Source organism: Trichomycterus rosablanca, chromosome 16 (assembly GCF_030014385.1).
Source record: "Trichomycterus rosablanca isolate fTriRos1 chromosome 16, fTriRos1.hap1, whole genome shotgun sequence".
Classification (NCBI taxonomy): domain Eukaryota; kingdom Metazoa; phylum Chordata; class Actinopteri; order Siluriformes; family Trichomycteridae; genus Trichomycterus; species Trichomycterus rosablanca.
Window position 1 is genome coordinate 7,554,018 of NC_086003.1, and position 72,089 is coordinate 7,626,106.

A 72,089-nucleotide genomic window follows, 5' to 3' on the forward strand; every position below is an offset into this window, starting at 1 on the left:
TTTTGGGTACAATTCTCTCATACTGGCCACTGGATATTCAACATGGCACCTCATGGCAAAGAACTCTCTGAGGATGTGAGAAATAGAATTGTTGCTCTCCACAAAGATGGCCTGGGCTATAAGAAGATTGCTAACACCCTGAAACTGAGCTACAGCATGGTGGCCAAGGTCATACAGCGGTTTTCCAGGACAGGTTCCACTCGGAACAGGCTTCGCCAGGGTCGACCGAAGAAGTTGAGTCCACGTGTTCGGCGTCATATCCAGAGGTTGGCTTTAAAAAATAGACACATGAGTGCTGCCAGCATTGCTGCAGAGGTTGAAGACGTGGGAGGTCAGCCTGTCAGTGCTCAGACCATACGCCGCACACTGCATCAACTCGGTCTGCATGGTCGTCATCCCAGAAGGAAGCTGACGCACAAGAAAGCCCGCAAACAGTTTGCTGAAAACAAGCAGTCCAAGAACATGGATTACTGGAATGCCCTGTGGTCTGACGAGACCAAGATAAACTTGTTTGGCTCAGATGGTGTCCAGCATGTGTGGCGGCGCCCTGGTGAGAAGTACCAAGACAACTGTATCTTGCCTACAGTCAAGCATGGTGGTGGTAGCATCATGGTCTTGGGCTGCATGAGTGTTGCTGGCACTGGGGAGCTGCAGTTCATTGAGGGAAACATGAATTCCAACATGTACTGTGACATTCTGAAACAAAGCATGATCCCCTCCCTTCGAAAACTGGGCCTCATGGCAGTTTTCCAACAGGATAACGACCCCAAACACAACCTCCAAGATGACAACTGCCTTGCTGAGGAAGCTGAAGGTAAAGGTGATGGACTAAACCCAATTGAGCACCTGTGGCGCATCCTCAAGTGGAAGGTGGAGGAGTTCAAGGTGTCTAACATCCACCAGCTCCGTGATGTCATCATGGAGGAGTGGAAGAGGATTCCAGTAGCAACCTGTGCAGCTCTGGTGAATTCCATGCCCAGGAGGGTAAAGGCAGTGCTGGATAATAATGGTGGTCACACAAAATATTGACACTTTGGGCACAATTTGGACATGTTCACTGTGGGGTGTACTCACTTATGTTGCCAGCCATTTAGACATTAATGGCTGTGTGTTGAGTTATTTTCAGAAGACAGTAAATCTACACTGCTATACAAGCTGTACACTGACTACTCTAAGTTATATCCAAGTTTTATTTCTATAGTGTTGTCCCATGAAAAGATATAATGAAATATTTGCAGAAATGTGAGGGGTGTACTCACTTTTGTGATACACTGTATATATATATTGATTATATATATTTAGATGATAGATTGTTTAATTCTCCTGAATATTTATCTAACTGGTAGAAGTAGAAAGTAAAGATTCACTTTTAGAATTTGATACCTGCAACACAATCAATAAAAGCTGCATTTCTTGATGCAGCGGCGAACTGTGTTAACTAAAAATTGTTTTCCCCCCCCAATTTTATCCCCTAATCTAATCGTATCCAATTACCCTGATTGCGTGACGCTTCACCTCTACAGATACAACCCTCCACTGCTGAGGAGCTTCGCAACTGACACACGCCCCCTCCGACACGTGTGCAGCACCGACTGCATCTTTTCACCTGCACGAGGCAAGTTCATATGCGGATCAGCCTTGCGTACAGAGAGCCAGCATTATTCCCCAACAGGCGCCATCAATCAGCCAGCAGAGGTCGTAATTACACAACACCAGTTATGAGGAGCCCTGGTCTAGCTTGTCTCACCCTCTGAACAACAGCCAATCGTTGCCAGATGTTAGAGCTGAGATTCGATATGATGTATTCGAAATCCCAGCTTTGGTAAGGTTAACGCTGCGCCACCTGGGCGCCTAACAGTGGTAACAATGGTTTTCTGAAGCAGTCCAGAGACCCCGTGGCTATATTTTTAACAGTAGCATAACAGTTTCTAATGCACTGCTGTCTGAGCTAAAGAGTCATGCATATTTAACAGTGGTTTCGGGCTCTCCAGATTCCCTAAATCTTTTCACAATATTATGAACAGTAGATGGTGAAAGACTGAATTAATGTTCTTTTTGGACTGATTGGAAACTGGATCGTAAAATTTGGCACAAAGTGGTGAGCCACGACCAATCATTGCTTTATAGCCAATCATAATTCCTTCACCTGTTACCAATTCACCTGCTTATTGTGAAACGCTGTAACTTGATTACAGGCATTACATTCTAAATGTGTTTCTTATTACAGAATACAATAAAACTGATCAGTTAAAATATTACAAATCTTTTCTTTCTACTTTTGTCAGTTAAATAAAGATTCAAGAGAATTAACAAATCACAGATTCTACTTTTTAACTCTTTTGGAAATAGGGTTCATATGTATGTGTATGTGTATGTGTATCAGCCTTTGATGGAGTGTATTAGTGGTGTTTTTATACTGCTGGCATGATGTCTGTCTATGTTACGGCTTCCAGATGTAAAACATGTGTCATTGTGCTTCAAACATATAGTCGTTAACTGAGCCAGGTTGTGTGTGTGTGTGTGTGTGTGTGTGTGTTTGTTTCAGCTCTCAGACGTGAGCTGTGTCTGAATGTCCACCCTGCAGATAGGACACTTTCTGCTGTTGGCCAACCACTGGTCCACACACACCTGGTGGAAGAGGTGCATGCAGGGTAATCGCCTAGAGAGAAAGAGAGGACGAATGTGTTGATTGGAAATTCACATCAAAACAAGAACAAAGCCATAGAACATTTTATAGGAGGGGTATAACAGGTGCACTAGCAGTTTGGTCAACATTTTAGGTTCATTAAATAACAGCCAAGTTGCAACTGTTGGGCCCTTGACCCACATGTAAGGCCCTTAACCCTTAATTGCTTGCAATGTGTTTTTTGTTACAATTGCCTTGCAAGAGCTGCATCACATACGGAGAGGCATGCTAACTCACTGTCCATTTTATCAGCTCCACTTACCATATAGAAGCACTTTGTAGTTCTGCAATTACTGACTGTAGTCCATCTGTTTCTCTACATACTTTTTAGCCTGCTTTTACCCTGTTCTTCAATGGTCAGGACCCTCACAGGACTACCACAGAGCAGGTATTATTTAGATGATGGATCATTCTCAGCACTGCAGTGACACTGACATGGTGGTGGTGTGTTAGTGTGTGTTGTGCTGGTATGAGTAGATTAGACACAGCAGCGCTGCTGGAGTTTTTAAATACCGTGTCCACTCACTGTCCACTCTATTAGACACTCCTACCTAGTTGGTCCACCTTGTAGATGTAAAGTCAGAGACGATCGCTCATCTATTGCTGCTGTTTGAGTTGGTCATCTTCTAGACCTTCATCAGTGGTCACAGGACGCTGCCCACGGGGTGCTGTTGGCTGGATATTTTTGGTTGGTGGACTATTCTCGGTCCAGCAGGGACAGTGAGGTGTTTAAAAACTCCATCAGCACTGCTGTGTCTGATCCACTCGTACCAGCACAACACACACTAACACACCACCACCATGTCAGTGCAGTGCAGTGCTGAGAATGATCCACCACCCAAATAATACCTACTCTGTAGTGGTCCTGGGAGAGTCCTGACCATTGAAGAACAGCATTAAAGGGGGCTAACAAAGCATGCAGAGAAACAGATGGACTACAGCCAGTAATTGTAGAAGTACAAAGTGCTTCTATATGGTAAGTGGAGCTGATAAAATGGACAGTGAGTGTAGAAACAAGGAGGTGGTTTTAATGTTATGGCTGATCGGTGTATATCACTAGTGATTGTACAGCAGCATGAATTCAACCTCCCTTCCTATAGGCAAAGTTATCCATGCCTGTCTGGGTGCCCGGCCAGGTCGACAGTGTAAGCTTTCTAGTGTGCACTTTAAAGTGTGCATTTCATAGCAGGACATCTACCTTACGTCCTCGCTCTCCTCCAGCATCGAAAGACAGATGGTGCATTTCTCATCCACGTCATACTCCTCCTCGTAGTCACAGAGTTTCATCTCCAATGGCTTCCTCTGTACGCGCGCACACACATGCACGCACACACACACACACATACACACACAAGATAATAATGTAAGTATGTGGTATTTATGTGGGGGGCAGTGGTTGCCTAGTGGTAGAGCTTTGGGCTATCAGTCAGAAGATTGTCAGTTTAAATCCAGCCACAGTTGGGCCCTTGAGCGAGGCCCTGACCATGCACTCTGACCACTTTCTGTGGGAAATGAATTTAATTGTACTGAACACATGTACAGTGTATCACAAAAGTGAGTACACCCCTCACATTTCTGCAGATATTTAAGTATATCTTTTCATGGGACAACACTGACAAAATGACACTTTGACACAATGAAAAGTAGTCTGTGTGCAGCTTATATAACAGTGTAAATTTATTCTTCCCTCAAAATAACTCAATATACAGCCATTAATGTCTAAACCACCGGCAACAAAAGTGAGTACACCCCTTAGTGAAAGTTCCTGAAGTGTCAATATTTTGTGTGGCCACCATTATTTCCCAGAACTGCCTTAACTCTCCTGGGCATGGAGTTTACCAGAGCTTCACAGGTTGCCACTGGAATGCTTTTCCACTCCTCCATGACGACATCACGGAGCTGGCGGATATTCGAGACTTTGCGCTCCTCCACCTTCCGCTTGAGGATGCCCCAAAGATGTTCTATTGGGTTAAGGTCTGGAGACATGCTTGGCCAGTCCATCACCTTTACCCTCAGCCTCTTCAATAAAGCAGTGGTCGTCTTAGAGGTGTGTTTGGGGTCATTATCATGCTGGAACACTGCCCTGCGACCCAGTTTCCGGAGGAAGGGGATCATGCTCTGCTTCAGTATTTCACAGTACATATTGGAGTTCATGTGTCCCTCAATGAAATGTAACTCCCCAACACCTGCTGCACTCATGCAGCCCCAGACCATGGCATTCCCACCACCATGCTTGACTGTAGGCATGACACACTTATCTTTGTACTCCTCACCTGATTGCCGCCACACATGCTTGAGACCATCTGAACCAAACAAATTAATCTTGGTCTCATCAGACCATAGGACATGGTTCCAGTAATGCATGTCCTTTGTTGACATGTCTTCAGCAAACTGTTTGCGGGCTTTCTTGTGTAGAGACTTCAGAAGAGGCTTCCTTCTGGGGTGACAGCCATGCAGACCAATTTGATGTAGTGTGCGGCGTATGGTCTGAGCACTGACAGGCTGACCCCCCACCTTTTCAATCTCTGCAGCAATGCTGACAGCACTCCTGCGCCTATCTTTCAAAGACAGCAGTTGGATGTGACGCTGAGCACGTGCACTCAGCTTCTTTGGACGACCAACGCGAGGTCTGTTCTGAGTGGACCCTGCTCTTTTAAAACGCTGGATGATCTTGGCCACTGTGCTGCAGCTCAGTTTCAGGGTGTTGGCAATCTTCTTGTAGCCTTGGCCATCTTCATGTAGCGCAACAATTCGTCTTTTAAGATCCTCAGAGAGTTCTTTGCCATGAGGTGCCATGTTGGAACTTTCAGTGACCAGTATGAGAGAGTGTGAGAGCTGTACTACTAAATTGAACACACCTGCTCCCTATGCACACCTGAGACCTAGTAACACTAACAAATCACATGACATTTTGGAGGGAAAATGACAAGCAGTGCTCAATTTGGACATTTAGGGGTGTAGTCTCTTAGGGGTGTACTCACTTTTGTTGCCGGTGGTTTAGACATTAATGGCTGTATATTGAGTTATTTTGAGGGAAGAATAAATTTACACTGTTATATAAGCTGCACACAGACTACTTTTCATTGTGTCAAAGTGTCATTTTGTCAGTGTTGTCCCATGAAAAGATATACTTAAATATCTGCAGAAATGTGAGGGGTGTACTCACTTTTGTGATACACTGTATATGTATATATGACAAATAAAGGCATTCTTCTTATTCATGTCTTGTAAGCAAACTGCAGTGTGTGTGTGTGTGTGTGTGTGTGTGTGTGTGTGTGTGTGTACCTTTTTGTATTTGTGAGGGAAGGTGAATCTTTCAATAATGGTCTGGATTGCTCCTCGGTTTACACTTCCTAAGCGATCCTCCAGCTGAAGCAATTCCTAACACACACACACAATAAAAGCAGGTCATATAATGTGCATTTACATCACATTTTACTGTGATTGTAAAGGTATAGATGGCTAAAAAAGCTGGAACATTTTGTAAAATCCAGTAAAATAAGAATTTCTGATTTGTTCTTTCTCTTAAAGCTTTATTTGCTGCTCAGGTGGCGCAGCGGTTAAATACACTAGCACACCAGAGCTGGGATTTCGAATACATCGTATCGAATCTCAGCTCTGCTATTCGGCTGGGCTGGACAGCTATGTGAACAACGTTTGGCTGTTGTTCATCCGGGTAGGGACCTCATAACTGATGCAATTATGACCTCTGTAGGCTGATTGATGGCGCCTGCACAGAAGAGAGGAATAATGCGTTGATCAGGGTGTGGCTCTCCGTGCACAAAGCTGATCCACATATGAACTCGCCTCGTGCAGGTGAAAAGATGCAGTCGGCTATTGCACACGTGTCGGAAGGGAGGTGTGTCAGTTCGCTCTCCTCAATCGGGGCAAGGGTCAGCACCAGTAGAGAGCAAGCATAACGCAATTGGGTAAATAATGGACGTGCTAAAAATCAGGAAGAAATGCATTTAAAAAAAGCTTTTTTTAACTGACAAAAGTACTACTGACAAAATGTATTACGTTTAATATTTTGGCTGACTCGATTATATTTAAATGTATTTCAATAAAACTTACTTATACTATACTTGGCAAATTGATCAAATATTTGAATTTGATGTATGCAACCGACTAAAGAAAGTGGAAGGTTTATAGCATACTCATGTTACAACATTCCACAATAAGCAGGTGAATTGGTAACAGATGAGGTTTTCCAAAAAGAATTTGGACAAAAGCACTTTGGAAAACTGTTGTCACTTAACACAGTCCACATCTGTTTCAGAAAAATCTATTATGCAAAAACATACATTAAAATTATACATTAATCTTATACAGAAATGTTATCGAGTTCTCTGGGCCTAAGCTCATCTCAGATGGACCAAAAGAAAGTAGAAATGTTGGTGCTTTGGTTGACTTGATGACTCCCACTTTCGGCTTCTTTTAAGGAAAAATGTGTGCCAAGTTCTCAGTGGCAAAAACAAAAAGGACCATCCAGACTGTTATTAGCGAAAGGTGCCAAAGCCAGCAGCTTGTATTTACACAATACACAATGTTTATTTGTTTAATCCTGCAGTGTAGTTTAACACACTTAGGTCACATGAACTTAGCATGGAACAAAGTAAAGCGTCATTGAATTTATCTCTGAGCTGTAAATCAGTGGTCCCCAACTAGCGGGCCATAACTGGTACCGGTCCGTGGGTCATTTATTACCGGGCCGCACAGAAAGAATAAATCTATAAATTGCTAGAAAAGCAGTTTTCACTGCTTCTATTTCAAACACATTTCAGGTGTTATTGTCTTCTATCACCCCTAGGTGGGAGCAGCGTCTCGCTGCAGCGAAAAAAGCTAATTTGTGAGTAGTATTGTTGTTGCATTTTAAATCCTCACGCCCCCACCGGACCGCGAAATTATATCTTATAAGAAACTGGTCCGTGGTGCAAAAAAGGTTGGGGACCGCTGCTTTAAATGATAGTGTTTAGCCAACTGGTCTTCCTTTTACTGAACACCCTACTGAACACCAGCGGATTCCTTGAGAAAACCCTACACACACAATGGAACATGCCAGGCTGTTTGGATTCCTCAACACTCAACATTGCCGGTGCCTTGACCAGACAGCAGGTGTTATTGTGACTCCCTATCTGGCTATCCCCCTTAAGACATGGTCAACTGTGTCACTAGAGTGCCCATCCAGGCTGGTGGCAACCCTGGGCCTTCTTAGTGGTACCTCCACTGTGCTACCCATGGCCATTATTCAACATCTACCAAAATGTATTAAGATAATAATACAAATTATAACTATAATATTAAGGAGTATGTTTGTGTTACCTCATAACTTTCCCGTACAGCAGAAGCATGCCGGCTGGAACTTAAACTCTGCAAAGCCAGCAAGTGCAGCTGTGGATACGGATAATTCCTTACTTCATGGATGACCTATAAACATAAGAAGAAAGATCATGAGCAAATTACAGATAAACAGTTATAAATAACATTAAAACCACCTCCTTGTTTCTACACTCACTGTATCATTTTATCAGCTCCACTGACCATATAGAAGCACTTTGTAGGTCTACAATTACTGACTGTAGTCCATCTGTTACTCTGCATGCTTTGTTAGCCCCCTTTCACCCTGTTCTTCAATGGTCAGGACCCCCACAGGACCACCACAGAGCAGGTATTATTTAGGTGGTGGATCATTCTCAGCACTGCAGTGACACTGACATGGTGGTGGTGTGTTAGTGTGTGTTGTGCTGGTATGAGTGGATCAGACACAGCAGCACTGCTGGAGTTTTTAAATACCATGTCCACTCACTGTCCACTCTATTAGACACTCCTACCTAGTTGATCTCCTCACCTTGTAGATGTAAAGTCAGAGATGATCGCTCATCTATTGCTGCTGTTTGAGTTGACCTTCATCAGTGGTCACAGGACGCTGCCCACGGGGCGCTGTTGGCTGGATATTTTTGGTTGGTGGACTATTCTCAGTCCAGCAGTGACAGTGAGGTGTTTAAAAACTCCATCAGCATTGCTGTGTCTGATCCACTCATACCAGCACAACACACACTAACACACCACCACCATGTCAGCGTCACTGCAATGATCCACCACCTAAATAATACTTGCTCTGTAGTGGTCCTGGGAGAGACCTGACCATCGAAGAACAGCATGAAAAGAGGCTAACAAAGCATACAGACAAACAGATGGACTACAGTCAGTAATTGTAGAACTACAAAGTGCTTCTACATGGTAAGTGGAGCTGATAAAATGGACAACGTGTGTAGAAACAAGGAGGTGGTTTCAATGTTATGGCTGATCGGTGTATACTCACCACTTGCGTGGAGGAAGTGTTCCGTGGAAGATGGTGCATTCTGGGAGAGGCTAAGTAGTGCTGGTATGGCTGTGGAATCTGCTGCAGTGGGTACTGATGAGACAAACCTGCATCCACACTCAGATCCCTAACACACAAACGGTCCAAATGTTAGTTCATCGTAACATGGTCAAATGTTTAGGACAGTTCATGTCCTGTACTCACCAGTCTGTGCCCTCTGCCAGGTATCTGGGCTGTTGTGTGATTGGCTGGGGGATGTGAAGGGGAGGGGAGTATTCATATCCAGGGCGTAACCTCTGTGTGTTGAGAGGGACGCGCTCTTGTGTGCGCCTGGAAAAAAAGTTACAAAGTTACAGTATGTGAGTGCAATGTGTGTAATGGGTGAAGGTCCACCTGGCATATAGTATAATCTCTAAACTTCAAAGCATTCCCTGCACCTCATAAAAGGTTATTCACTACACCTAATGGGAAACGCTTTAAAAGTCCTCTGACTGTGAGACGTGACTGACTGCCTGTCTTCACCTGACTACATATCTTCGGACTGTGGGAGGAAACCGGAGGAAATCCACACAGACAGGACACACAGAAAGGACCCGGACCGGATCTCCACCTGGAAATCGGACCCAGGACTTTCTTGCTGTGAAGCGACCATGCCACCCTGGTGGGTTTATGTTTATGTAAATCTGTGCTGTAGTATCAACAGTGTATGTATATACGCTCAAATGTTCGGACACCCCAATCAAATGTTTGTTTACTCTACATAGTTTTCTAAATGTATTGTTTGCATTTTCCCCCAATTTTCGCCTAATCTAGTCGTACCCAATTACCCGCTTGCATTTCGTTTCTTTTTACTGCTGCTGACCTCCACTCCTGACCGAGGAGAGCCGTGACTAACACACGCCCCCTCCGTCACGTGTGCAGTAGCCGACTGCATCTTTTCACCTGCACGAGACGAGTTCATACGGAGCTCAGTCTCGCGCAAGGAGAGTCATGCACTGATGCAGGTGGCGTCGATCAGCCAGAAGAGGTCGTAATTGCATCAGTTATGAGCAGGCGCCCAGCCTGCCGGTAGCTGAGCTGAGATTCGAACTCACCCGCAAAATTGGGAGGAGTGGTTGCATCATCTAGGGTAGAGTCTGTATATTTACAGACAATTTTGAAAGCATTCAGGCCCCTTTATTGTGTTGTGGGTTTGATTTTGTATGGATACAATTGCTGTTTCTAACCATCATTACTAAAAAGAATAAAATATAAACATGACCGACATGTTTGTAGAGTAAATAAAAGCTCAAAAATTGTAATCTATTACATACAAAAGCATTTATACGATATTTAAATGTGTATTCTATATACAGAAACCTCTTGGTGACATAAAATAATATAAAATAATAAAATAAAATGGTTTTTAAAACTTTCTATAATAAAAATTTGTGCTTGAGCATTATTTATACTGTATTACGGTGCCATATAATACCGAATATTTTAATTTTTTTCCCCTTTTTCCTCCCCCTTTTAGCACATCCAATTGTTCAATTTGCATCGTGCTTCCTCTCTGTCTATGCTGAACCCTGCCCTGACCGAGGAGATCGAAGCTAACCCATATCCCCTGCGAAAGATGCATTTTTGCCACCCACACATTGATGAGTTTGGCGCCACCTAGCGTTGCATGCGGAGAGACACACCCTAAGGACACTCTTCCTCATCTCTTGTGCAGGCGCCTCTAATCAGCCGGCAGAGGTCGTAATCGCATTCTGACAGAGAGAGACCCACATCCGGTTCTTTGTCCCACCCCCCCAACTGAGCAACCGGCCAATCGTTGCTCATACAGCCGCCCAGCCTCGAACCGGGGAGGCAGAGCTGGATTCGAAACGATGTACTCAGAATCCAGCTCTGGTTGCGGCGTGTCTTTTTACCGCTGCGCCACCTGAGCGGCAATACCGAAAATTTTATGTAGGAAGTGTACATGATCGACCAACTATGGCTTGTGAGAATGCATGATCTACGAAGAAAGGGTCATGTCACGATGTCACCCTGAAAGCAAAAAATCAATCTTGACGTTGTAGCCTAGTGGTTAAGGTACTGGACTAGTAACCAAAAGGTCGCTGGTTCAAGCCTCACCACTGCCAGGTTGCTGCTGTTGAGTCCCTGAGCGGGGCCCTTAACCCTCAATTGCTCAAACTGTATTCAGTTATAATTGTAAGTCACTTTGGATAAAAACGTCTGCTAAATGCTGCAAATGTAAATGTGTAGGCAGTAAAAAAAAAACCTGACTAGATACATTTAACCCCTAGAAAGAGAGCATGTCCAGGAAAAAGGACAAAAGACGCTATACACCGATCAACCACCTCCTTGTTTCTACACTCACTGTCCATTTTATCAGCTCCACTTACCATATAGAAGCACTTTGTAGTTCTACAATTACTGACTGTAGTCCATCTGTTTCTCTGCATGCTTTGTAAGCCCCTTTTCATGCTGTTCTTCAATGGTCAGGACCCCCACAGGACCACCACAGAGCAGGTACTCAGCACTGCAGTGACACTGACATGGTGGTGGTGTGTAAGTGTGTGTTGTGCTGGTATGAGTGGATAAGACACAGCAGCGCTGCTGGAGTTTTTAAACACCTCACTGTCACTGCTGGACTGAGAATAGTCCACGTGGGCAGCGTCCTGTGACCACTGATGAAGGTCTAGAAGATGACCGACTCAAACAGCAGCAATAGATGAGCGATCGTCTCTGACTTTACATCTACAAGGTGGACCAACTAGGTAGGAGTGTCTAATGCTGTAGAGTGGACAGTGAGTGGACACGGTATCTAAAAACTCCAGCAGCGCTGCTGTGTCTTTCACTCATACCAGCACAACACACACTAACACACCACCACCATGTCAGTATCAGTGCAGTGCTGAGAATGATCCACCACCCAAGTAATACCTGCTCTGTAGCGGTCCTGGGAGAGTCCTGACCATTGAAGAACAGCATGAAAGGGGGCTAACAAAGCATGCAGAGAAACAGATGGACGACAGTCAGTAATTGTAGAACTACAAAGTGCATCTACATGGTAAGTGAAGCTGATTAAATGAACAGTGAGTGTAGAAACAAGGAGGTGGTTTTAATGTTATGGCTGATCAGTGTGTCCTTAAACGTTTTGCTGCAGTAGTGTCAACGTGCGTGTACCTTCGCTGCAGTAGCTGCTGCTGTATGAGGTATTGCTGCTGTAAGGCCTGAGGTAGAAAAGTGGGCGGGACTTCCTGGTACTGCGGTGGAGCGAGGCCAGTTGGTGGAAACTCTGTAGGAAGAGGCGCGCCCAGGTGAAAATGGCGACAGGAGGTAGCATGGCTGTGTTGGTGCCTGCTAAATTGAGCACCTGCACACAACATCCAAATACAGGTCACCAAGTCGGGAATGACCAAAACAGAGATGTTTAGCTATTTTACATGTTAAAATTGTGTTGCATGTACACTCGTCGAGTACTTTAGTAGGTACACCTATGTGGTATGTGCATTTATTGATTATTTTATAAGCTGCAGCTACATTTCAGTGTTTAGGAGATTTAAATAATGGTTAAACGTAGTGGCCTCTTTTATTAGGATATTAGGACATATCCTGTAAGTACTCATTGTAGTTGAACAGTTTAGAGACTAGAGCTATTTTCCTTTTCATACAGTGTGTATTAATCCTCCTCTAGCGTTTTGATCACAGGATGCTGTTCCTCTCCCTGCCTTAACATCAAGGTGTTTAAAAATCCCAACAACACTGCTGCACCTGATATATTGATACCACACATTTTTTTCTTTCATCCACATACCAGACCATCTTTACACTCGATGCCCTTCCTATGATACAACATAAACTACCATGTCATTCTCTTGTTAGTGTCATTGCAGTGCTAAGTATGGTCTATCATTCAAAATATATCTGATAGTGGGGGGTCCTATGAAAGTCCAGGCTATGAAGTCGGTGTTGTTTAGACATGACATTTGTTTAATAGAGTTTCGGGTTGTATGTCTTGCAACACAGAGCACCGAAGAAATTCTGAGCCATGCAATGCTATATGGGGGCTTAGGGGTCACGCACATTCAACAGTGGTTTCCAGCCTTGTCCTACGTAAGCTAGGATTCCATCATTCTTTTTACAATATTATGTACGGTAGACGGTGAAAGACCTAAAGGTGGTCATAATGTTATGCCTGATCGGTGTATATACAGTCTTGTGCAAATGTTTGGACACCCCAATCCAATGTTTGTTTTCTCTACATAGAACAAACTTTGTTTTTTTTTTATTTTACCCCTTTTTCTCCCACTTTTAGCGCATCCAATTTCTACCCGTCAATCATCCTCTCACTAATGCTGGTCCCTGCTCCTGTTTGAGGAGGACGAGGCTGCTCCACGCCCCCTCCGACACATGCACAGCAATCATGCACAGAAAACATCTCACCACCTACACTTGACGAGTGCAGTGCGGTACAGCTCTGTGCACGGAGGGCCACACCCTCTACCGCACTCCTTTCCCATCTCCGTGCAGGCGCCACCAACCAGCCAGCAGAGGTCGTAATCGCACTAGTCTGAGAGAGAGAGTCCCCATCCGGCTTTTAGTCCCGCCCCTTATCTGAACAACAGGCCAATCGTTGTTCATGTAGCCACTCAGCCTCAGCCGGCAAGGCAGAGCCAAGATTCGATACAATGTATTCGAGCTCTCAGCTCTGGTGAACAGCGTGTGTTTGTACCGCTGCGCCACCTGAGCGGCCAATTTTCACCCTATCTAGTCGTACGCAATTACCCAATTGCATTTTGCTTTTTTTTTTTTTTACAGCTGCTGACCTCCACTCCTGGCCGAGGAGAGCTGTGACTAACACACGCCCCCTCCGACACGTGTGCAGCAGCCGACTGCGTCTTTTTACCCGCACGAGACGAGTTCATATGGTATGGTAGATGGCGAAAGACCTAAATTATTTGCAATCTTGTGAACCACAATCCATCTTTGCTTGCAAAGACTGAGCCTACGGTGGATATTCCTTACCTGTTACCAATTCACCTGCTTATTGTGAAATGTTTCAAAATTGCGTGATTTAAAAATTCTATGAACACTTCAGTCGTATTTTGCAGATTTTCCGAGTTTCTTTTGAATGTGTTGCAGGCATCAAATTTAAAATGTGTTTATATCAACTTGGTCAGCCAAAAAATTAAAAGGCAGTTAAAGGTTCAAGTAAAATCACAAATTACAGATTTATGTGTTTCTTGCATTTTATAAAATGTCCCAACTTTTCTGAAAATGTGGTTTTTATTACAGCAATTGTAAACTAATAAAATGGTAAACTGTTATTATACATACATGTAATGTTTAAATCAGTGGCGTAACTAAGCGCTCATGGGCCCCAGTGCAAAAGATTTGTTTGGGCCCCCCTCAACAAATTTCATTATATACAGTGTATCACAAAAGTGAGTACACCCCTCACATTTCTGCAGATATTTAAGTATATCTTTTCATGGGACAACACTGACAAAATGACACTTTGACACAATGAAAAGTAGTCTGTGTGCAGCTTATATAACAGTGTAAATTTATTCTTCCCTCAAAATAACTCAATATACAGCCATTAATGTCTAAACCACCGGCAACAAGAGTGAGTACACCCCTTAGTGAAAGTTCCTGAAGTGTCAATATTTTGTGTGGCCACCATTATTTCCCAGAACTGCCTTAACTCTCCTGGGCATGGAGTTTACCAGAGCTTCACAGGTTGCCACTGGAATGCTTTTCCACTCCTCCATGACGACATCACGGAGCTGGCGGATATTCGAGACTTTGCGCTCCTCTGCTGGTCGCTTGAGGATGCCCCAAAGATGTTCTATTGGGTTTAGGTCTGGAGACATGCTTGGTCAGTCCATCACCTTTACCCTCAGCCTCTTCAATAAAGCAGTGGTCGTCTTAGAGGTGTGTCTGGGGTCATTATCATGCTGGAACACTGCCCTGCGACCCAGTTTCCGGAGGGAGGGGATCATGCTCTGCTTCAGTATTTCACAGTACATATTGGAGTTCATGTGTCCCTCAATGAAATGTAACTCCCCAACACCTGCTGCACTCATGCAGCCCCAGACCATGGCATTCCCACCACCATGCTTGACTGTAGGCATGACACACTTATCTTTGTACTCCTCACCTGATTGCCGCCACACATGCTCGAGACCATCTGAACCAAACAAATTAATCTTGGTCTCATCAGACCATAGGACATGGTTCCAGTAATCCATGTCCTTTGTTGACATGTCTTCAGCAAACTGTTTGCGGGCTTTCTTGTGTAGAGACTTCAGAAGAGGCTTCCTTCTGGGGTGACAGCCATGCAGACCAATTTGATGTAGTGTGCGGCGTATGGTCTGAGCACTGACAGGCTGACCCCCCACCTTTTCAATCTCTGCAGCAATGCTGACAGCACTCCTGCGCCTATCTTTCAAAGACAGCAGTTGGATGTGACGCTGAGCACGTGCACTCAGCTTCTTTGGACGACCAACGCGAGGTCTTTTCTGAGTGGACCCTGCTCTTTTAAAACGCTGGATGATCTTGGCCACTGTGCTGCAGCTCACTTTCAGGGTGTTGGCAATCTTCTTGTAGCCTTGGCCATCTTCATGTAGCGCAACAATTCGTCTTTTAAGATCCTCAGAGAGTTCTTTGCCATGAGGTGCCATGTTGGAACTTTCAGTGACCAGTATGAGAGAGTGTGAGAGCTGTACTACTAAATTGAACACAGCTGCTCCCTATGCACACCTGAGACCTAGTAACACTAACAAATCACATGACATTTTGGAGGGAAAATGACAAGCAGTGCTCAATTTGGACATTTAGGGGTGTAGTCTCTTAGGGGTGTACTCACTTTTGTTGCCAGTGGTTTAGACATTAATGGCTGTATATTGAGTTATTTTGAGGGAAGAATAAATTTACACTGTTATATAAGCAGCACACAGACTACTTTTCATTGTGTCAAAGTGTCATTTTGTCAGTGTTGTCCCATGAAAAGATATACTTAAATATCTGCAGAAATGTGAGGGGTGTACTCACTTTTGTTATACACTGTATATATAATATATTTATATTATATATTATATATATTATATATTACGTTTTATAAATATAAATATATATATATATATATATATCTCAGTATTCATTCCATATATATCAAGTTTCATTCCATATAGTATATCAGTGTTTGCTATATATGTCCTGTTTGGCTTGCCATGATATATATGGCTCTGGTATTTTTAATGCACAGTTTGTGTTATTTTAATTTTACTTAATGAAAAGATTGTAATATAATAATAACAACCTGGCGATTGCAGGCAATGGGCCCCCGTGCACCCCTGTAGTTACGCCCCTGGTTTAAATAAATATGACTAATTGTGATTTGCATCTGGAAATGTTCTGTATCAAGGCTCTATAGAAAAAAAAGATGATGTTTTGGGTAAATTAGATTTTTCCATTTCATACATCTATTTTGCTTGAGGCCCTTTGTGGCAGTTGTGCCCCTGACATATATCCGACTATACTGCATGTTACCATTTTATAGGAACATTGTGAGTATTATACCCTGTATAGGGTGCTAGAGGATGTACTTTAATCCATTAGAGGTGCAATTTAGATTTTTAGATTGCCAGATTACCAAAAGACAATCCATGTACACATGCGCTAAACTGAACCCAGACAGTAATCCGGTGGAGACTGGATGCAATTTAGAATATAATGGTACTAGTTATGGTAGGTATTAACTACGTGAAGTGTTTGACAGCTGGAAAAGTAAAAAAAAAAAAAAGAGACAAAGCAGTTGTTGGCAGTGGACTGCTGAAACGGTAGCTGTATATAAGTGTGAGTGACATTTGGGTGTGTTGATTTAGCTTGAGACTGTCAGCAGACAACACTTCAGACCTACAGATGGTGAGGTGGGTGTTGGGGACTAACACAGAGGTACAGGGGTTTTAAATGGGTAAGATATGATTAACAGCAGCAGGTGAAAATAAAGGGGGCTATGAAGGGCAAAAAGAAGGAAAAACCAGCTGCTTTAAGTTATTAATCTGTCTGAAGTGGACGAACATCTGTCTTAACATTTCACTACAGCTGACGTCCACTTGAAATTTAACTCGGAAACCGAATTTATGAGACAAAAGCTTGTTTAAATTAGTGTTTTTGTCCATTCATTAATTGTAATCTGTCTTCTGCTGCTGGGGGATACCCGATTACAGTCGAGGAGGGTATATTGCTGCTCACGCCTCCTCCGACCCGCATGCAGCCCTTAGCAGAACCCTTTTTCATCCATGCATTCTGCACAGGCGCCTCGCTATCAGCTAATCAGGGTCCTTACACAGCGTTTGAAGACCCCACCCAAACAGTCCGGTCATCCCACCCTAGCAGAGACGTGTCTGCTACAGGCACGGCCAATTACGCCCGCTAGATGACGCCCAGTCGACCGGTGGCAATGCCGAGTTTTGAACCGAGGAGTTCAGAATCTCAGCGCTGGTGTGCTAGCGGAATATCCCGCTGTGCCACCTGGGCGCCCACTGGGGAGATTTTTAGTATCTCCAGTTAACCTACGTATGTGCATGTCACTGGACTGTGGGAGGAAACCCACGGAGAGACGGGGAGAACATTCAAACTCCACACAGAAAGGACTCGGACTGCTCCACTTGGGAGTCGAACCCAGGGTCTTCTTGCTGTGAGGTGACAGTGCTACCCACCGAGCCACTGTGCCACCCAGTATTACAATCGTAATACATTTTCAATGAAAAATGCAGGGTTTTTTTTTTTTTGCATTTTGCTATATTTAATATTGATATTTTAATGTATTAATATGTATCATGACTAACTGATGGCATTGCTAATGTGTGTTGACTAAATAATCATGCAAATATTGCCAGTAAATTGCGCTAAAAACAAGTGTTGCTATCTTTTCAGGGTATATTTAATGAGTTAGCATGAGCAAGCTATATGCTATATAAGCTACATACATGCTATAGCCACTGTACTGCATGTAAACACACATTTAACTTTCACTCACCTTTACTCCTTTAATTCTAAATATGGTTTTCACACAGATTGAATATAATTTAACAATTAATTAGTTAAGTTCTTAAGTTAATAAAGAAATAGAAGTGTAACTCCTGACTGATTTAGCTGCCTAGTTGCCACCAAGGTGCTAATATTAAGCACATGCTGGCTAGCACTGAAGCTAAGCTAACTAACTTTTGATTACAGCTAGTTGGGTTAAAGTTTAATAAACAAAAACATTTATTTAAGTGAACTGAACATAACCAATTAATTTCCAGCTTGTGAATTTTAAACAGAGCAAGTTTTTTTTTAATCTACTCTTGGTACTTAGCATTAGCTAACAGCAATGCTGTTGTGTATATTGTTGTTCATGACAGAAACGGTAGCTACTCATTACACAAAGTTCATCAGTTCACAAGGTTATATATATATATCAAACAGTCTTGGACAATTTCCATCTCCAATTCACCTCACTTGCATGTCTTTGGACTGTGGGAGGAAACCGGAGCACCCAGAGGAAACCCACGCAGACACGGGGAGAACATGCAAACACCACACAGAAAGGACCCGGACCGTCCCACCTGGGGATCGAACCCAGGACCTTCTTGCTGTGAGGTGACAGTGCTACCCACTTAGCCACCGTGCCGCCCCAGTAAGCTATATGTAATATAGGAGGTATATTTTTACAGGATATTCGAAGTGTTCTTATGCAATAGGAACGTGTTAAGTGAATAAATAATAAACAATATAAACAACTGTAAAAATTGTAGGGTTTTGGGTCAAGTTTGGTTGTTTAGTGGTTGCCCTCTTTCCAATTGGCTACATTACTGCATAAATCACAGTAAAAAAAATAGATATACATACTTTGAACATAATTTAATAATCAATGTAATTTCATTTCAATGTAAAGTAATTTTCCTTTTAAACTACCAGTGTTCAGGTTTGCAAAGCATATAAATCAGGTTTAGATCAGTTTGTTTGGATTGTAACGCCATGTTTAACACGGATTGGTATTATGTTTGAGTCTGCTTATTGTAGCTTGTCTTTATATTGTGGGTCTATTTTATTTTATATAATTTTTTTAATCCATTTTCTCCCTATTTTTAGCACGTCCAATTTTTACCCAATTGTGCTATGCTTCCTCTCTACTGGTGCTGACCCCCGCCCCGATTGTGGAGAGTGAGACTGACACACGCATCCTCAGACACGTGAGCTAGCGTATTTTACCGCGGTTCAGATCAGTACTTTGAATGGGCCATTTCAAAAGTGTAGTATCTCCTCGGATACTGAGGTTTGGTGAAAACGAATAGGCTTGCACCCTACATTACATTTTCATCATTCATCTCAAATACATTCAGTGTGGTGTTTATATACACTGATCAGCCATAACATTAAAACCACTTTCTTGTTTCTACACTCACTGTCCATTTTATCAGCTCCACTTACCATATAGAAGCACTTAGATGGACTACAGTCAGTAATTGTAGAACTACAGTTTCTCTACATACTTTTTTAAACAGGACAACTACAGAGCAGGTATTATTTAGGTGGTGGATCATTCTCAGCACTGCAGTGATACTGACATGGTGGTGCTGTGTTAGTGTGTGTTGTGCTGGTATGAGTGGATCAGACACAGCAGCGCTGCTGGAGTTTTTAAATATTGTGTCCACTCACTGTCCACTCTATTAGACACTCCTACCTAGTCGGTCCACCTTGTAGATGTAAAGTCAGAGACGATCGCTCATCTATTGCTGCTGTTTGAGTTGACCATCAGTGGTCACAGGACGCTGGCCATGGGGCGCTGTTGGCTGGATATTTTTGGTTGGTGGACTATTCTCAGTCCAGCAGTGACAGTGAGGTGCTGTGTCTGATCCACTCCTACCAGCACAACACATACTAACACACCACCACCATGTCAGTGTCACTGCAGTGCTGAGAATGATCCACCACCTTAATAATACCTACTCTGTAGTGGTTCTGTAGTGGTCCTGACCATTGAAGAACAGCATGAAAGGGGGCTAACAAAGCATGCAGAGAAACAGATGGACTACAGTCAGTAATTGTAGAACTACAAAGTGCTTCTATATGGTGAGTGTAGAAACAAGGAGGTGGTTTTAATGTTATGGCTGATCGGTGTAGTCTTGATCCTCAACTTACCTGTAAAAGCCTGAAGCAGTCAAGAAGTCCAAAAGCTGTAATACACTATATGGCTAAAAGAATGTGGACATCTGACCATAAGCTTGTTGGAAATGCCATTTCAAAACCGTGGGCATTAATATAAAGCCCCTAGTCTTCGATTGTTTGTCTTTATTGGTAAGGTCAGCCACTAGAGCTGAGAAAGCGTCAAATGTGCAATTCATCCCAGAAGTGTTTCAATGGGTTTGAGGTCAATGGGTTCACAAATCTTGCTTTGTGCACAAGAGGAACCTCCCCAAACTAAATGATTATACCTAAACAAAGCATGTTTAATATAAATGATATGTATTAATAAGGTATATATAAGGTGTTAATAAAACACATGAAATAAATGATTAGGAGGGTTGTCCACATACCTATAACCATATAGTTGGCCAAAGACATCTTATCTAGTAGTAGTAAACATAATTATATTTTGGAATTGACTAAAGCTGTAGCTTATTATGCTAATTGTGCCTGCACCATCCTAATATTCTTCTGTATGACGCGCAGAATTAAGGAGCTGTTGTGAATCATAGAGCCAATCATGAGATGCTCAGTACTTTAAGGTTTAAAGGCGGTTATTAGGGTTGCCAGATATTAGTTTGTACTAATACATAGATTTACATAAATAGAATAAATATAGAATGTACACTGATCAGCCATAACATTAAAACCACCTCCTTGTTTCTACACTCTGTCCATTTTATCAGCTCCACTTACCATATAGAAGCACTTTGTTGTTCTACAATTACTGACTGTAGTCCATCTGTTTCTGTGCATGCCTTTTTTTTATCCGGTATCACCCTGTTCTTCAATGGTCAGGACCCCCACAGGACCACCACAGAGCAGGTATTATTTAGGTGGTGGATCATTCTCAGCACTGCAGTGACACTGACTGAAACTGGTGGTGGTGTGTTGGTGTGTGTTGTGCTGGTATGAGTGGAGTTTTTAAAACACCTTACTGTCCCTGCTGGACTCAGAATAGTCCACCACCAAATATATCCAGCCAACAGTCCCCCGTGGGCAGCGTCCTGTGTCCACTGATGAAGGTCTAGGAGATGACCAATTGCAGCCAAACAGCAGCAATAGATGAGCGATCGTCTCTGACTTTACATCTACAAGGTGGTCAGTGTCACTGCACTGCTGAGAATGACCCACCACCTACTACTGAAGGATAAAAAGGTATGTAGAGAAACAGATGGACTACAGTCAGTAATTGTAGAACTACAAAGTGCTCCTATATGGTAAGTGGAGCTGATAAAATGGACAGTGAGTGTAGAAACAAGGAGGTGGTTTTAATGTTATGGCTGATTGGTGTACATCTTGTCCGGTTTGTATAGATTTTTTTTACTTAAACCTCGGGGGGGGTCTTCCGAGGCTGACAAAATACAGTGAGTCGGCAGAAAAAAGGTGAAAAGCAAGAGACAAATGCAGATGGAAAGGTGTTCGGACCGAGTGAAAGCCAAGGCCTCGCCTCTACGTTCGAGACGCTACATTCCGTTCGTGACGATGTGCCGAGGGCTTCATGATTTAGCTAAGCAAATGACAGGAGCTAAAAAAAAATAATGAGTCTGGAGGAACAGAGGAACCGAGAGGCTATAAACAAGTGAAAAAAGGGTGAGGGAGTAATATGGAAATCAGCAGAGAAGACACTGAAGATTAGGGAGGAAACTACAGTCTTTATTGGAAAATATTAGTATGAATGAAACCGTGATAATACTTCCATGCAAATAAAAAAGAAGAGCCAAGGCCCGACCATGCTCCGTAAAGGTTAACACAACAGAAGCAGCATCCAATGGGTAGATGTGTTTGCTACAGCACGTGTCGTACAGCAGGACATCTCTACACAAAGATACATTGGAGTTTGCTCTTCAAATGTGGAAAAGAAACAAACAAAACACTTTTTAGGAAATCATAAAATAAACATGATCATGCATTAGAACCTAATACAAGAACAGAAGGCAGAGAACCACAACCAAAGAAATAAAGACATTTCAAAACTGTCGGATCTCTACAGGATTCCTGTGAAGTGGATGGCATTCGCTGTCGTTAAGCTCAACATGCTAGAAACCAAATATTGTGGGGTGTTTTATTTCGTCCAATAGGAAAATCAGCGTTTGTTTATTTAGATTTTTTGTGTGTGTATATATACAGTATGTTTATGCATTTTCTCCTCTTTTTTTCCCTTTTAGCGCGTCCAATTGCCCGATTGCGTCATGCTTCTTCTCCACCAATGCCGATCCCCGCTCTGATTGAGGAGAACGGAGCTAACCCACACCCCCCCGACACGTGGGCAGCAGCCTGACGCATCTTATCACCTACACTTTGATGAGTGCAGTGCAGCTCAGCGTTGTGTACGGAGAGACACACCCTGAGAGCACTCTTTTCTCATCTCTGTGCAGGCGCCATCAATCAGCCAGCATTTACATTTTATCCAAAGTGACTTATAGTACTGTGACAGTATACAATCTAAGCAATTGAGGGTTAAGGGCCTTGCTCAAGGAGTTGCTCAACAGTTGCAACCTGGCAGTGGTGGGGCTTGAACCGGCAACCTTCAGATCACTAATCCAGTACCTTAACCACTAGGCTACAGCTTAGATTTTAAGGTCAGGTTTTACACTTTGGTTACATTCATGACAGGAACGGTAGTTACTCGTTACACAAGGTTATATCGAACACAGACAATTTAGTGCCTCCAATTCACCTCACTCGCATGTCTTTGGACTGTAGGAGGAAACCCACACGGACAAGGGTAGAACATGCAAACTCCACTCTGACGGCCGCTCAGGTGGCGCAGCGGTAAAAACACACGCTGGAACCAGAGCTGGGATTTCGAATACATCGGATCGAGTCTGAGCGGCCACATGAACAACGATTGGCCTGTTGTTCAGATATGGGTGGGGTGTGTCTCTCCGTACACAACGCTGAGCTGCACTGCACTCGTCAAAGTGTAGGTGATGAGATGCGTACGGCATGCTGCCCTTGTGTCGGAGAGGGCGTGGGTTAGCTTCGTTCTCCTCAATCAGAGCAGGGATCGGCACTGGTGGAGAGGAAGCGTGATGCAATCGGGCAATTGGACGCGCTGAACTGGAGAAAAAGGGGGAGAAAATGCATAAAGAAAATATAAAAAAAGAAAGAAAAAAAAAAAAGACCCAGACCACCCCACCTGGGGATCGAACCCAGGACCTTCCCCACTTAGCCACCGTGCCGCCTTTTACATTGTTTTGTATTAGGGATGTAACGATGCACCACAAGACCACCACAAGTTAAAAATCAATTCGAATCGGTTTACATGTATAATGAATCGATAGTCACTCTAAACAGCAGGGGGCGCTGGCGCTATTCAGCTCGCCTGGTTGACGTCACTACAGGGTTGCCAGGTTCTGAATTTTCCAGCCAAATATATTCATGTGAGGTTTCCTCCGGGAGCTCCGGTTTCCTCCCACAGTCCAAAGACGTGCAAGTGAGGTGAACTGGAGATACTAAATTGTCCATGACTGTGTTCGATATAACCTTGTGAACTGATGAACCTTGTGTGATGAGTAACTACCGTTCCTGTCATGAATGTAACCAAAAAAGTGTAAAACATGACGTTAAAATCCTAATAAACAAACAAACAAACAAGTCTTTGGACTGTGTTAGGAAACCGGAGCACCCGGAGGAAACAGGAAACCCACACAGACACAGGGAGAACATGCAACTCCAAACAGAAAGGACCTAGATTGCTTCTTCTGGGAATCTAACCCAGGACCTTCTTGCTGTGAGGCGACAGTGCTACCTAACAGGTCACAGTGCCTTAATCACTACTTATTGGTATTAAGGTATTAGGTATTAGGCAGTCACCCACTACAAATTGTAAATCCTTACAAGCTAAATGAAGCTGCATCTACTACACTACTAGTGACCTAGTATACACTATATGGCCAAAAGATTGTAACACCCCTTGTAATATCTATAACAGCCTCCATTCTCCCGGATAAGAAGGCCTGGCTCATAATCGACATTCCAGTTCATCCCAAAGTTGTTGGGATTGAGGTCTCTACGCTTTCTCTAGGTCAAGCTCATTATCTATCTATGTCTTTATGGACGCTGCATATTTGAATGTCATTTAGTCATTAATATCTACGTTAATACATTTAAGACCTTTGTTTATCTATTATCAATGTAGCCATGTCATGTTGTTGTTATGTTTTACGCACTGTGGATACATTCATGGCAGAAACGGTAGTTACACATTACACAAGATTCAACAGTTCACAAGTTCAATGGACAATTTAGTATCTCCAGTTTACCTCACTGCATGTCTTTGGACTGTATGAGGAAACCGGAGCTCCCGGAGGAAACCCACAGACACAGGGAGAAAAGAACCTTCTTGCTGTGAGGTGACAGTGTACCCACTGAGCCCGATTTTATGACTTGTAAGTCTAAAGAATGCTTAAAACTACGAATTTTCATTAGTGGTTTAAGAGTTTCAGACCCAATTAGCCATAGTTTATTATGTCATGTTTGTAAAGTGAAAACCATATTGGTAAATCCTACATGTATGGTGCTTTTTCAAACAAAAATTGAACGACTTTGATACCTCGCATCCACTACACGAGTCTGTAGGGGTCCTAACAAGCTCCTTCAGCACCAGACTCCTCCACCCCCTGTGTAAGAAGGAGCGCTACTGCAGGTCCTTCATTCCTGCAGCCATCAGGGCTTCCAATAATAATATGTGATATGTCACTCATATCTACACTTACATGTCCATGGTGCAATAAAAAGTGCAATACGTAATATATTCTTCATATTTCTAATGTATATACTATATTTTTATGATAATATACACTGATCAGCCATAACATTAAAACCACCTCCTTGTTTCTACACTCACTGTCCATTTTATCAGCTCCACTTACCATATAGAAGCACTTTGTAGTTGTACAATTACTGACTGTAGTCCATCTGTTTCTCTACATGCTTTGTTAACCCTCCTTTCACCCTGTTCTTCAATGGTCAGGACCACCACAGGACCACCACAGAGCAGGTATTATTTAGGTGGTGGATGATTCTCAGCACTGCAGTGACACTGACCTGGTGCTGGTGTGTTAGTGTGTGTTGTGCTGGTATGAGTGGATCAGCCACAGTAGCACTGCTGGAGTTTTTAAATGCCGTGTCCACTCTATTAGACACTCCTACCTAGTCGGTCCACCTCGTAGATGTAAAGTCAGAGACGACCGCTCATCTATTGCTGCTGTTTGAGTCGGTCATCTTCTAGACCCTCATCAGTGGTCACAGGACGCTGCCCACGGGGCGCTGTTGGCTGGATATTTTTGGTTGCTGGACTATTCTCAGTCCAGCAGTGACAGTAAGGTACCAGCACAACACACACTAACACACCACCACCATGTCAGTGTCAGTGCAGTGCTGAGAATGATCCACCATCTAAATAATACCTGCTCTGTAGTGGTCCTGGGAAAGTCCTGACCATTGAGGAACAGCATGAAAGGGGGCTAACAAAGAACGCAGGGAAGCAGATGGACTACAGTCAGTAATTGTAGAACTACAAAGTGCTTCTATATGGTAAGTAGAGCTGATAAAATGGACAGTGAGTGTAGAAACAAGGAGGTGGCTTGATTGCCAACACATTGGGTTTGTAAGACCAATTTTAAACACAAATGGCATTTCACTCAGGCCTAGATGTGAATGCATCCACTTCACAGAAATGTACAGGTTGAAAACATGGTAAGTCTATATGCCGTTACTGAGAAAATAAATAGGACAACCACAATGATACTGGTAGAAGACTAGAATGGGTCACCGTTAACAATGCAGGTTCTGAAACCGAGACAGAGGCGTCTTCTCGAAAAGAAGAGAAAGGTGTGTGTTATTCTGCAGCCGAACACAGAAGGATACTGGATGAGTGGGAGGAAGGTTGGTTTTGGGTTTTAATGCCAATGTCGTCTTCGGATGGAAAGAGGGAATGGAGGCAGAGGGAGGCTGAACACAGGCAGAGAGACGATCGCTACAGCTACACAATGGAAGAAGGGTGAGGGAAAGGTAGAGAGACATAGAGAGAGAGGGGGGAGAGGGAGAGAGAGAGAGAGAGAGGGAGAGAGAGGTTGGAGTGATGCGGCATGTAGCGGCGGCCTCCGGACTATGGAACAAGGAAGGGTTAAAAAGAAAAGAAAACAAGAAAACAAAAAACATGAAGCACAATGAAATGCTTACATGACCTGTCTAAAACGTTTAGAAGAATATTAAATAAACAGCACAAATCCCGCACATATTAATGACTCCTGTCATTCAATTTGATCCTTATTATCTGATTTTTGCAGCATTTTGATGCAGAATGAATAAAAACAGGCCATAAAAAGAGCCCTATGCTGATACTACTGGTTTTAACAGTCTCACTTACTGAGATTAGAGTTTATTTATTCGATTTTAGCAGGATTTCGTAAAAGCGAACATATTTATCCGAACAATATAAAAAATACAGAGCTATAGGCTGTGCTAAGACACAAAAGATGCGGACAGCAGGTGTGTTCATGACCTTTCTTATTCAATAAAAAAAATGGCAGTACTTAGAAATTCGGACTGGTTCTACATTAAAAAAAACAACATATTTATCGTTTTAATGTGAGACGCAAAAATAGAAAAACAGCTTTTACCTCATAATTTCGCTAAAGAAGCAACGCCAAATGGCTGCACGTCTCACTCATAAGTGCACTAAGTAGGGCGCGTATGCTGCACTCTCACACACTAAGTAGTGCACCCATACATGACTAGAGTGGCCGTTTGACATTCGGCCGTTGTTGTTAGCTTACGCAGCTCGTTTCCACTCACGGTTGGTTAGTACAAAATGCGTCGATAAGACCAATAATAAAAATATAAAAATCCAACAATACCTCTGCTTCTTACTGAACCAAATACAGGAAGAACCAGATATCCCACATGAACTAACACCATCCTGGCTCCTTTTGCCCATGGACGGCTTCGGCTTCTCAACGCAGGACCATTCAAAACGAACGCAGCTGCTAAGACGCCGCACGCACAAAGAGAGCAGCAGCCAATCAGCGGACTCGGATTCGCAGCCTGGATCCCGAGTATACCAAGCCGCAGCCAATCAGAGTCGCTGAGCGGTACTCTTCTAAACACTGCAGACGAGACGAGGCAGCTGGCGGCACAAAGGAAGCGCCAGCCAATCATAGAGCTCGAAGCTCGAGATGTAGCCAATCGCGGCGCGGCTGAGCAGCGCAGTCTTATTGAATTAGAGTCAAAAATACAACGTGCTAGTGTGAATGACGTCAGTCGTGTGTGTGTGTGTGTGTGTGTGTGTGTGTGTGTGTAAAACACTAAAGCCTATTAATATTAATAAAACTAGTCAAATTACTCTTGTGTATAATAACAAACCATAATTCTATTTTAAAGACACCCTAAAACCAACCCGGACCTTTTTTAGCTTGTTACACAGCGTCCCTGGTCAGATTGTCAATAATTCAGCTGTGTTAGCAATTAGCATTTAATCTAAACTACAATTATATTTGTACAATTTGCTCTTAAATACAGTAGACCCTTGACTTACGAATTTAATTGGTTCCGAGGGGCTGTTCTTAAGTCAAAATGTTCGTTAGTTAAACCTATTTTTCCCATAATTAATAATGTAAACAGAATTAATCCGTGCCAGGCTTCCCAAAACACCCCCTTCGCTAACCTTTATAATGTCTTAAATGCTCTTTTTTGTTATAAATACAAGTATATTTCCCTTAAATCTTAAATTATAGAATAGACATCAATGTAAAAAACAATAATAAACAACAATACACAGTAGTACTGTACTGTACATAAAAAACACACATCACATTTCAGTACAGTACGTGTGCAGTACCATACACCATAATACATTGTATCTACCAGAAACAACAATAACTCTCATATTTCTTTATTATTTCCTTCTTTATTTCAATAGTGTTGTATTTTGTAGGTGTAATTGCACGAAAGAAAGAATACTTTACTCAGCCGAATTCCTTCTTCTCTCTCACTCACTGTCCCCTCAGTCTGATACACAGTGACAGCTACTGGCAGGAGTAATTATACTGTGGAACAACAAATGTAATAGATTTTTTCATTTTTCAACACTACGCTTTCTCTGCACCTTCTTTGGGGACATTTTAACAAATATATTTTATAAAATATAAAGAAAACACCGTCCGCTATCCGAATGTTCGCTCACTGTATATATATATAGAGAGAAACGATCGTCGAGTCAACGAGTCAACGAGAGAAACGAGTCAATTTGTTCGTGACGTCACGTGTTTCGCGAATTTCGGTTCGTAATCCGAAATTTTTTCGGATGTTAAGTTGAAAAAGATTGTTCGTAACCCAAAATGTTCGTATGGTAAACCCTTCGTAACTCAAGGGTCTACTGTAGTGGAATAATAATTAAATATGACCTAAATATTTACATTTTCGGCATTTAGCAGACACTTTTCTCCAAAGTGACTTACAGTACTGAGACAGTATATAGTCTGAGCAATTTAGGGTTAAGGGCCTTGCTCAAGGGCCCAACAGTGACAACCTGGCTGGTGGGGCTTGAACCAACGACCTTTTGATTACTAGTCCAGTACCTTAACCACTAGGCTACAACTGCCTGTACACTATATTGCAAAAAGTAAATGAACACCACTCTTAATTTTAAAGTAATGGTACTTACCCCATACCTATTGCTAATAGGACTAAAATCAATGATGTCAAATAAAAAATATGCTTTTAACTTTTTTAATTGAATGGTTACAAATTCAACAGACAATTTCAACAAACATATACTGTAGAAATGTTAAGTTATATTCACAAAAAGAGGGGGCAACTCCATATTAATGCCAATGGTTTTACTATAAGTCCAAAAGGATTATAGTCAGATGTCCAAATACTTACGACCATATAGTGTACATTTTAATAGGTGCAGACAAACAAGCCCAAGGAGGAAAAATTGTACAACGAAGTACAGTGGTACCTTGAAACTCAACGTCAATTGGTTCTGGGACTGGCATTGAGTTTAAAAGGCGTTGAGTTTCAAGGTATTTTTACCCATAAGGATGTATGGGAAACCTGTTAATGCGTTCCATGGTCCCATGGACTTGCATATATTTGAGGCTCATGTAAAATAATGGATTTGTTTTTGACACGTATACACTGAAAATCACACAGATATAATATAAAAAACATTGAAATAAAAAGCTGATTCTTACAATTTCTCAGAACCACCGAGCTGTAACACAAGTTTAAAAGATGATAAACACAGACGATACATGTAGACGCTTTCAGAGTGGATTTGATGGTTATTCCACACATTTGAAATTGAGTTTAAGGGAAACGTTGAGTTTAAGGGTACACATTTCACGACGAAGGGACGTGGAGTTACAAGGTACCACTGTATGTGGAAAAATAAATCATTAAAAAATCCCAACAATGCCATGACATTACTATTTGACTTGTTAGATATTTTAAGTGTCCATATACTTATGGTGCTGGCCTTTTTTCACCGTTAAGCAGAGCATACCATTTTACAATCTGTTCCTGCAGATAACGCTACCCACAGAGCCGTTAAGATCTGGTTCTGTTCCTGTTTAACGTCCTTTCTGTCTTACTTCCCTTAGTCTTACTTCCCTAACTAAACGTTAAGCCTATTCTTGAGATATGTGTCTATATAAGCTCTCGTAGTACTCAGAATGAATGAAAGCATCTCAAACTCTGACCATGTATCTTGTCTGAGTGCTTTCCCCATTATGGGATTCACTGAGTTCTTCCTCTCCTGATCTATGTCGACAGAAGGGACATCTGTGTAGTTAAATTTCACATTTATTTAATTATTTTGGGCTTGTTATAATTGTACTGGATTAAGTGGTGTAGTGACATACTGCATGGCACACTACTAAGTGTACTGCTGCCTTAAGAGCTGTTTCTTCAGTAGTAGGAAAGTGACAGCAAAATATCGAGCTCACTTACATGACTAGACGAAATAAAAAAAACTCTCTCTTCTAAAAAGAGCCTATCTTTTAGATAATGAGTTAACATTATCCTGCTAACATGCCTTCAGAGTTACACACAGCACTGTGAAAAAGCAAGTAAACCACGAACAAATAGCATCTGATCAGCCATAACATTAAAACCACCTCCTTGTTTCTACACTCACTGTCCATTTTATCAGCTCCACTTACCATATAGGAGCACTTTGTTCTTTAATGGACCACCACAGAGCAGGAATTATTTAGGTAGTGGATCATTCTCAGCACTGCAGTGACACTGAGATGGTGGTGGTGTGTTAGTGTGTGTTGTGCTGGTATGAGTTTTTAAATACCGTGTCCACTCACTGTCCACTCTATTAGACACTCCTACCTAGTTGGTCCACCTTGTAGATGTAAAGTCAGAGACGATCGCTCATCTATTGCTGCTGTTTGAGTTGGTCATCTTCTAGACTTTCATCAGTGGTCACAGGACGCTGCCCACGTGGCGCTGTTGGCTGGATATTTTTGGATATTCTCAGTCTAGCAGTAACAGTGAGGTGTTTAAAAACTCCAGCAGCATTGCTGTGTCTGATCCACTCATACCAGCACAACACACACTATCACACCACCACCATGTCAGTGTCACTGCAGTGCTGAGAAATGTGGTGGTCCTGGGAGAGACCTGACCATTGAAGAAGAGCATGAAAGGCGGCTAACAAAGCATGCAGAGAAACAGATGGAGTACAGTCAGTAATTGTAGAACGACAAAGAGCTCCTATATGGTAAGTGGAGCTGATAAAATGGACAGTGAGTGTTTAATGTTATGGCTGATCGGTGTATTATTGCGTAATAGTCTGAATTTTACTTGTAACACAAACACACTACGTGGGCATTACTTTGAAGTTGCCCCCCTGCTGCCATAACAGCCTCTTCTCTTTTTTGATTGTAGAGTGGTGCCTATCAGGAACATGCACATATATTTTGGAGGCCAGGTGCTCAAGCATAAAGGGAATTTTTTGGGGGTGTCTTGCAAAAAGGGCGCTTATCCAGTCTGAGGTCAAAAGGTCAAGTACCTAAGAACCACTTATGATATATTTGCGCACGTGCCTGCTGCTTACCTATAACTACTCCTCCTTAATGCAATTAAATAGGTATAGTCCATAATGCTTAACATAATAATACACAACATAACATAACACGTATGGTTCAGTCCATACTGAGCAAAACATTCACTGACACACATTAATACACAAATCTATAAAAGTAAAGCCTGTTGAACTGAAATGAATACTCTATAATATGAGTAATGGGCTTTCCTGACCACAGCAAAGCCCATATGGCGGTTTCATCCCATCCCCCGCCCTCTCATACACACAGAGGTCTGATTATCTCTGGCCCTTCTGTTCAGTCTACCAGACGCAACAAATGGTGTGGTGCGCAACCCCCTACACACGTCTGCAAACACACACATACACACACGCACGCACGCACGCACGCACGCACGCACGCACGCACGCACACACACACACACACACACACACACACACACACACACACACACATGCATCCCAATGCTGCTAGAATCCTACAAACATAATTAAATTAAGGAATAACATATGAGATTACTATTCTGATAGCTGCTCAATTACACTTGGAGATAGAGTAAAGTTTGCTTACATGTTTATGGGACATATATACATATATATATATCAGCCATAACATTAAAACCACCTCCTTGTTTCTACACTCACTGTCCATTTTATCAGCTCCACTTAATATAAAAGCACTTTGTAGTTCTACAATTACTGACTGTAGTCTATATGTTTCTCTGCATGCTTTGTTAGCCCCCTTTCATGCTGTTCTTCAACGGTCAAGACTCTCCCAAGACCACTACAGAGCAGGTATTATTTGGGTGGTGGATCATTCTCAGCACTGCAGTGACACTGACATGGTGGTGGTGTGTTAGTGTGTGTTGTGCTGGTATGAGTGGATAAGACACAGCAATGCTGCTGGAGTTTTTAAACACCTAGTGTCACTGCTGGACTGAGAATAGTCCAACAACCAAAAATATCCAGCCAACAGCGCCCCATGGGCAGCGTCCTGTGACCACTGATGAAGGTCTAGAACAGGGGTCACCAACCTTTTCGAGACCGAGAGTAACTTCAAGCCTACTGAATAATACGAAGGGCTACTTGGTGATACAAACTTCCTGAATAACATAAAGTTGCACGGTTCACCTTTAATGATATTATTATTATTATTATTATTATTATTATTATTATTGTTATTATTATTATTATTATTATTACTATCAATATTTATATACGTATATGAAGAGACTGTCTGATCGTATGTTAATGATTCCTCAGAATAATTATTAACAACAATTTACCATGGTAGGAAACATATATTTCAACATGTAACATTATTTATCTCTGTTAATCTAAATCTGTCAGAGCTATCACATCTTTAATATTTTTGTAAATATCTTTCTTGACAGTTTTGTATGAATGAGCACATATGTAGCATTTTGATCAAAATCACACAATTTTTTTTACAAATGATCATCACACATTATGGATTTAGTGATCTTTATTATATTTTAATATAAAATAAATATAAAAGGATTTTTTTTAAAACAAGCTTTGTAGGAGGTAAGGGACATTAATTTTGTATATAAAAAATAGTTTGACATTAACTAATGAAATGATACAATATTTTAATAGATTTATTTATTTGCACAATAAAATTATTATAAAATAAATATAAAAATTAATTAAAAAATCTTTATAGAGATCTTTATAGATTTATTCATCTCCATTATAAATTTTTGACAAGTTTTTTCATACTTTATTGATACTTTAAAATTAATGGAAAATAAATACAAACGTTATTTTTAAAAAATATGGTTTGTAGTATTTAATGTGTTTGTATAAAAATAGTTTGATATTAATCCATCAAATCATTACAAAACTTTAATGGATCTATTTGTGTGTAATAAGTGCAGAGTAAATGTTTCCTACGTGTTTCTGTTAGTTTGATGACGCTCCCTAACGCCTTAGCTGAAGTAGGAGCTTCATCAGCGGTTTCATTTGAACCTTTCTGTAAATAAATACATGTAATATTAAAATTACCATCACATAGTTTTTGTAGTATGTTGCCTACTTTCATCTGTGTAAGAAATGATAAATAAAGTAGGGGTTTGGTGTGTTGTCAACCATTGATATAGATCGGAATGGCGAATGTTAAACGAATGTTGTATATTAAACTTGACCGCAGTCAGATACTGTCCTGTTTATATTTATCACTACCTGCAACATTTTAGAACAAATCATGTTTATTATCAGTTATGTACGATTTAAAAAAAAAAAAGCTGCGATGTACGTCTCTCCACGTTCCTCCCAATCATTGTGAAAATATTAAGGGTTTTTTTCGCTTTTCTTGTGTTTTTTTATTATTATTTTTTCATGGTAAAACCCGCATCTCGCTCCGCATCGCAGCTGCGCATGCGTAGCTCGCTTGTCTCAGCGTTACGCGCACGTTTTAAAACTCCGCACCCAGACCAGATCAGAGCTCACATAAACATCCAACAGTTTTGTTTTTAAAATATTATATTCAGTTTTATCATTTTAAAATCTACATCAATGCAAGTGTTATTGATTCAAAAAGGACAGCAACACAAATATAATTTTTAGACGGAGCTCTATAGTCATTAGTGCTATTTTAGAACATGCCCTGCGGGCGACCAGGTGACCCCTGGTCTAGAAGATGACCAACGCAAACAGCAGCAATGGATGAGCGATACAATGTCAGTGTCACTGCAGTGCTGAGAATGATCCACCACCTAAATCATGGCTGGATTACTGACCGGGCCAGTGGGGCCAGCGCCCAGGGGCCCTTGAGGTCAGGGGGCCCTGGCCCAAAACATTTTGCGATGCCTATCAACATTTATGATACAATATATTTTTATTTCCGAGGGCCCTCCATTTTAAGGCTCCTCTGACTATTAGGGACTTTGACCCCAGGGCCTCTTGGGGGCCCTAGCCATGCTTTTGCCCAGGGGCCCAGACTATCCTTAATCCGTCCTTGACCTAAATAATACCTGCTCTGTGGTGGTCCTGGGAGACTCCTGACCATTGAAGAACAGCATGAAAGAGGGCTAACAAAGCATGCAGAGAAACAGATGGACTACAGTCAGTAATTGTACAACTACAAAGTGCTTGTATATGGTAAGTGGAGCTGATAAAATGGACAGTGAGTGTAGAAACAATGAGGTGGTTTTAATGTTATGGCTGATCGGTGTATGTAAAACTACACTAGGTGGCCAAGGGTAAGTGGATACCCAACCTTGAGCTTCTTAGACATTCCATTCCAAAACCATATGCATTAATATGACTTGGTACCACTATAGCTGAAATTTTGTGGCCATTTGGTCAAAACAGTTTGTGATGTTGAGTATGGTATACATTTACAACTAAATAGCATGAACAGATTTTATTGCATATAGTATACAGTATTGCTTGCTATTTTTACACCAAAAACTGAAATTATCAGCTTTAAATGCATCCCGAACACTAACCTCCCGAACTTTTTTCCCAATAGTTTACACATTGGTATTGATGTGGCAGGTTTAAACTTAAGGCAGTGATTTGAACTGAATAACTTTACACTGCTTTCCTGTTTTATCAGTGCACCACACTCAGCTCACATTAGCATACAGCTGCAGGGTTTGTGATGGTCTTTGTCCCAATGAGTGAACAAACCAGCTGCCAGGCCTTAAACCCCCACTCTCTTAAATCCTGAAGGTGTAAGGTCATCGGTCGCTTTTCCCACGGTGACATGCTGTGGAATGTCTTGGTGATAATCCTTAAGTGTGAGCTTAATCTCACACTAAAATGAGAAAAAAAATCCAACCTTTTAATAAAGTACATTTATTCTGTAAAGTAGTACTTATATATGTCTTTTACGATACACCCATCAGCCATAACATTAAAACCACCTCCTTGTTTGTGATAAGTAGGGTTCGTTTTAGCCACCAGTTCTTGCCACCTACCACTACGACGAGTGCAATGCAGCTCAGCACTGTGTACGGAGAGACACACCCTGACAGCACTCTTTTCTTATCTCTTTGCAGGCGCCGTCAATCAGCCAGCATAGGTCGTAATTGCATTAGTTATGGGAGTCCCCCTATCCGGCTTTAATATCCCACCCCTATCTGAACAACAGGCCAATCGTTGTTCATGTGCCCAGCCGGCCGGCAGAGCTGAGACTCATTTACATTTTCGGCATTTAGCAGACGCTCTTATCCAGAGCGACTTACAGAAGTGCTTCCATAGTAAACATTACCTTACTCTAGTAAGTCAGAGACTCGATACAATGTATTCGAGATCCCAGCTCTGGTGTTCCAGCATGTTTCAGACATCCCAAGTTGCAAAAACTCGTCCCACTCGTTCTAGATTCCGGGAGATTTTATCTGACTTGCGGGCATCAGGGAGCCGCTATGTATATGCGGGAGACTCCCGGAACTTGTGGGAGACTTGGGATGTCTGGTATTTTAACCGCTGCGCCACCTGAGCGGCCTCCTGACTTATTTTTACAGAAGAAAAAAACCAGAGAGCTGCATTTGCTTCTAAATGACACAAAACACAAGTTGGAAAAAGCACACGTTGGATATTAATTAACGGCTGTTGTATAAACAGTTTGGAAAGCATGGTTTAGCCAAAGGGTGGCATGGTGGGTAGCTCTGTCACCTCACAGCGAGAAGGTCCTGGGTTCAGCTCCCAGGTGGAGCGGTCCGGGTCCTTTCTGTGTGGAGTTTGCACAGTTTGTTTTGTCTGAAGGCTCCGGTTTCCTCTCACAAGTCTAAAGACATGTAGGTTGAATGATTTAGGGATACAAAATTGCCCATGACATTGTACCTGTCATGAATGTAACCAAAGTGTCGAACATGATGCTAAAGCTAATAAACAAAGCCACATTTATTTTGAATAAATATTTCACTTCCTTACAGTATTAATTTTCTTAACCTAGTAATCAAATACAGCATACAGCCAAAACCCCTACTTAGTAAAAGACCAAAATAATACATAAAATGACTGAATTACAATTAAAATGATCATAAACAGTTGTTTGAGTGGGGCTTAACATGTGTTCTTTGGCCCTCCAGTGGACTGTGGTGGTACTGCATATGAGCCTACATTATGACCACCTTTCTAATATTGTGTGCCCCATACGCAACAAACTGTGATACACTGTGTATTCTGACACCTTTCTATCAGAACCAGCATTAACATCTTCAGCAATCTGAGCTACAGTAGCTCGTCTGTTGGGTCTTCGCTCCCCACATGCATCAACGAGCCTTGGCTGCCCATGACCCCGTCGCCGGTTCACCACTGTTCCTCCCGTGGACCGCTTTTGATAGATACTGACCACTGCACACCTGGAACACCACACAAGAGCTGCAGTTTTGGAGATGCTCCGACCCAGTCGTCTAGCCATCACAATTGTCAAACCCACTCAATCAATTTGAGGATAAAATGTTCACGCGCTGCCTAATATATCCCACCCACTAACAGGTGCCGTGATGAAGAGATAATCAGTGTTATTCACGTCACCTGTCAGTGGTCATAATGTTACGTATGCCTAGTCGGTGTATACAGCATGTATTAACATGAGCATCCCTCCAATTCAATGAAAAACAAAAAACACAACAAGAAACACACACGCTTTCACCAGGCAGCAGCACTGATTAGTTTAATAGTGAAGACGTTTCTCTTTCACACACACACAGAGGCGCGCACACACAAAAATCAGGCATTTTCAATGCCTTAAAACCTGTGACATTTTTACACTACGAGTTCAGAAAGCAGCAAGTTACAGCAAAGGGTCAAAGATACCTGAGGCTAACAGCAAGCATCTGTGTGTAATTGTTCATGACTACCAACAACATTCACCAATGAACCCGGTAGTCTTGATTGAAATGGTTGGAAAAGGGGTCGTTTCAGTGCACGTGTAAAAATGACATGTCACAGTATGTGGCTCTCTAACAGTGATTTTGAGAACTGAATCAGACCTAATCCACATTAACACAGATGTTTAAAAAACAGTAAATCAACTGCAAAATAGGCATAACATACCAATACAGCACTTTCCTCATGTTTGGCATGATGCTGCAGTTTGACCAATCTGAATCCAGGATCCAGGATCTTACCCCGACCCAGGCAACACAAACAATGCATCAAAACAAAATACAAAACGGATTATACTCAGTGTCATTGGTAGCCTAGTTGGTAGAGCTTTGGGCTATTAATCGAAAGGTTGAGAGTTTGAATCCAGGCTCGGCCATGCAGCCTGGATTCTGTTGAGCCCTTGCGCAAGGCCTTTAACCCTTTCGGCTTCAGGGGGGCCGTACAGTGGCTGACCCTGCGCTCTGACCCCAGCTTCCAAACAATCTGGCATATGTAAAAAAAATAAATTAGTTGTACTGTACGCCTGTATATGTATAATGATAAATAAAGGCATTCTTTCTTTTCTGTTTATCTTCCTCCCATTGTGGTTCACAAAGTGTTATATAAAGTGAGTTGGATACACTATATTGCCAAAAGTATTCACTCACCCATCCAAATCATTGAATTCAGGTGTTCCAATCACTTCCATGGCCGCAGGTGTATAAAACCAAGCACCTGGGCATGCAGACTGCTTCTACAAACATTAGTGAAAGAATGGGTCGCTCTCAGGATCTCAGTGAATTCCAGCGCGGTACCGTGATAGGTCACCAAGTCCAGTGGTGAAATTTCCTCGCTACTAAATATTCCACAGTCAACCGTCAGTGGTATTATAACAAACTGGAAGCGATTGGGAACGACAGCAACTCAACCACAAAGTGGTAGCCACGTAAAAATGACAGAGCGGGGTCAGCGGATGCTGAGGAACATAGATCAAGAACAGTGCGTAGAGAGCTTCATGGAATGGGTTTCCATGGCCGAGCAGCTGCATCCAAGCCTTACATCACCAAGCGCAATGCAAAGCGTCGGATGCAGTGGTGTAAAGCACGCCGCCACTGGACTCTAGAGCGGTGGAGACGTGTTCTCCGGAGTGACGAATCACGCTTCTCCGTCCGGCAATCCGATGGACGAGTCTGGGTCTGGCGGTTGCCAGGTGAACGGTACTTGTCTGACTGCATTGTACCAGGTGTAAAGTTTGGTGGAGGGGGGAGTCCTAACCTCAACCCGATAGAACACCTTTGGGATGAATTAGAGCGGAGACTGTGAGCCAGGCCTTCTCGTCCAGCATCAGTGTCTGACCTCATAAATGTGCTCCTGGAAGAATGGTCAAAAATTCCCATAAACACACTCCTACCTAAACCTTGTGGAAAGCCTTCCCAGAAGAGTTGAAGCTGTTATAGCTGCAGAGGGTGGGCCCACATCATATTAAACCCTATGGATTAAGAACGGGACGTCACTCAAGATCATATGCGTGTGAAAACTGACGAGCGAATACATCTGGCAATATAGTGTACCTTAAGCACCACACACTGTGCAGATTTACCGCTTGTCACAGTTTGTCACGAAGTGCAGCCAATTAGCCAAACTGTTTATATGATGTAGACAGAAGCGAAGCATAAACAAGGCTGAGATTAACACCGTTTCACAACCTTATTCTCAGTAACGTGCACTTGATCGCTCATACGGTTTTCCACTCAGGAGCCACTATCAGTACGTTCCGAGGTGTTATTGCAATGCCCAGTCGCGGCAATAAATAATCAGTGCCACAAAGTTTTAGAAAAACAAATGCATTATCAAGCATTTTAGTCCAAAACAATTACAAAAAAGCTCTTAGGTTCACGGTGGGATTGAATTTTTAGTGCACTGTGTATACAGCTCTGTACGCCCAAAAGAGATCTGCTGGCTATAGTACTAAGGAGTTCCTCAGTTTTGTGCTTTTTTTCATTATAGTTCGTTATGCGCAGAGTCTAAACAGGTGTAGATTACGTGAATATTACCCAACCTGGCAACCTCAAATACACTACAGAATGGAATTGGGAGTTACGTGTGAATGTTTTGCCAAAGCTCGGATTTTCTTCCATCCACACAAAACTGCTTTTTTGATTCATCTGCCCTGAAGAGCGGATTTGAAAAGAAGTGGTGGTTTAAAATTGTATTTTAGAGTAAATTAAAAGCCGAAACACTAATGTTAGTGTGGACTAGGGCTCAGCTATGAAGTTTGGATATGAATAAACAGGATTTGAGCACAGCAAAAAGGTATTAAATCCCGACAGACCTTTGACTTCTATTAGAAGTAAGCTCTTATTTAAAAATAGTATTGCTCTAATCATACAAGAGGAAGTCGAGGTTACATAATCAGGATACACACACGGCATTCTTGTGCATGTCCAAAGAATTGTAACACTGATGCTTCAGTTCAGATTCAGCTCAGATTGTCTCACCAAACCATTTAAAAACATGATTTTCTCTAAAACGTCACCAAACTAATAAAGGGGAAAAATTCTGAATGCTTTAAAACACTCGAGCAGACGTGATGTGTATGAGTGCATAGTGTAAAAGATCACAGTAGGTATCTGTGCCTGTCCTCGTCCAGTGTCAGATCCACCACCTCGGTGGGCGGAGCCCAATCTGGCTGAGCTGAGACCGCGGTCCAGGACGGCATCATCGACTGCTTCCATGCCGACAGGGACTGAATGACTCCACCTCTTGGAAACCTTGACACAAAGAAGGTAGAATAAAAACAAAAATCATTTACGTAAAAACATGTTATATGGTCAAAAGTATGTGGACACACAACGAGCTTAGAATTGAATGCCTTTAATTGTCATATATACACTGATCAGCCGTATCATTAAAACCACGTCCGTGTTTCTACACTCACTGTCCATTTTAGGTATTGTTTAGGTGGTGGATCATTCTCAGTACTGCAGTGACACTGACATGGTCGCGGTGTGTTAGTGTGTGTTGTGCTATTATGAGTGGATCAGACACAGCAGCGCTGCTGGAGTTTTTAAACACCGTGTCCACTCACTGTCCACTCTATTAGACACTCCTACCTAGTTGGTCCACCTTGTAGATGTAAAGTCAGAGACGATCGCTCATCTATTGCGGCTGTTTGACTTGGTCGTCTTCTAGACCTTCATCAGTGGTCACAGGACGCTGCCCACGGGGCGCTGTCGGCTGGATATTTTTGGCTTGTGGACTATTCTCAGTCCAGCAGTGACAGTGAGGTGTTTAAAAACTCCAGCAGCGCTGCTGTGTCTGATCCACTCGTACCAGCACAACACACACTAACACACCACCACCATGTCAGTGTCACTGCAGTGCTGAGAATGATCCACTACCTAAATAATACCTGCTCTGTAGTGGTGCCCTGTGGGGGTCCTGACCATTGAAGAACAGCATGAAAAGGGGCTAACAAAGCATGCAGAGAAACAGATGGACTACAGTCAGTAATTGTAGAACTACAAAGTGCTTCTATATGTTAAGTGAAGCCGATAAAATGGACAATGTCAGTAGGAACAAGGAGGTGGTTTTAATGTTATGGCAGATCGGTGTAAATGTAGGTCGTATTTTAAATAAACTTACAAAAATCAGTGCATTAAGGCAGATTTATTTTAAAGGAGAGTCATTTAACCCACTGTATTGTACAATCAAATTTTAATAATGAATGCACTTGTCAATTTTAACTTAAATGAATTTGCCAGAACAGAATGGTGCACACTTAGTATTTAAAGTTTAGTATATATGCATCCTTCTAATAGAAGTAACTCAAACCTTGGATTCTCCTGTACGCCGACGATCTCCACCTCACTGTCAGACAAGGCCAGGCTCACCTGAGGAGGTTCCACCGCTACCGGACCTGTAGCAACACACCAGGTAGAAACTGAGCTGAAGCTTTGGCTTGATGGTTTATGATTATGAAATGGAAAATCGGTTGCCTATATCCTGCTGGTTTGTAACCTACATGCTACATGCCCCGATGACACTGCATCAGCACAGGAATATTAATGCTTGTAATATTATTCGGAATGGTAATGTTTAACCCAGTGGTTCCCAAAGTGAGGTGCAGAGCTATTGCACAGGGGTGTCCAAATTATTCTTATCCTCAAAAGGTTGGCATTGCAGATAAAGTTTGGGAACCACTGGATTACTGGATAACCACAGATAAGTGAAGACATTCTATTACAGCTGATGCTTGATTCAAACAGAGTGAGAGTTCAGACTGCTGATTCGTGTACCTGCATCTGCCTTTTTAATCAGTACAGGATTGTATTTGCATTCATATGATTTAATTAAAGAACGACAGAACTATCCGAGACTAAAATCACAATCGGTGAAGCTGTTAAACTCTGCACACATTGATCTGTCTGTAATAGGTTGTTTTGATATGGATATTTTGCATCATGTCCCGATATGAAGGTAGAAATCTGCTAATTATCTTATAGTAACTACACTAGCAGTATATAAGGAACTGCTTTAATATACCGACTGAATATAATTATGAACAGCATGTTTAGTTCATTTTTTTTAAATAAATTACTGCCACCTTCACTGTAACATTTTTTTTAAATATTTTCTTTATGCATTTTCTCCCCTTTTTCTCCCTTTTTAGCGCATCCAATTGCATCATGCTTCCTCTCCACCAATGCCAATCCCTGCTCTGATTGAGAAGAACGAAGCTAACCCACACCCCCTCCGACACGTTGGCAGCATGCCGTATGCATCTTATCACCTACACTTTCACGAGTGCAGTGCGGCTCAGCGTTGTGTACGGAGAGACACACCCTGACAGCACTCTTTTCTCATCTCTGTGCAGGTGCCATCAATCAGCCAGCAGAGGTCACAATTGCACCAGTCATGAAAGAGAGACACCCTATCCGGCTTAAGCCCACCCCTATCTGAACAACAGGCCAATCGTTGTTCATGTGGCCGCTCAGCCTTAGCCGGCAGGCAGAGCTGAGATTCGATACGATGTATTCAAGATCCCAGCTCTGGTTCCAGCGTGTGTTTTTACCGCTGTAACAGTTTTTAATGAATAAAACACAAAGACGTGTTGATATGAAACTGTGACGTGTTTTGTATTTTGATGGGACGCTATACGCTTGATGGGTATCGATTAAAAGAAACAAAATTTGTATCTTAAGTGTTTACATTCCGTTTTCATTGACTACTTTATTCTAGGAAACACTACGCACAAGGCAGAAACACACCGGACGGGGCGCCTTCAGATCTTCTCACAAGGAACTGAAAGTCTTTGACTTATATCCGTTATTAAATTATTCAACAATGCGCAGAAGTTAAACTTCTTCCAAGCATAAAACTGCCTGGTGCTTTTCTGCTACAAAAAGTTAAAGAGTTTATTCTTCTTACAATCCCACAAGACACTGATACGTGCCTTTATTTTCTATTTCTATTTGTTCTCTGTACTGCTCATGCTGTGCATAGGTACAGCGAGCACAATATATCAGGTATAAACAGGGTTTTGCTTCTTCAAAACACACTCACATTACATTTAACCTTTAGATGCCATTAAAATGCATAAAAAGAACTAAATAACTTGATATACTGTGGAATGTCTACATTGACATGATAATAATCAAGGGGTGAGAGAGACGACCAAAACGGCCTTGAAATGTTCTTATGTAACCAGAGATGTGACATGTTTGGTGAAAGGATCTTTCCAGTTTCAGCACGACTGCACCCCGGTGCATAGAAAATCATTAAACATGGTTCGGTGAGGCATAAGGAACTTAGTGGCCTACCTGAACACCAGGGTCTGATCTCACTTTTTACTAAATGCACAAATTCCTACAGACCTTGTCCCAAGCAACGAGCTCATGGTAAAGTGTGCACATAGGCTTGGCTATCTATTGCACATAAAAAAATATGCATACAAGTGGTTAAAACTGTAACTGTGTTTCTGATCACTGTATCTGTTTCTGCTACTCTAATTTAACTGACCTGAGAGAATGTGCGGCTGTTGCTGTTCTCGTTCAGAGTTTGTGTCTGACACATCATAGTGCCCAATGACTGCAGGCCCAACTGCAAAACACACACAAATGTGCCCAAGGGCTTCAGTTTTATTTATTTCTATGTGCAATAATCCTAAACCAATCTGTTTCTATATGATTCAAATTTTTTGACATTACTCTGTCTCTAGCATGCTGGATCTTTGATGGTCTTATAAATGCGTAGAGCTGGGCGGTATGACGGATCATTCGTATACCGGTTTTGATTCCTGATACGGTATGGATTTTTCATTGGATTTAATACTACAGCTTTAAGCTTCAATAGGCAGCAAATGGTATTATTATTATAAATCATATTATATATTATTAATAATCATAACATTGCTCGCTGCTAAAAGCGCCATGGAGTGTTGGGCAGATTTGACACAGCTCACTTCTTAACCAGGTAGCGTTCTTGATATGAATGGAAAAGAATAAACAAAAACAGCAAAGAAATGAGCCGTGTCGGCAGTTTAGAGGTTTTGTCGGTTGCGACACAGATTAAAACACTATATACTGTACGGTTTGTCAGGACACGGTTGTTGCTAAAAAGCAGTTAAGTGACATTACTACCGGGGCGAAAGTACTTCAGTTGAATTGCTATACCGACGTTATACCAAAAGCAGTGAAGCAAGCCGGAAGCGTAGATATGTAAAGTCATCCACCTTTCTACAACAGACCTATGATCAAGTTGTACAATCAGTGGAGTCATACCTCAGTATAACGGTATAACTGAGCACTTCATCTGTAATGACTGGGAGACTGCAAACGTCGTTTTATTTGTTAAAGGGAGAGCGTACTGATTCCATCATATATTGTGTCATTTTGTGGGGCCAAGCAAAGCTTATAGAACTTAGAACCTTCATTATATACATGGTGAAATTACAACTTTCTATATTCTATGTACTTATGACAGTAAAATCAGCCAAAGACATATAAAAAGTCCCAGTCATACAAAAAATAAAAAAAACACACCAATACCAATACTGTGATACACATTTTTGGTCATACCGGCCAGCCCTGTATATGCATCTCACCATTAGGAAAAGGTCATTGTCCTGTGCATCGTAAATATACACAAATTAAGAAGAATAAAGACAGGGTTTAATGTCCTTGGTGTGAAAGGAAGATTTTTGGATTGAAATGATGAATTTCAATGTGAATATCAGTGTGTAAGCTCACAAATGCTATTTTAACTGAATGGGTATAAAATCCCACATACACACTCCAAATCTTACAGAATATCCATTGAATATTGGATGCCGTTCTAGGTTTAATAATGTCCATGGTTTTGGAATGGGACGGCCAACAAGCTTATAGTCAGGTGTCCATAACATTCGCTTGGTGTCAAGGGTCCACAGTTCTCACACATTTTTATATTTATGGTTCCCCTTTAGATGAGATGGAGTTATTTACTACTCACAGGTATTAATCAAACTCACCATTCGGTCATGGTGCACCCATCTACTCAGTCACACTTTAGTTCACTGTTGATACATTTTTAATAGGACATACACCGATCATCCATAACATTAAAACCACCTCCTTGTTTCTACACACATTGTCCATTTTATCAGCTCCGCTTACCATATAGAAGCACTTTGTAGTTCTACAATTACTGACTGTAGTCCATCTGTTTCTCTGCATGCTTTGTTAGCCCGCTTTCATGTTGTTCCTCAATGGTCAGGACTCTCCCAGGACCACTACAGAGCAGGCATTATTTGGGTGGTGGATCATTCTCAGCACTGCAGTGACACTGACATGGTGGTGGTGTGTTAGTGAGATATTTAACGCTGCTGTGTCTTATCCACTCATACCAGCACAACACACACCGTCACTGCTGGACTGAGAATAGTCCACCAACCAAAAATATCCAGCCAACAGCGCCCCGTGAACAGCGTCCTGTGACCACTGATAAAAGTCTAGAAGATGACCGACTCAAACAGCAGCAATAGATGAGCGATCGTCTCTGACTTGACATCTACAAGGTGGACCAACTAGGTAGGTGTGTCTAATAGAGTGGACAGTGAGTGGACACTGTGTTTAAAAACTCCAGCAGCGCTGCTGTGTCTGATCCATTCATACCAGCACAACACACACTAACACACCACGACCATGTCAGTGTCACTGCAGTGCTGAGAATGATCCACCACCCAAATAATGCCTGCTCTGTGGTGGTCCTGGGAGAGTCCTGACCATTGAGGAACAACATGAAAGGGGGCTAACAAAGCATGCAGAGAAACAGATGGACTACAGTCAGTAATTGTAGAACTACAACGTGTTTCTATATGGTAAGTGGAGCTGATAAGTGTATACAAGTGTTTGAGAAATGGCAGGGGATTTGGGTATATGGGTAGCACAGTTGTGCTTGTGAAGAGCCTTTGTAACTGCACCAAGGATCTAGAAACTTGACTTGAATAGTGGCATGTCATAAATAAAAACAATGCTACGATGAAAATCTCTTTTCCAACAAATATTACACACAGAAGGACATGAAATCATCCTCTTTAATTTCATTTAAAGATGCAAACTTATGACAAACAGGTTCTAAGAAACTAAAAAATATTTTTTGCAGATATTTCATGCCTATATTTATATTCAAGTTCGCCTAATTCATTTAATTCTATATTTTTAACAAGGCTTTCCTCTGGATTTTCCATCTTTTCTGATTTAAACTGCTAAAACGTTAGATGTGTTTGACTGCATTAAATACAAGCTGTGTGTCCACGTTTGATTTTAGTATTAGCTCTTCTCACACACACACACACACGCCAGCACAAGGTTAGTTTCCAACAGTCCAGCATTTGTTAACCAAGTTAGTAGATTAACATCAGAGAGCAGCTAATCATGCATCGTCACGTCTTACATTTCAGTACATGCACGAGATTCATTACAGTGAGTAAAAAACTAAACAAAACGACCTCAAATCCAAACCATAATGAATAAATCTGAGTTCTTTGGTAGGTCAATTTTAATACAACATGTGGTGGATGCAGATGATTGTGTGTGTTGATCTGGTTGTATGGATTTTATTTTTGGGGCTGGCAAAAAGCTCTGACATAAAGTGATATACAAAAATGAGCAGATGAATAAAATGAATGTGGATGCCTGCTATAGGAACCCAGGCCTGGCTGTACAATCCAGTGTCTATGTCTCCAGTGTATATGTGATGTGGACATCACCTCTTGTGACACCTACTGCCCTGTTGCGGCATTAGAGCAAGTGGCAGAGAAATACAGGGAGCATAGAGTGGTCCTCTTAATGTTATATCTCTCTGTAAACACCTGCTTGTGCTTGATATTAGGATTTTAACGTCATGTTTTATACTTTGTTTACATTCATGACAGGAACGGTAGTTACTCATTACACAAGATTCATCAGTTCACAAGGTTATATCGAACACAATCATGGACAATTTAGTATCTCCAATTCACCTCACTTCATGTCTTTGGACTGTGGGAGGAAACCGGAGCACCCGGAGTAAACCCACGCAGACACGGGGAGAACATGCAAACTCCACACAGATAGGACCCGGACCGGCCCACCTGGGGATCGAACCCGGGACCTTCTTGCTGTGAGGCCAGCGTGTTGCCCCAAATGGCAAGGCAGAGTTTAATGTGGAATTGGATATACACAAGCTGGTGTGGTGGGTGTATATACACTCACCAAAGCACTTAATCATACACCTGGTATCTGGTACATACTTTCATTGATTTTATAAGCTAAGGCACAAGGCACGGATTAACTTTGTACAACTATTATACAAGTATTAACTGTAGTTCACCTGTTGCTCGGAGCAGAACAGTGCTCCAAAGCTTCGGTTCATCTTGTTAATTTCTCCTCTAGAAAGTCCTACGGAGGTCCCTTCAGACTGATAAATAGGGTGGGTGTGGTTACAGACCAGCAAATGAATTACAGTCAGTACATGTGCCACAAAGTTCATCTGTATGGTTGAAGTAAGTTTTAAAATAATCAATGCCAAACTCCTCGGTTCGAAACTCGGCGTTGCCACCGGTCGGCTGGGCGCCATCTAGCGGGCATAATCGGCCGTGCCTGCAGCAGACACGGTTCTGCTAGGGCGGGATGACCGGACTATGTGGGTGGGGTCTTCAAACGCTATGTAAGGACCCTGATTGGCAGATAGAGAGGCGGCTGTGCAGAGTGCATGGGTGAAAAAGGGTTCTGCAAAAGGCTGAAGCGGGTCGTCGGAGGCGTGAGCAGCAACATACCCACCTCGACTGCAATCAGGGATCCCCCAGCAGCGGAAGACAAACTGACTACGCTAAATTGGGAGAAGGAAATGGGAGAAAATAATAATGTGTGTGCCAGATAGGTGTACCTAATAAAGTGCTTAATGAAAATACGGTCCAAGCACTACTGAAAAATCAGATAAGCGGAAAAGCAACTTGGATCGCACAACACGTCCAGCCCTGATGTGAATGGACTACAGGAGCAGAAAGCCACACTGGGCACCACGTCAATCAACCAAGGACAGAAATCTAAAATCACAGTGGGGACAGGTGTACCAAATCTGGACGGATGAAAACCGTTGCCTGGACCAATGATGGCAGTGTGAAATGTCTTCTGGACCTATTGTTGCTGACCACTGATGGTCTGTAACGCGTTACTTAGTAACGCGTTACTCTAATCTGACCACATTTTTCAGTAACGAGTAATCTAACGCGTTACTATTTCCAATCCAGTAATCAGATTAAAGTTACTTATCCAAGTTACTGTGCGTTACTATTTTTGTCATTTTCCTTAGTGAAAAGATATTTTTGCTTTTTTCTTGGCAGGGCGGAGCCAGGGGGTGGCCAGTGGTTGCCATGGCCACCATAAAGTAATCTTCGGCCACCCCTCTGGCCCCCCCACCACCGCTTTGCCGGCAATTTTTTTGCGGAAGCATTTCTGCACGCAGGAGCAGCGCACCTCAGATGAGTAGTTCTTCACCAGTGCAGTAATACACTCAACATAAACGTCAACCACCAACACCATTACAGAAGTAGTACTATTTAGTAGTATTCGTGGTGCGCTACGAGTAAAAGCGCCAGCTGGCTCTGCGCATTCCAGTGTTGCCAGATTGGGCGGATTTTGTTGGAAAACAATTTAATAGCAGGTAAATAACACTTCTATTTAAAAGAAAATCTTCCGTTTTAAGAAGCTCCAGCATTGTAGAAGGCTATTAAAAGTAAAGTCAATTTTCAATGCTGATTTAGCGTAATAGTGTTGGTCAGTCTGTATCATATTCTTGAAAGAAAATTAAAATTTGTTTTCCATGCATTCACACTAGCATGTTCTGGGATTCAATTGAGTCTCATCAGTACACACAAGTTGGCAGCCAAATGATAAAGTATTGCAAAGGAATATCTTTGAAATATTCCGCATTATATAACTAATAAAGTAACTTGTAATCTAACTTAGTTACTTTTAAAATCAAGTAATCCATGAAGTAACTAAGTTACTTTTTAAAGGAGTAATCAGTAATCAGTAATCAGATTACTTTTTCAAGGTAACTATGCCATCACTGTTGCTGACCATGTGCATCTCATTATGGGACACAATTTAGCATCTAAGGACAGCATCCAGACGGCATGGGTCATCTTTAACTGGCTAAAACTGGTAAAAGGGGATATTTGTGGCATGAATGTGTACTTGATGGATCTACAGTAATTATGTGCTGCAATCTCAAGCAACAGCCTGTGGAATCCATGGCACATGGACCGGGAGCAGGAATAGGTCTTAACCAAGAGTAGTGTAACCAGTCCAGGGTTAAGAAAGGTCATGTGGAAATGCAGTACAACATCTAAGTGTACTGTGTAATGCTTTAAACCTTGGAAAAATATGACCTGTGGATTCGGACAGCTTCAGACAGAGTTCTTGATCTTTTGAGAATTGTGCTAATGTTATTTCAGTACTGGTTTATATGAGGATTATCAGCCCTAAAATAAAGACATAAAAGAATAACACCTAAAGATTAATATGAAAGATATAAGAGAACAGAAGAAATCCTCATGTATTGCACTGCATACAGCATGAGAGTCCAGACTGTCCCAAAACTTTCAGAATATTTTTTTTTATGTAACCCTGTCCATATTCAGTTTACACATTCAGAAGATTCGGGTCCAGGACGCAACTGTGAGCAGAGTTCAGCGGAGGCGGCGCGTTGTCCTCGTTCAACTGGAGGATCCGATAGGCCGTCTGCGCTCCCTGCGAGCCAACGTGACCCCGCCCCTCCGGATTTCGGCCGTACGGGCGGCCGTCCGCGTCGCCGCCGTCGTCGTCGGAATGTAGCCGACTAAATCGCTCCATCCACGCGCGAAACCTTTCCTCCGTCCGCCTCTGCACGGCGACCACTCGCGTCAGCGCTTCCTCCAGGACTCCGCCCATGCCGTTTCCACAGCGACCAGCTTAAAGACAGACAGCAGGCGCCGAGAACATACATACACAGGTCAGGTACACGTAAGTTGGGGGGACACATAAGTCGAGTTCACGACGGCCATGCTGACAGGTTAATGCGAGTCATGCAGCATTCATGGTGCATTCTGGGTACTGTGGTATATGAGTGAGTGAAACTAGCAAATTGTAGCTTTTGAAACCTTGCTAGAACAAGATGTAAGCACTCTGAGGTAATCTTCCTTCATTACTCTGTCTGCAATACCCTACTTCCAACAACACAACCCAATAGACCACTGAAGTCGTGCGTCATTCTGTAGTCCTCGTTATGCCCATATTTGGAGACCCGGGTCGAAGTCAGATTTCCTATAGGAAAAACGAACGGGGTTTTCAAAAAATCGACTCTAACGCATCCTGTGCTAAATAAACATGTTCAGAACGCTCTACGTTCTGTCCTGTGTTCATTTTTCTCCTGTACATCACTGGATCCTCTGAATTTCGACGTTTTTAAAGGATCGTAATACTAATAATGCTACACGAAAGCTAATGCTACTGCACATTAATTAGACGTCACTGAACTACACCAATCGAATTGCCGGAAAGAGCGGCCCGCTTTTGGTGAGTACAACCAAAGGCGTAACACCCGACCATCCTTGCTTTCTACTTTAATGTAGCTAGCTACTAAAAATATAAAGTAAAACTTGTGAATATCACTCCACTGTTACACTGGTGAATCGCGCTGCTTCGTGCGGTTATTTAAGAGGCTTCCAGTCTAGTGACGTCAATTCAGTGCGCAGTAGCATTAGCTTCCATGTAGCAATATTCATATTTTGACTCTTTAACGACTTCATAATTCAGAGGATCCAGTAATAATAGACAGAAGAATCTCCATAAAACAAAACATAACAGCTTTGGAACATTTTTTATGACTACAGGATGCGAGAGAGGCAATTTGCGAAATCTCCATTCATATTTCCTATTCAAAATTTCTGTTAGACCCGGGTTACCAAATATGGGCATAACAACATGGCGTGGCCTACAATATGACGACACGACTTCAGTGGTCTATGCATAATACTACCACCATAATGCATTGCATAACAGTAGATACAGCATTACTGGGTTTGCACAATGCCTCACTTGTCCTATTCACACATATCTCGGAGCATTAGGACCAAGTCATTGTTTGCTTTATCTAACCAAAGAATGTCAACTGTGCTCCAGCAGCTTCCAATCCTTGGCAGAGCTGGCCATCAGCCTAATGTCTTTACCAAACTCAAAATCCAAGCCGTCACCTCATATTCATAATATGATGATATTCATATTTTTTAACAATAAACTTGTTAATAGATGGTGTTCATATGGTGCCTCCTAGTAAAACTACACATCTTGAACTCGTGAGCTCAAATCTGAGCTCTGCGACCGGCAGGCTGGACGCCTATACGGGCAATGATTGGCGCGTCTGTCAGGGTTGAGTGTCGGAGGGGATTCCTCATAACTGACGCAATTACGACCCCTGCTAGCCGATCAATGGTAAGGGATAATGGGGGATCAGTGTGTGACTCTCTGTGCACGAGACCCATATGAACTCGTCTTACGCAGGTACGAAAATGCAGTCGGCTACTGCACACGCAACAGAGGGGGCATGTGTTAGTCACGGCTCTGTCTGGTCAGGAGTGGAGGTTAGAAAGTTTGTTTGTTTACTGGGATTTTAACGTCATGTTTTACACTTTGGTTACATTCATGACAGGAACGGTTGTTACTCATTACACAACGTTCATCAGTTCACAAGGTTATATCGCACACAGTCATGGACAATTTAGTGTCTCCAGTTCACCTCACTTGCATGTCTTTGGACTGTGGGAGGAAACCGGAGCAACCGGAAGAAACCCACGCGAACACGGGGAGAACATGCAAACTCCACACAGAAAGGACCCGGACCGCCCCACCTGGGGATCGAACCCAGGACCTTCTTGCCGTGAGGCGACAGTGCGACCCGCTGAGCCTCATAACTGACACAATTACGACCCCTGCTGGCGATGGTGCCTGCATCAGAGGCGAGGGATAATGGGGGATCGGTCACGACTCTCTGCGCGAGACCCGTACGAACTCGTCTCACGCAGGTACGAAAATGCAGTCGGCTACTGCACACGCGTCAAAGGGGGCGTGTGGTAATCACGGCTCTCCTCGGTCAGAAAGAGTAGACAGAAAGCGAAATGAAATCAGGTAACTGGACATGACTAGATTGGAAGGAATATTGGGAGGAAAAAAATCAGACACCACTTGAAAGCAGTGTTATTTTGTGTGGCTTTGTAGACATCATGTGCGTGTGTTTGAGCGGACTGCCTGCAATCCACAACTGTCTCTTACTAAAAATGGATGGTGCATCATGAAGAGGAGAATCAGGCAACGGAACCCACAAACTGTTGAGTAGCTCAAGTCTTGTATCAAGCAAAAAATCCACCTGCAAAACTGCAGCAATTACCGCCCTTAGTTTCCAAACCATTAAAAAGTGTAATTAAAAAGGTGATGGTGATGCCACACAGTAAAGAACACGATTCGGTCCAAACTTTGAGTTTGTTAGGTATCAAATTCCTAAATTGTTTATAAGTATTAAAAGCAATTTCTTTGTAAGCAATTTCATTTAAAAAAAAGTCACATGTTTTTTAATGGATTTTCTTTCCAGAAATGGGGTTTTATGTAACATATACACTGACTGCCTGGCCAAAAAAAAGTCACCACCTGGATTTAACTAAGCAAATAGGTAAGAGCCTCCCATTGGATAATTACTGCATGGGTGATTATGTTTCAGCTGGCAACAAGTTATTTAACCCTAACTGATGCAGTGAGAAGCTTCTCATTTGTTAAACAACCATGTCGAAAGACACATCCTGTGGTCGTCAAGCAGAGAAAACATCTTTTAACAGTGAAAGTAAGAGCATTTCCACACACACAATGCGAAGGGAACTCGAGGGATTGGGACTAAACAGCTGTGTAGCCTTAAGAAAACCACTTGTCAGTGAGGCTAACCGGCAAAAACGGCTTCAATTTGCTAGGGAGCATGAAGATTGGACTCTGGAGCAATGGAAGGAGGTCATGTGGTCTGATGAGTCCAGATTTACCCTGTTCCGGAGTGATGGGCGCATCAGGGTAAGAAGAGAGGCGGCTGAAGTGATGCACCCATCATGCCTAGTGCCTACCGTACAAGCCTGTGGGGGCAGTGCTATGATCTGGGGTCGCTGCAGTCGGTCAGGTCTAGGTTCAGCAACGTTATGTGCCCAAAGAATGAGGTCAGCTGACTACCTGAATAATTTTTTTGGCCAGGCAGTGTAAAACTGTAACTGTACCACATAGTACATTTGATATCATCAGTATCAGCTCTAAAAAGACTCAAGGTTCATTCTACGTTTCAAATGGTGTAACTTCATATTGTAGAATTTACTTAGAGTGCTACATTTCTAATGAAAGTACATCTGAAAAGCAACCACAGAACATACTCATTTTGCTTTGTGTTTGCTGCCACTTGTGCAATTCAACAACATTGCAATATCTGGTGCTCGAAATACATTCTGATAGATAAATAAGTGACAGTGACCTCATTCAAACAAAAAGCCTCGGAACACCTATTGAGTAGGAATATGCTCAGCACAAACAAAATAACTACTAATGAATTTGTTTATGAAGTGTTCAGGCAATTGTAGATGATGGACATGCAGTATTAATGCTATGTTATTACACCAGTGAAGTTCCATGTGTATGTCTGGCATTGTTTCAGCTAAACCTTAGAGAAATGGCCAATGCAGGCTCTTAAGTTTCAACAGCATTTAGTAAGGGTGCAACAATAAATATTATTGCATATACACCGATCAGCCATAACATTAAAACCACCTCCGCGTTTCTACACACTGTCCATTTTATCAGCTCCGCTTACCATATAGAAGCACTTTGTAGTTCTACAATTACTGACTGTAGTCCATCTGTTTCTCTACATACTTTTTTAACCTCCTTTTACTTGGGTGGTGGATCATTCTCAGCACTGCAGTGACACTGACATGGTGGTGATGTGTTAGTGTGTGTTGTGCTGGTATGGTCCACCAACCAAAAATATATCCAGCCAACAGCGCCCTGTGGGCAGCGTCCTGTGACCACTGATGAAGGTCTAGAAGATGACCGACTCAAAAAGCAGTAATAGATGAGCGATCGTCTCTGACTTTACATCTACAAGGTGGACCAACTAGGTAGGAGTGTCTAATAGAGTGGACACGGTATTTAAAAACTCCAGCAGCGCTGCTGTGTCTGATCCACTCATACCGGCACAACACACACTAACACACCACCACCATGTCAGTGTCACTGCAGTGCTGAGAATGATCCACCACCCGGTCCTGGGGGGTCTTGACCATTGAAGAACAGGGTGAAAGGAGGTATGTAAAGAAACACAGACAGGTAAGTGGAGCTGATAAAATGGACAGTGAGTGTAGAAACAAGGAGGTGGTTTTAATGTTGTGGCTGATCAGTGTAGATGCAGATACTTTATCTTTATTTTACCAATTTGAAATAAAATATGCCTAATGGAACCAATGCTGACAAGTATAAACACACTCTTACTGGTTGGATAACTTTCCACCTAAGCTGGGTAATATGACAATGCGTTATAATAACATTGTTCATATTAATCAATCACATTATTAAATTGCAGCTGAAGTTCTTGGAAAAACATCTTGCTGAATAATACAGACTAAAAAAATAGAGGTAAATGCTGTTATTAATAACGACTGTATGTGAGTTATCTTTCGTACTTAAATTTATTATACAGTAGAACAAAGTCTGTGTTAAGTAACAGCCTGGGGCAGCTGTATCCTTGTGGTTAATGTACTGGACTAGTAATCAGAAAGTTGCTACTTCAAGCCCCACCACCAGGTTGCCACTGTTGGGCCCTTGAGCGAGGCCCGCAATTGCTTAGATTGTATACTGTCATAACTGTAAATCGCTTTGGATAAAAAATTTAAAGTAAGTAGCACTTCAGCATAGCAGCAAGTTAGCTCTTGATGCTAACGAATACTTCAATTATTTTAATTGGAAGAAGCATTGTCTGAGTACTTGGGTGGTCTAACATAGTAGCCCACCACCGATGAGAACTCGAGCCGTGGCCCCTACACAGACATGACTGTCTCATTTTATGTCTCGTAGATGGTGCCTGCGAGGAGACAGGGAATAATAGAGATCAGTGCGTGAAGCTCTGTAAGCAATACTGATCCCTGGCTGAACCGTTGGCTGCTGCTGCTACTACTACACACACACACACACACACACGTGTCTGAGGACGTATGTGTTAGGTATGGCCCTCTTTTGTCAGGATTGGGGTCTGCAGCAGTATAGGTGATTTTTCATCTTTTCATTGGTCATTTTAATATTAGCTACTATGGACAGACAGAGATTTATACCCAGCATACTGACTCAACAATGAAACTACAGCTCCAAGACCTTAAACAATACTAAACTACACTTTGATACTAATTAAACTGATGGGTAATCTGTCTTATATACTGTTTTGATATGGATTTTTTTTTTTTACTGTTTATACTGTACATGAAGGGTTGAAAATATTAACTGGATTAATATTATTGGCATATTTCTTAATAATAAGAGTGCTAATTTGATGCCTCTTTTTAGGTGTAATATGACTTAGAATGAGACCATAACTGGAAAATAGAAAAGGGGGAGTGTGTGTGTGTGTGTGTGTCAGATATGGCGGCATCGTATTTGCAGATTTCACTACTTGGGGTGTGTGTGTGTTGGTTATAGGTGTGGGAAATACCTGGCGGATGCAAGACCGTATCTCCCTCGTTATCTGATGAGTCCGTTGATGAAGACTGTGCGGTGGCATCGCTGTCACTAGTGCTGCTGTCCTGCAGTAGGCGTGGCTTGCGCTTGGCCACTGCCTCCCGTTTCTGCCTTAGCAGCCGCATTCTCTCTTTCTGTCTCTGGCTGCGTTGGCCCCGCGCTCGGACCTTCCCGCCGTTCGCCTGCCTCTCCTGGCAGCGGTTCTTCTTGGCAGCCATGCCAAGCCCAGCGGACGCGTCGCTCTCCGAGCGCAGGCGTCGTGACGACTTCCTGGGGGCTGTCAGGGGGTCAGTCTGGGAGGAGGGTGCAAGGTCAGTATCAACCAGCTCCACGTCCTCGCCTTCAGCCGAGGAGAGAGTATCCGAATCGCCGAGGTGACCAGATGAGGAGGGTGAGCGTAGGCAGGCCGAGGAGTCGCTGTCCTCCTGCGGGCGGAGTTGTGCGACGGCGGGAGTGGTGCTGGTTTCTGGTGGCAGAGGCTCGGCTGAGGAGTCACGACGCAGCTCCTGCAGCAGGCAGGGCATGGAGAGGAGACCAGGGGACGGCTGTTTGGAGGAGCTCTGCGAGCTGCTCGGCTCCTCGGTTACAGAAGAGCTAGACGACGGGACTTCAGGTTTCGCGTGAACGTCTTGATCCTCAGCACCCTCCGTCGGGCATTCTGGGAGCTCACTGGCTGTCTGCCCGTCAGCCATTGCTGTTGGGCGGGGCCTGCAGAGAGAGGTCTCCAATGTAGCGGTTGTTTGGTGATTTTTGAGCTTGGCAGACCTACAAATTACAACCACAAACCAGAAAAACTTAGGACAACATGGAAAATTTAAATTCCTAACTTATTTGGAATGTGTTGCAGACCTAAAATACAGGAATAGATGTACATAGACATACAACACAAAACCAAGCAAATGTGCAACAAGTACTATAAGACATACAACGACAAAAGCCTAAAAACTAAATTCACAGGCTGAGAGACAAAAGGCCGGATGGTGCGTCACCTTGTTCAACCGCTTCTGCAACAGTCACGTCTACTGTGTGTCTAAGCAAAGGAGTTACACTGTAGACTGATCCCCTGTGCTGCTACAACGTTTATCTAACAATCTGTCACTGGCTGGTGAAATACAGAGCCTGATAGCTGCACGCGTGAGAAAGGCGGAGCGTGCTGGTCTGTGGTTCTCCTTGCCTGGTTGGATTTCATGCATGGGGTGGATGTTAACAATACAATAACTAAACATGTCTAAATTATTATATAATATAATATAATATAAAACGCTGCTACAGTTGTCCTAACTTCTTTAAATGTGGCATCAAATTCTAAATTTAGTCTCTCAGTGGATAAAACTGTCGCCTCACAGCAAGAAGGTTCCTGGGTTCGACCCCCAGGTGGGGCGGTCTGCGTCCTTTCTGTGTGGAGTTTGCATGTTTTCCCTGTGTATTAACAGTCAGGTTAACTGGAGAACCAAAATTGGCCATGACTGTTTGGTATTAAAAACTTGTGAACTGATGAATCTTGTGTAACAAATAACTACAGTTTCTGTCATGAAAGTAACCAAAGTAGAGATGTGCCGATTGGGGTTTTTGGCACCGATTCCGATCTGCGATCTCCTTTCAGGGACATCGGCCGATTGCCGATTCCGATCGGGGAGGGGGGGGGGGGGGGTGTTAAATAAAATAAATAAACTTAAAAAGAGCCTCACAGTGAAGATAAACTGGAGCAGCGCGCGCGTGTGTGTGTTTGTGCCCTTAGAAGATACGCTTTGTTCACAGTATCGCTATAAGTGATTCATTGATTCACGAGACGTCATTTTTCGCCAAGCGCAAGTTTCTCTTCTCAGTTATCTCTCCGTGTTTACTGTTATTAATTAAATGTCGTGGTTTTAAATAAACACCAGCTACTACAGAACATTCTGTGTGACTGTCTTACATTAAAAAGCTTCATTAAACTGCTATTACCACAGATCTGTAACCGACCGTCAGACTCGTTCCGCAGCTAAAAGTTCAGCAGATGATCCTGAACTAACGAATTTGGTAATGAATAAACTTTTGCCTCCGATTGGCTCTGTAACGTTTTCTGTTCTCATCTACATCACAAGTAAGAACCGCTTACGATTTACCAAAGTGAACCAGGAGTTTATATAACGTGCTGATAGAATCGACTCAGATGTGACCGGGTTGTATTATCTTTTTAAAGTAAATATTACAATCAGCAAAATTACATCGTATGTATGATGCACAAAGTTAATGATGTTATTTTAGGTCATGAAGAGCTTTCACGATGGTTTCTGTACGATGGGTGATGAATGGTGATGTGATGGTTGGCGCTTCGTAGCTCAAAGTCTGGATCAATCCACTGAGCTGTTAACTTAACGTGATCTTTATATATCACACGATCGGATCGGCTACTTTTAGGAGATATCGGCCGATCGCCGATAGCATATTTTGATTAAAAATCGGCCGATACCGATTCATAGCCGATCGATCGTCCCATCTCTAAACCAAAGTGTAAAACATGACGGCCTAATTAATAATTGTAACAACACGAAATAAATGCTTTTATTTTTGCTATTCTTTTTAATAGTTTTTATACTTAGATCACGACAGAAATGTGAAGTCCTAGATCCTAAAACTTGTAAAGTTTTCAGTTTCCTGATTGCATGTAAATCTGTCCTGTTTCTGTCTAATTTTAAGAAATTGTTCTATATTTGTTGTTCTCTCTCATAATTTAGCTAATTTTTAATGAACTGTCTTATGCTGCTCTCTTTGTTTTTATCTTAATTATTCTTGATGTTGATGTACTATTTTGATTTTGTACTATGATTTGATTTGTATGGTGTATGTACGTATTTGTTTTGATTATTTGTCTTATGTAAAGCGTCTTTGAGTATCTTGAAAAGCGCTATATAAATAAAATGTATTATTATTATAATAAATACATTTGTTTATTAAAAAATACAATCAATCTCTGGACAAATCTTTCCTTTGTACGTCTGCCAGTTCAATAAAGGTTAAAAAAAATTGCTATACAAGTGAGGACCTTGTCAGGTCCTAATGTGTCCAAGATTAGATCAGTAGTGCTTGTACAAAATGCAATATATTAATGAAATCATATTAAGCACCTTATTTCACATTAATGAAAAGCCTGAAGCCAATACTTCACATCCTGACAGTCCATGTACAGAGTGATTGGCAACGGATAATCATGTTAAATATCACATTCAAAATGTCATATTCTTTATAGTGTGTTTCTACAAGCTGTAGGCAGCTGAATTATAAAAAGTATATTTAATATACTTATTATATAAAATAAAAATAATATTTAATATTAATCTATTTAGAACTTATTTTATACTGGTACTACACGTCCTGCACATTGATTTATGCATTGCTTATAACTTCACTGTAGACACGTGTGTGTGGGTGACTTGATGGTCTACATAAATTTATCTTATTGCAGTGTTGGTTGATAATCAGATATTCATTGTATGAAAAGTGCAAGAACCATTCTGTTTCAGTTGTTGTGTATGTTTTTGTTTTGAACTTGTACTGTTAATTCTTTGTTGTATCATCCTGTTGTTGTATTACTGTTAATTATTTGTTGTATAATGCTACTGGGGCTTTAATTTCTTTTAGAATGAATAAATTATCCATCCATCCATCCATCCATCCATCAATACTTTTTTTCTATTTTATTTATGCATTTTCTCCCATTTTCTTCCCAATTTAGCATAGTCAATTTCTCTTCCGCTGCTGGGGGATACCCGATTGCAGTCGAGGTGGGTATATTGCTGCTCACACCTCCGACGACCTGCGCGCAGCCCTTAGCGGAACCCTTTTCCACCTATGCACTCTGCACAGGCAGGCACCTCTTTATCTGCCAATCAGGGTCCTTACAAAGCGTTTGAAGACCCCGCCCGCCCTAGCAGAACCGTGTCTGCTGTAGGCACTGCCTATTATGCCCGCTAGGTGGTGCCCAGCCGACCGAGTTTTGAACCGAGGAGTGTGCTAGCGGAATATCCCGCTGCGCCACCTGGGCGCCCTATTTAGGAATACTTAAAGAAAAGTTGGTGTGGGTGTCATTAGTCCTCATTCTACTGTATTGCAATTATAAAGGAAGTAGAGAAATAAGTGAAACCTCCATATGGGATATAAAGTTAGAGCACCAACACATGACCCACACATCTGCAGTTTGGATTGGTTAGTAATGAACACAGGGTTGGGCAGAAATGAATAAAGTATTCAGAATTTACACCATCTGACCATAGACTTGTTGGACATACTATTTTGAACCCATGGATATTACAACCCCTGGCAAAAATTATGGAATCACCACTCTTGGAAGATGTTCTTTCAATTGTTTAATTTTGTAGAAAAAAAAGAAATCACAGACATGCCACAAAACTATCATTTCTCAAACTGTCAACCCTCTGGCATTAAGAAACAATAAAAAAAGAAACAAATATAATAGTTGTGGTCAGTCACAATTGCTTTTTTTAGATCAAGTAGAGGAAAAAAATATGGAATCACTCAAATCTGAGGAAAAAATTATGGAATCATTAGAAAACACTGCACCATTATTACTTTGTTGCACCACCTCTGGCTTTTATAATGGTTTAAACTCTCTGAGGCATGGAGTTAACTAATGACAAACAGTATTCTTCATCAATCTGCCTTCAACTGTCTCTTGCTGTTGCCAGATCAGCTTTGCAGGTTGGAACCTTGTCATTGACCATTTTCTTCAATTTCCACCAGAGATTTTCAAATGGATTGAGATCTGGACTATTTGCAGGCCATGCCATTGACATTATATGTTTTCTTGAAGGAAAGTTTTCACGTCCTTTGTCCTATGGCAAGATGCATTATCATCTTGAAAAATGAAGTCATCATCACCAAACATCCTTTCAACTGATGGAATAAGATAAGCGTCCAAAATTTCAATGTGGACACCAAACAAAAGTTCCAGAATCATCACCATAATCATCACCATTTTTTCCTCAGATTTGAGTGATTCCATATTTTTTTCCTCTACTTGATCTAAAAAAAGCAATTGTGACTGACCACAACTATTATATTTGTTTCTTTTTTTTTATTGTTTCTTAATGCCAGAAGGTTGACATTTTGAGAAATGATAGTTTTGTGGCATGTCTGTGATTTATTTTTTTTCTACAAAATTAAACAATTGAAAGAACATCTTCCAAGAGTGGTGATTCCATCATTTTTGCCAGGGGTTGTAACATGCAGTTGCAACCCACTACTCACCCCAACCCTCACGGCTTCCTAGAGGATTATTGAATGTGTCTGTGGGGATTTGTGCATATTTAAACAAATACAGCAGTTATGGTCAGGCACTGATGCTAGACATAGAGACCCAGCTTGCACTGGAGTTCATCCTGACCAAACATGTCAAACAATGTCTACTGCCACAGAGGTGGACAGAACTAAGCTAACCCACGCCCCCTCCGACACGTGGGCAGCAGCCGTATGCATTTTGTCACCTACACTTTGACGAATGCAATGCAGATCAGCACTGTGTACAGAGAGACACACCCCGAGAGCACTCTTTTCTCATCTCTGTGCAGCCAGCAGAGGTCGTAATTGCATTAGTTATGGGAGTCCCCCTATCCGGCTTTAATATCCCACCCCTATCTGAACAACAGGCCAATCGTTGTTCATGTGGCTGCTCAGCCCAGCCGGCAGGCAGAGCTGAGACTCGATACGACGTATTCGAGATTCCAGCTCTGGCGTTCAAGCGTGTGTTTTTACTGCTGCGCCACCTGAGCGGCGCATGGGGTGGATGTTAGGAATACAATAAGTGAACCCTCACAGCTTCCTAGAGGATTATTGAATGTGTCTGTGGGGATTTGTGCCTAATACAGCATTTATGGTCAGGCACTGATGCTAGACATAGAGACCCAGCCTGCACTGGAGTTCATCCTGACCAAACTTGTCAAACAATGTCTACTGACACAGAGGTGGACATAACGTAGCACTAGCACTCAACACCAAGTCATTAAAAACCCGTATGTGCCCACACACACACACACACACACACACACACACACACACACACACACACACACGCACACGCTGATCTATTCAACTTGCATTTATAATAAATGGGCCACAAAGCGCATGCGCACACTGCTTATAATGAATAATTTTTTCGGCTTAAACACTACTATTTATTGAAAAATTACATTACATTAAAGCACATTAAATATAAATACAGTATTAATTGCAACCAGCAAGCACATACTTGTAAGTAACATGTTAGAAAGGTACATATTTGGCTATGTATGTATAAACTACACATATAATGTGCTGTTTGCCTTCTCATACTGTACAAACATTTCAGCGCCAAATGTAATACTCATGTTTAACTACACATATACGCTAGCCAAACGGTAGGTTTAATGTGGTATAAAAATATATACGCACATTACAATTATATCTTATATACAAATTAATAACACACACTGGTTAAAGTAAACAAACGTAGATTTAAATGCTAGCTCGCGACCTAGCTACAGAGCTACTTCACATTTAGCAACATTGCTAATCAACTTTGTGAGCAACAGAGAAACACAGCATACCTCTATTAAAACTGTCCCGGTGTAGATATTCTCCTTTTAAGCATCGCGAATTTATTTTACAAGTCACACCTACACAAAAACTTCAAATATATTCAATTTGCGAAGTTCAAACTACGTATTAGTGGCCCCAGCTAGTTCGCATTCGGACTCCTTGACCACAGTTCGGTATTACACACCGGCTCAAGCCGAATCGAGTTCTCACTCCCTACACAGGCGCCCTCACCGAGAGTGAGATTGAACGCTTTTCAAGTGCCGAAGTGACGCATTTGAAGTCTGCTAGGGTGCAATTTGGGATGCCGCCTTTGTCCTGGCTGCTCGTTAAAACGTCGAAGGAGGCATTTCCGTCTCTTCGTATTTTCAATGACAGACAGCGCCACAAGGTTTGGAGAGCAATTACATTTATTATTATTTATACAAAGCAAATACTGCATTACTACAAATGTAATTAAGTAGAAAATATAGTCATTACATGAGAATAACAACAAATACAATTACAAAATAAAAAGTTATTTAGATAAAGTGTTCATTAAGTCCACCTTCTGCTCTAGTTCAGCATCCAGGGCTGCCTATACTCGTCCACACACAGAGGATATAACAATTTATTACATTTTACGATACACATATAATAAATAAATAAATCACTAAATATAGGTTTCAAATGTATTTAGTAAAACGTACCAACTCTCTCTTCACCTCTTCGATTTTAACCCGAGCCAGAGCAGGACTCTGTGGTAAAAACAAGACATTCACACACTTATCAGCCATAACATTAAAACCACCTCCTTGTTTCTACACTCACTGTCCATTTTATCAGCTCAACTTACTATATAGAAGCACTTTGTAGTTCTACAATTACTTTGTTAGCCCCCTTTCATGCTGTTCTTCAATGGTCAGGACCCCCACAGGACCACAACAGAGTAGGTATTATTTGGGTGGTGGGTCATTCTCAGCAATGCAGTGACACTGACATGGTGGTGGTGTGCTGGTATGAGTGGATAAGACACCGATGGAGTTTTTAAACACCTCACCGTCACTGCTGGACTGAGAATAGTCCACAAAGCAAAAATATCCAGCCAACAGCGCCCCATGGGCAGCGTCCTGTGACCACCGATGAAGGTCTAGAAGATGACCAACTCAAACAGCAGCAATAGATGAGCGATCGTCTCTGACTTTACATCTACCAGGTGAACCAATTAGGTAGGAGTGTCTAAAAGAGTGGACAGCGAGTGGACACGTTAATTAAAAACTCCAGCAGCGCTGCCGTGTCTGATCCACTCATACCAGCACAACACACACTAACACCACCACCATGTCAGTGTCAATGCAGTGCTGAGAATGATCCACCACCTGCTCTGTGGTGGTCCTGGGAGAGTCCTGACCATTGAAGAACAAGGTGAAAGCATCAGAGTAATCAGATCAGAGTAAATATCTGAAAACACACAGATTATACTGAGGACAACGTCATTTCACAAAAGACAAAAGTGTGTTTAAAGGTTAAGCGATTATCATGCCAATAACTCATATTAGTATACTCCTACAATTTTTTTATAACAGTATAACATATTCCTCTTACAGGACTCAGGTCGTCGAACGGCTCCAGTTTCTTCACGAGTGGTGCAATTTCCTGCTTTAGTGCTGTGATTTTCTGTGAATTATGAAAACAACAAATATCAATAACAAAATTTTAGTGTAAAATTGCTATTATTAAATTTTTTGGTTGACCTTATGTGAAGTAAGGGGAGACATATTAAACCACCTTTTGTATTTAATGTTTACTGTGCAAATCATATTTTTGGTGAAATTAAGACATTTTTTATTATTATTAATTAGGATTTTAACGTCATGTTTTACACTTTGGTTACATTCATGACAAAAACAGTAGTTACTCATTACACAAGATTCATCAGTTTTTAATGTCAAACACAGTCATGAACAATTTTGTATCTCCAATTCACCTCACTTGCATGTCTTTGGACTGTGGGAGGAAACCGGAGCTCCCGAAGGAAACCCACAGACACGGGGAGAACAGAAAGGACGTGGATCGCCCCACCTGGGAATCAAACCCAGGACCTTCTTGCCTTGAGGCGACAGTGCTACCCATTCCACAGTTAAATGATGTGCACGTTCCTTGTATTCAACACAATCTTAATAATAATAATAATAAGTATTATTGTTATTAGTAGTAGTATTGTTCACAAACTCAAGGTCGCTTTTCTACAATAATAATCATCATTTGCAAATCAACTACGAGCCAGAAGAAAAACAGACATACCGACTAAAGAGGAATCTCCTAATGAGAGGCTTAAATAATAAAACAGATATACCCTGCATATACCCTTTGGGGCAAAGAGTTCCAAAGCTTATGGGCTTCCCATAGAGGAACTGAGAAATCTGCCAGAGGTCCTCAGGAGCTTCCCGAGATATGCCGAGGCCAGACCATGACAGGCTTTTAATGCAATGAGTGATATTTTGTACATGATACGAGACGTTACTGGTAGCAGTGCAGCAGGTTAAGAATAGAAGTGACGTGGGCAAATTTTGAACACTTTTACTGAGTTTTTTGGCTCATTAGTGTAGGTATTGTAGTCAACTTTAAAACTGTCTGTTATATAGTGCAGGAAGTAAAAACTAAAGTGATGTAAAAATGGAATAAATAGAAAGAGCTAAATACTTCTGAGAGCTGCACAATGGACTGATGGGTGAGTGAGTCCTTCATCTGTCTGGAAGCCAGCTTGTCCTACAAAGTACGTGCACACACACAGAGACAATTCAGCACCTTAAGCAAAGTTTAACAAAAAATTAGGAAATTAGCAAATTAGGAGCGAATGCCATGTGGCAATTAGCAATAAGAATTGAGCATTGAGCAAAGTGGTGCGCATTATGTCTACTACCATAAAAAGCTACGCATCGTTTTTGGTTCTTAGATAAAAACTCCTACTAGAGATTATCTATATAATAATTATCTATTTTTTTTCCACTTTTTTTCCCCAACTTTTATCCCCATTCTAATCGTGTCCAATTACCCCGATTGTGTCCTCTATACTGATTCGACCCTTTTTGCCGCTGACTGAGGACGCCCCCTCCGGCACGCAATCAGTACAGCCTGCATTTTTCACCTGCACGAGCCGAGTTCATACACCGAGAGACACTGCGCACGGAGGGTCACACCCCCCTCAATGTTATTCCTCAGCCCTGTGCAGGCGGCGTCAGTCAACCAGCAGGGGCCGCAGTCGTACCAGTTATGAGGACCTATGCTCCGACTCTACCCCTAAGCCCCTGAACAACAGCCAAACGTTGTTCATACTGCCGCCCAACCCAGTCGGAAAGGCAGAGCTGATACGATGCATCTAGTATCTTCGATACGATGCATCTAGAAACCCAACTCTGGTTAGCTAGCGTACTTTACCGCTGCGCCACCTGAGCGGCTTGTTTATTGGAATTTTAACATTATGGGTTGGTTTCACAGACAGGGATTAAGCCTAGTCCTAGACTACACAGCATTCTGAATGGAGATTCTCCATTTAAAGCAAAATGTAGTCCTGGACTAGGCTTAATCCCTGTCTGGGAAACCAACCCTATGTGTTTTACACTTTGGTTACAGTTCACAAGGTTATATCAAACACAGTCATGGACAATTTAGTGTCTCCAATTCACCTCACTTGTATGTCTTTGGACTGTGGGAGGAAACCCGGAGCACCCGGGGAAAACCCACACAGACACGGGGAGGACATGCAAACTCCACACAGAAAGGACCTGGACAGCCCCACCTGGAGATCGAACCCAGGACCTTCTTGCTGTGAGGCGACAGTGCTACCCACCGAGCCACCGTGCCGCCCTCCTTCTGCAAATACACGTCAGCAACCAAAAAGAACAAATGCAGTTTAATTGTCCTATTAACTGCACAGACAGTGATGCACTATGCAGGGATGAAATTTATAGATTTCCCTCCAGGACTAAACACTATGTTTAGGCTAGGGCTGCACGATATTTCGTTTCAGCATCGTCATCGCGATGTGTGCATGCGCAATAGTCACATCGCAGGACGTGCGATGTTACTTAATGCAAATTAAATCAAATACGTCATGCTACAACTTTTTGCTGCTTGACACAAAACGAAAATTCACAGCGTTCTCATTTTCCATGACATATCTACCAGTGTGTTCAAAAACCTAGTGAGTTGCCTTGCTGTACTACCTACATAGGCAGCTGCCTCAGTAGAGAGGATCCTAATAAGTAATTGACTTATAAGGCAGGTTATTGGAACACGCTACTTAGCGATTCCATCGGGTTTCGCGTTTAGCATTTAGCATCTTGGCATTAAAACCAATGGAATGAGGTGGGACAGCGCTAACATGTCAACATAACATCTCGATTCGTGTACAGAAAACTGTTACATTTGCTGACAAGCCCAAACTTGCAAATAAAAACACTCGTTAAAAATCAATAATTATTTATTTACGTTTGAAAATAACTTTGTCCGCACCGTCAGCCATGTTTATTTTTCTGTGAGAGAAGAGATGCCGCAATGAATTCTGGGATTGCCTTCATCACTAAGGACGCTTCCGACTCTCACTCGTTCTGCTTCAGTAGTAACTAAGGCATCTCGGATTTGGAACAGGTGTATAGCTGCACTTTTCTTTGTATAGTTTTTTTAAAATAATGTTTACTACTTGAAGAAGTTTTGATTGTGAAATAAAATATTAAATGACCCATTTTGTCAATCCTGTTAATTCCCTCATGTGATATTGAAGCTTTCTTAGTTTAATGCTCAGTTTCAACCGAGTACAAAGATGTAGCTTGTCATAATCTTTTGTATCCCTTGTAGGCACCACCCTTTTTCACAGATGAGTCCCTTATTTAGAGTAAGATACATGCATTATTAATATTATTAATAATGTGAACATTCCTGCATTTTTTTTTATATCGCAATATATATCGCAGGATATGAGTGACCAGCAATTCAGGCGACAAGAAAGGGGATGGGGGGGTCGACAACATTGATGCTGGTCTAAATGTCGAGCAAGAGACAAGCCTTAGGTACAACCTGAGTAAACTGTTTAGCAAATATCAGACCTACACAGGCGCTCAGGTGACGCAGCAGGATAATCCGCCAGCACACCAGCAACGAGATTCTGAACTCCCAGGTTCGAATCTCGGCTCTGCTACCGGTCGAGTGGGCACCCTGTAGCAGGCATAATTGGCTAATGCCAGATTTGTTTATGTTTATTTGGATTTTAACGTCATGTTTTACACTCTTTGGTTACATTCATGACAGGAACGATAGTTACTCATTACACAAGGTTCATCTCTTCTCAAGGTTATATCGAACACAGTCATGGACAATTTAGTATCTCCAATTCACCTCACTTGCACGTCTTTGGACTGTGGGAGGAAACCGGAGCACACGGGGGAAACCCACGCAGACACGGGGAGAACATGCAAACTCCACACAGAAAGGACCCGGACCGCCCCGCCTGGGGATCGAACCCAGGACCTTCTTGCTGTGAGGCGACAGTGCTACCCACTTAGCCACCGTGCCACCCCGCTAATGCCTGAAGCAAACAAAATTGGGGTGGGGTTGTGTAAGAATCCTGGTTGCGCAGAGATTGGGGCGTGAAGCCGACCTCACGTGCGAATCCACCGAAGCGTGGGTGAATAAGACGGGATCAGTAAGACACACATCGCAGGGGTCCCCAGCAGTGGATTGGCTATGCTAAATTGGGACAAAAAGGGGGTAAAATGCAAAATTGCCAACCGTAAATCCAAAAGATTTAGGCCTAAGTAGACAAATCCAGCAAAAATCAATGTCACCCCAATCAATGTGACTAAAAATTATGGAACTGATAATGGAAGCCCAGACCCAAAACAATCACATGATGCTCACAAACACACCTGTGCTATCTTGTTCCTGTAGGTAAGGTCTCTGGATTTGTTCTTCATGAAGTCCATATTGAGCAGTCTCTCCTCAGCTGTGGCCGCTTCAACCTGCTGGACCTGTGTGATTTTCTCCAAGTCCCTTAAACACAAATGAACAAGAATCTAGGTTTTTAAAATCCAGATGAGTTCAAGACAATAAATCGAAATCTGACTCAACCAGATATCAAATAATTGTCTTACTCTTGCAGTTTTTTCCGGAGGATCATTGTGGTGGCCATCTTCTTCCTCACAGCGGAGAGCTCCTGCTTCAGTCTTCTGTCAGTCCTCTCTGCCTCGGCCAGGTCGTCGGTCAGTTTATTAATTGCAGGAACAAAGCTGTGAAATAATTGAATCAGTGACCGGTGAGTCAACTGCGACTGCATATAACATGTATAGGATGGTAGCAAGAAGACAGCCACTATTGACCAACACCTGAATGGGCGCTCTGGTGGCGCAGCGTTCTAACACGCTAGCACACCACTGCGAAGTGTTTGAAGTGTCCATACTAACACAACTGGCCATGTCTGAGGGAGGGAAGCTTGGACGAGCTCTCTTCCCGCTGTGATACGCACGATTTGGCGTATGTCATTCTGAGCTTAGCGTGGCTCTTTATACGTGATACAGCTCTGTGTGGGAACTAGGGCTGGGCGATTAAAAAAAAAAAAAATTCGATTATTTTAAAATTATACACGATTGTCGATTACGATTTTTTTTTTTTGTTCTTGTATAATGCAATTAAAATAAGACTCAAATTTCTTTTTTTGCATTGTAATTAAAGGTTGCAGAAGTGCAAAAATAGTAACAGCACCACCTATAATTATCCTTTTAAGGGACTCAAACTTTATAACAATAACGATATCACAATAATTAACAATAATTAAAACAAAATAGATCTAAATTATGAATATCCTTATCGATCTACGTATATCTAAGAATAGCTCACAAACAACTTTTATTTTAAATAATGTTCAGCAGAACCTCCTTACATACAGGTTTCTTAAAAGGAACACGAGCCTGTACTGTGCTGTTTCCACCACTGAGTGAGGCTGTATCAGTATCTACATTGGGGGGGGCATCAAGTGATCACTCAGCTCAGCTTTGATTTTGTCCTCTTGTGATTTGGGGGGTGGATACAACATATTAAACATTTAAGGATGTGTAATGTGTCATTTTAGTCCCATAAAACTTTCAAACTGTATTAACCACTATTATGTGTCGTAGAATGATTCGATTCTATTGAACGGCCCTTTTAGCCTAAATAAAGGAACCGATTCGCGCATTTGGGAGTCGTTACATACATACGGCTCTTTAAAAGGAACCGAGACAAAAGATCCGACTCCCTATCGCAGAATTCACTGCAGCAGTTTCCCAGACGCGATTTTTTTTACTCAGTAACGTATGTGATTTAAAATGTAGCGAATTACAATTGTTAGTACAAAACATACTTAAGTAAAAGTAAAATCTACTTTAAAAAGTACAAGTACACAACGCGCTCATTGGCTCCGTATTTTGATTCAGTTCGGCGGTGTTTGATTCAGTGAATCTTAATTAAACTCTTCTGTTTGCGTCCTTATTACTGAATCTAACCGTTACCGTGTATGACACTTGTTGTTTTCCGTTTACTGTTTTGGTCTCCAACTGATTTTGTACACTGTTTTCGTTCTTTTTCGTGACATGTTGGTATTTTAATTAAAATATAAAGTATGTAAACAATCGCAATTGTCACATTCTAACATCGGGTGAAAACGTTCATTCAAATTAACCGAATTAATCGTGAAAATCGCCCCGCCCTAGTGGGAACCCAAAACTGGCAGGTGATAAGAAGCGGCTGCAGACTGGACACGTCTTGGAGGGGGTGTATGGTGAACTGGCTCTCCAGGGTTGTGCAAGCACCAGCAGATTCACAACTGGGAATTGGAAATGACTAGATTGGGAGATAAAGGGGGTAAAATCCAGAAAAGCACCTTAAAGTACCCTTTATGTAGGATTACATTAAGTAAAGCAATATTTTAGCACACGGTGGCTTAGTGGGTAGCACTGTCGCCTCACAGCAAGAAGGTTCTGGGTTCGATCTCCAAGCAGGACGGTCCGGGTCCTGTGTGGTTTCTGTGTGGAGTCTGCATGTTCTCCATGTGTCTGCGTGGGTTTTCTCCAGGAGCTCCGGTTTCCTCCCACAGTCCAAAAACATGCAGTCAGGTTAACTGGAGACAATGTGTGTGTGTGTGTATGTGCGTCTGCCCTGCGTTGGACTGACGTCCGTCCAGGGTGTTACTGTGTGCCTTGCGACCATTGAAAAGTTGGGATAGGCTCCAGCACCCCCACCGCAACCCTAACTGGATAAGCGGATAACTGAATGAATGAATGAATGAATGAATATTTTAGCATTTCACCCATTTATTAACATATTATTTATGATTTCACTTCTTTTTTCATGTTTTACCCCTGCTTTATCCTGGTCAGGGTCATGGTGGGTCTATTTCCCCAGAATCACTGGGCGCAATGCACCAACAAACCCCAGACAGGATGCCAATCACTTGCCCAGCCTTTGCCATCCCCTCTTAGACTTAGCCTGTATGTAAACTCCGTATATAGACGCCCGACCGGCCGATAGCACAGCTGGGGATTCGAACCCTGGATCCCAGTGGTAGAGAGCTAGCATACTTTACTGCAGCACCGCCCAAGCACCAAGCAAGAGAAGAGCCTTGATGCGGGTCTTCCTTGAGTTCTGGGTGGAGGATCAAGTCGAGCGAGACTAGTGGCTCGGAGGTTGCGTGGTACAGAGCGGGGTTTTATTAGACCTCGAAGGTAGCTTGGGGCTGGTCCATTTTTGGCTTTGTAGGCGAGCATCAGTGTTTTAAACTGCGGAAGCCAGTGAAGAGAACGCAGCAGTGGGGTGATGTAGCAGTGTTTAGGTTGGTTACAATTCAGGCGATGAGTTGCAAGGGTTTAATAGTGTTTAGGGTTTAGCATGTGTACGTGTAGAGTCGAATTTTCAAATGTAGCTGTGTGTACTGTACCTTCCCATCGATGTGTCCCTAACTTTAAGGTTCTCAGCAGTGCCCTCTAAGACAGACAGAAAGTCAGAGGTGGTTTTGGAAATGCTTCCTGGCTGCAGTCCTGCCCCTTGGAGAAGCACCTCCTGCAAGTGTGTGCCTTTAACACAGGAAAGCAGGTTGACAAATTAGTTCCTTCATGTGTATTTAGTTATCATACACTCATCCACTGGTTAATGTTTAATGTTTAACACAGCTGGCCACATAGTATCACTTTGCCTGTTTGTTAACAGAGCAAATGTTCCCTGTTTGGAAGCTGGGGTCAGAACGAAGGGTCAGCCATTGAACGGCCCAACAGTCTAGCTTAAAACTGTTCTTGTGTTGCACTAATTAGTAAAAGGTTAAATTATTTTCCATCCCTGCCTGATACAACACTTCAGCTGCTTTAACCCAAGTGAGCTCTATGATGTTCCACATGTTTACAATGAGTGGCAGGTCTGGACTGCAGGCAGCCCAGTCTAGCACCTGCACTCTCTTTGCAACATGTGCAACATGTGATATGGCATCCTATTGCTAAACAGGTCATTTTTACTTGGCATCAGTGCTTAAGCCCAGAGAACGCCGGCGTCTCTGGATGTTGTTGATCAATGGCTTTCACTTTGCGCAGTCTGACTTTCTTTTTTTGCATTTTACCCCCTTTTTCTCCCGATTTAGCGTAGTCAATCTGCTGCTGGGGACCCCTAGTGGTGCCCAAGGAGGGGCTGACTTGACTGACACACACTCCCTCCGATGTGTGCGAAGTCTACCGATCCATTATCATACAACCACACCTCTGTGAATTTGTGCGTGAGGCCGGCTTCGCGCACGGAGAGCCACGCCCCGACCTCCACTGTGCAGGCAGTCCTGGGCAATCAGGATCCTTACACAGCCCCACCCCTTTGTTAAATCTGGTCATTTCCCACCCTAGCAGACTGGAGGCCAATTTTGTCTGCTGCAGGCATTGGCCAATTATGCCTGGGAGTTTAGAATCTCGGCGCTGGTGTGCTAGCGACTCCTGTGCACACTCAGACTTTTCTGAAGTGTCCTGAGTAGGGATGTAATGTGGGTAGAATGTATCGTTACATCCCTAGTCCTGAGTCAAAGCAGTT

The 72,089-nt window shown here is 42.2% G+C and overlaps 3 protein-coding genes across 6 annotated transcripts in view; all 3 read right to left on the bottom strand.

The window, feature by feature from the left end:
• Nucleotides 1-2,424: 2,424 nt before the first annotated feature.
• On the bottom strand, nt 2,425-27,190 carry ark2ca (arkadia (RNF111) C-terminal like ring finger ubiquitin ligase 2Ca). Of its 2 annotated transcripts, XM_063011590.1 has the most exons (8): nt 27,104-27,174; nt 12,183-12,372; nt 9,213-9,338; nt 9,009-9,135; nt 8,009-8,113; nt 5,972-6,067; nt 3,885-3,988; nt 2,425-2,659 (listed from the first exon to the last, which is right to left on the bottom strand). In XM_063011590.1, the coding sequence occupies exons 1-8, from the start codon at nt 27,162-27,164 to the stop codon at nt 2,542-2,544; spliced, it is 927 nt and encodes a 308-aa protein (XP_062867660.1). In that variant the 5' UTR covers nt 27,165-27,174; the 3' UTR covers nt 2,425-2,541. The 2 variants fall into 2 exon arrangements, 1 of the variants encoding a protein (XP_062867660.1); XR_010015006.1 differs by lacking the exons at nt 2,425-2,659; nt 3,885-3,988; nt 5,972-6,067; ... (2 more) ...; nt 9,213-9,338; nt 12,183-12,372 and adding exons at nt 21,882-22,082; nt 26,017-26,352 and having other exon boundaries at nt 27,104-27,190.
• A 9,732-nt stretch (nt 27,191-36,922) lies between these two features.
• Nucleotides 36,923-62,344, bottom strand: ark2n (arkadia (rnf111) N-terminal like PKA signaling regulator 2n). 3 transcript variants are annotated; one of them, XM_063011569.1, is made up of 5 exons: nt 62,033-62,344; nt 55,426-56,216; nt 43,168-43,248; nt 40,981-41,065; nt 36,923-39,917 (listed from the first exon to the last, which is right to left on the bottom strand). In XM_063011569.1, the coding sequence occupies exons 2-5, from the start codon at nt 56,141-56,143 to the stop codon at nt 39,764-39,766; spliced, it is 1,038 nt and encodes a 345-aa protein (XP_062867639.1). In that variant the 5' UTR covers nt 56,144-56,216; nt 62,033-62,344; the 3' UTR covers nt 36,923-39,763. The 3 variants fall into 3 exon arrangements, with proteins under 3 accessions (XP_062867639.1, XP_062867641.1, XP_062867640.1); XM_063011571.1 differs by lacking the exon at nt 43,168-43,248; XM_063011570.1 differs by lacking the exons at nt 36,923-39,917; nt 40,981-41,065; nt 43,168-43,248 and adding an exon at nt 49,255-49,621.
• A 69-nt stretch (nt 62,345-62,413) lies between these two features.
• haus1 (HAUS augmin-like complex, subunit 1) overlaps nt 62,414-72,089 on the bottom strand; it is a 12,656-nt gene continuing 2,980 nt past the window's right edge. Inside the window, exons 3-9 of the mRNA XM_063011754.1 lie at nt 70,966-71,101; nt 68,150-68,284; nt 67,925-68,048; nt 64,704-64,769; nt 63,606-63,677; nt 62,711-62,758; nt 62,414-62,598 (exon numbers count right to left, since the gene is read on the bottom strand). Of these exons, the coding sequence (XP_062867824.1) occupies nt 62,539-62,598; nt 62,711-62,758; nt 63,606-63,677; nt 64,704-64,769; nt 67,925-68,048; nt 68,150-68,284; nt 70,966-71,101 (641 nt within the window). The 3' untranslated portion in view covers nt 62,414-62,538. The remainder of the gene's footprint in view (nt 62,599-62,710; nt 62,759-63,605; nt 63,678-64,703; nt 64,770-67,924; nt 68,049-68,149; nt 68,285-70,965; nt 71,102-72,089) is intronic.

Excerpts from the sequence above, each read along its gene's own strand:
- ark2ca (XM_063011590.1), bottom strand. The coding sequence starts at position 27,164 with ATGGTGTTAGTTCATGTGGGATATCTGGTTCTTCCTGTATTTGGTTCA. Across the intron at positions 9,339-12,182 it reads CAGCAGCTACTGCAGCGAAG|GCGCACACAAGAGCGCGTCC; the intron begins GTACACGCACGT and ends CTTTTTTTCCAG. Across the intron at positions 2,660-3,884 it reads GAGGAGAGCGAGGACGTAAG|GCGATTACCCTGCATGCACC; the intron begins GTAGATGTCCTG and ends CTTTCTCTCTAG.
- ark2n (XM_063011569.1), bottom strand. The coding sequence starts at position 56,143 with ATGGCTGACGGGCAGACAGCCAGTGAGCTCCCAGAATGCCCGACGGAG. Across the intron at positions 43,249-55,425 it reads TACGGTCTTGCATCCGCCAG|TTGGGCCTGCAGTCATTGGG; the intron begins GTATTTCCCACA and ends TGTGTTTTGCAG. Across the intron at positions 39,918-40,980 it reads GGCGTACAGGAGAATCCAAG|GTTTCCAAGAGGTGGAGTCA; the intron begins GTTTGAGTTACT and ends CTTTGTGTCAAG.